This window comes from Juglans regia, chromosome 14, assembly GCF_001411555.2.
Source record: "Juglans regia cultivar Chandler chromosome 14, Walnut 2.0, whole genome shotgun sequence".
Taxonomy (NCBI): Eukaryota; Viridiplantae; Streptophyta; class Magnoliopsida; order Fagales; family Juglandaceae; genus Juglans; species Juglans regia.
In genome coordinates, this window is record NC_049914.1 from 16,095,798 (window position 1) to 16,154,757 (window position 58,960).

Here is a 58,960-nt window from a genome sequence, read left to right on the forward strand (position 1 = left end):
GTCAAATCGTGTTAATGGGTCATGTTCGTGTCATGTCAAGACATATACATTATACTTAATGGGTCAACCCAAATACAACCCGTTAAGGATTTCATGTCAAAATCTCAAACTCTAAAACAACCCATTAAGATAACATGTTGACACAACACGACCCGTTTTGACCCATTACTGAATACAAAGTAGATTGACACGATATGATACGACCCAATTCAACCCGTTTCAACCCATTTGACTTGATTGATTTTATATAAATTTTAAAATATAAACAATATCTATAAAAAAATAAAAATAAAAAACTAACTACAAGTCAAAAATTACAATCCAAAAAATAAAAATACCGACATTAAAATCCCAACAGTACCAACTACGATAAACACACAATTACACAAATATGATAAGCACACATTGTAATAATATTAAAGTTACAATCCCAAATATGATAAACACATATTGTAAAATATTAATGTTACAAGGTTACTGGTTAAAGGGGGGACGGCATGAGACTTGGTCACTTGAGTAGTTGAGAAGTTGAGATTCGAGAAAACTAAGGGACTCAATGATATGAACCCGCAAGAATGGAATCCCTTGAACCCACAATCAATTTGAAAACTCACCCAAGAAAGCCCAAATCAAGTCAATGGATGGAGAATCAAGACCCGTTGAGAACTCGTTTCAAGAATCTAGATTATATTAAAATCTAGATACGTTGAAGAACTTGTCTCAAGAACCCAGATTACAAGGAGGAACGCCACAAAAGTTGTGATTTACCTTTGATAAGTTCAAAATTTCAATCAAGAACAAGAGGAGTAAACTCAACTCACAATGAAAATTCAATATTGTCTAACTCTTAAAATGAGGCTACAAAAAGTATTTAAACCAAAACCTAATAAAAAAAACCCTAGCCAAAATAAAGCCCTTTCTCCTAAAAATACCCCTGAATGAATAGTATCACACTACAGTAATTCGGCTATAGTAATTTCGCTACAGTAACTTCTTGAAACACTAGCTCCTAAAAAGTAACTTTCCAAATAAGCCATTGGCTACAATACAAGGTCTTTCCAAAACCCTAGCTCATAAGAAATAAGACATATGTGGGCCAAGCATCCTCAAGCCCACTTATTCTAAACAAATAAAATAAATCTTTTAACAAATTGAAAGTCTTCAATAACAATAGGCCCAAACAATAACTCTATGTCATGTCGTCCACAACTTGTATCAAGTGGATCAAAACTAGTTCTCCTTCTTTCAAGCCAATCTTGAGTGTTGGGCTTTTGCTAGCTTCATCCCAACTGGATTGCACCAATCTTGCATTACTTCATTGATCTTCTTGGCCCTTGATCTTGTAATTGGCCCATCTGGAACTTGCAGAGGATCTTTAGGACTAGGCCCACCTTGGTTGCCATCACTCGAGGGCCATAGGGTTATTGGGTTAGGGTTTTTTGAATTTTTCAATTTTAGGTCTAAGGGTATAAATGTAAATTCAACTTTCTTAACCCGTTGACCCATTAGTGTCCCGTTAAGCAATCGTGTCTTAACGAGTCAACCCGTTTTGACCTGAACCCATTAAGGTCAAACCCAAACCCGCTTTTATAGTGTCGTGTTTGTGTTGGGTTAACGATTCATGTCACATATTGCCACCCCTATGTACAATATCAGAGTTTGAGGGCCAGAATTGGAGTCGGAGTTGGTCCAAAGACACTTCCATCTCCGATTCCATCTGGAAAATTTTAAAAAAAAAATCCAACTCAAACTCTGTTTTTTCTAAGTAGGAGAAGAGCCAGGACGGAGTTGGATTCGGAGTCGAATTTTTTAATTTTCACTCAACTCTAGTTAACATATGTACATACTTGCACACCTTTTATAATTTGAAGATATATATATATATATATATATATATATATATATATATATAAAATTAGGCTTAATCTTTTTGTTTGAACTTTTGCAATTTGAATAACACCTTTTAAAGGTGTTAAAAATTTCCCATAGAGGAGCATTACCTTAAAAAATGTCATCCCCATCGTTGCCAAATAAATCTCTTTACAACTTGGTATCTCAGCTAGGCTTTGAATCCTATATTTTATCTTCAGCGTTTCGTGTTGGGGCATTTGTCTCAATTCTTTTCATTGTCAATCTTTCTTTTGGGAGACTTTAAGAACATGAAAATCTCTATCCATTTATTGAACCCAAAAACTTCAATGGGACAATGTGACAAGGCTACCGGTGACAGCTTGGTCAGGGAGAGGTGGCGGCGGCAGCATGGGCAAGAGGCAGAGGGGCAGTTGGGAGGAAGATGAGTTGCTAAGTTTCTGACTTAAGTCGAAGGAACCCAAAGGTTCACATGAGGATCGAAGACTGAAGTCTTTGAACTGAAGTCTTTGAACTGAAGTGTGTTTTCTAAAGACTAAGGGCAGTTGACTAAGGGAGACGGGCTGGGCTCAGCAAGTGTGGGCTTAAGGGATTTATCCCATGGCCATTTATCCATTTACTTGTTCTTTCAATTACTAGTTCGTATCTCAATTATGGGCTATAAGTTAAGAGGCTCAGTTTAGGCCCATGGCCTTTTATGATTTGTAGGTTCCTGCTTATAGGGGCACCGAAAGAGACTTTGTTTTTCTTATGCAAAAAGTGATGAATGTTTGAATTATTTTCTTCTATCTCTTCTTCTCTACATGTTCTGAGTGTGTGAAATAACTAGTGTGTTACAAGTGGTATCAAGAGACACCGTTACCTGTGCAGATTACATATTTATGGCTGAAGGTACTAGACTAAATTAGCTGTAGGATGGGGTCAATGCCCTCAAAAAATCATCAGAATCCCAATATCAAGAGTTCAAAAAATCAACAGATTCTAGGCTCTCCCATATTGATATAGAAATGGCAACACTTAAGAGGCAAAATGAAGTTATTGTTCAACAACTAGCTATTATTATAGCTGAACTAAAAAAGGGAAATCCTAGTCCTAACTCTGGAGAGTCTTAATCAGGAGCACCAGGGGAAACGACCATGAACAGTTGCAGCTACAGCAACAGCAGTTTCAGCAACATCACTTTCATCAGTAGCAATTCCACCAACAGCAGCCGTTCCATCAACATCAACAAGGAGAAATCCAGGCACGCACAGTAAGGTTGGATTTTCATGTATTCAATGGAGAAAACCCTGCAGGTTGGATCTATAAAGTAAATCAATTTTTTCAATTTCATAACACTACCCCGCAAAGCCAAGTGAAACTTGCCTCTTTTCACTTAGAGGGAAAAACACTAGTTTGGTTCCAAGATTTGGAACAAAGTGTTCAAATCCAGGATTGTGATATGTTCACCCAAGCACTACTTGTTCAATTTGGGCCTAATGCTTACGATAACCCCATGGAGGCCCTCATTAGGTTAAGGCAAGCCACTACTGTTGAGGATAACCAAGCCAACTTTGAAACATTGTCAAATAGGCTGAGAGGGATCTCAGATGCATGCAAGCTAAGCTATTTTTTAAGTGGATTAAGGGATGAAATCAGACTACCAGTAAGAATGTTCAGCCCTATCAATTTAATCACAGCCTACAGCCTAGCCAAGATACAAGAGGAAAACATCAACCTAACCAAATGAAATCCAAAGTCCAACTCACACTATTTCTCTAAACCAAGTACTTAAGGAACCCCAACCATCATTTTTCCCACCAATCTGAAAATATCAAGCCAACCCAAAAACCATCATTGACCATACACAAAATCAACCAAAACCAAATGAAAGAGAGAAGGGAAAAATGATTATGTTATTATTGTGATGCAAAATGGGTCCCAGGGCATAAGTGCCAAAATCCCAAACTTTTTTTGCTTGAAGAAGTGTTAATGGACAGCGAGAGTAGTGTGGTGATTGAAGAAATAGAAGGGGATGTGGGAGAAGAAATTTCAGCAACCATAGATACTTGTCCAGCCCAAATTAACCCATAAATATCCCTCCATGCCATAACGACTTCCCTTAGCCCGAAAACAATGAGAGTGAAGGGGCAGATTGGAAACCAATGGATTACCATTTTGATTGATACGGGCTCTACACACAATTTCTTGGACCTAGCCATATTAAAGAAAACTAACCTACTCTTAGATGAAAAAGAGAAGGTTAAGGTGAAGGTAGCCAATGGGGAGTTTGTCTCTAGTGTAGGAAGTGTAGTGGGGTGAAGGTTTTTATTCAAGGTACTTTTTTTGTGATGGAAGTTCATATGATTGTGCTAGCTGGATGTGATATGTTTGTTGTTGGGAATTAAATGGCTGTCGGAGTTGGGGACAATCTTGTGGGATTTTGAGAAGTTAACTATGTAGTTTTGTTATAAAGAGAAAAATATTAACATACAGGGTTTAACAGCTGCCAAAGTCTCATGAATGAGGGACAATATGAGTTCCTAGTGATGCCTTTTGGGCACACTAACACCTCCTCAACATTCCAAAGTCTCATGAATGAGGTATTTCGACCCTTTCTAAGAAATTTTATACTTGTTTTCTTTGATGACATTTTGGTGTACAACAAAACAAAAAGGGAACATGCACAACACCTTCAGGTCACCTTGGAGACACTAAGACAGCACAAGTTGTTTGCCAAACAATCCAAGTGCAGCTTTGGTTGTGAGGAGGTGGCTTACCTTGGCTACTTGATTTTAGCCAAAGGAGTAAAAGCGGACCTAGAGAAGCTAAATGCAATGGTGGAGTGGCCTTTACCTAGATCTCTTAAGGCCTTGAGAAGGCTTTTGGGTTTGACGGGCTACTACCGCAGATTTATAAAAGGGTATGGTGAGATTGCAGCCCCTCTTACAAGGTTACTTAAAAAGGAGAGTTTTAACTAGAATGAGGAGGCCAATATTGCTTTTCAGAAATTAAAAGAAGCTGTAACTCAACCCCCAGTTTTAGCCCTTCCAGGTTTTTCACTACCATTTATAATTGAATATGATGCCTCGGGGACAACAGTAGGGGTAGTTTTGATGCAGCGGGGAAGGCCAATTGCTTTTTTCAGCAAGGCCCTTAAAGGCAAATCCCTCTCTTTGTCCACATATGAAAAGGACCTATTTGCTTTGGTTTCAGCATTGTTAAAATGGAGAATATATATATTGGGAAGGACCTTTGTGGTTAGAACTAACCAGCAAAGCCTCAAGCACTTGCTAGATCAGAAGGTTGGAACCCCTATGCAGCAAAAATGGGTCACAAAGCTCCTTGGCTACAATTTTGCTATTAAGTATAAAAGGGGGTCCAAGAATAGGGTGGCCGATGCCCTGTCCCGAAAAGACAAGGAGCTGGAAGGTACTTTAATGCTCATTACCTTTCCAAGTGTGGAATGGGTGGAAGACTTGAAGAAGGCATATGACTTGGATAAACACTTAAGGGAGCTGCTAAGGAGCTGCTCAGAAGGTAAGCTAAGCCCTAACTATACCTTGAGGAAAGGTTTACTGCTGTACAAAAACAGATTGTGCATTCCTCAACATGAGGAATTTAAAAATAGGCTAATGGAGCTAACCCACAGCAGCCCATGGGGGGGACACTCAGGTTACGATAAGTCTATGACTAGAATGAGGAGGGATTTCTATTGGTCGGGTATGAACAAAGATTTGCATAGATTTATCCGAGCATGTGATATTTGCCAAAGAGTGAAGGTAGATAACACCCTACCAAGTGGCTTGTTACAGCCATTACCCATTCTGTCCCAACCATGGACCCACATCACCATGGATTTCATTAACGGGCTTCCCATTTCACAAGGATATGATTGTTTATGGGTTGTTGACCGATTGATAAAGTACAGTGACTTTGTGCCTCATAAACACCCCTACACAGCCAAGACAGTGGCTAACTTGTTCCTCAAAAATATTCTCAAACTACATGGTCTACCCCAATCTATAGTTTCGGACAGAGATACTACGTTCACAAGCCAATTTTGGCAAGAATTATTCTACCTACAGGGGGTTCAAATGTCTATGAGTACGGCATACCATCCTCAGACCGACAGGCAAATAGAAGCGGTGAATAAAATAGTGGAAAACTACCTATGGTGTTTCACAAGGGATAGACCTAAAGATTGGGCAGTTTGGGTTTCCCTTGCTGAGTGGTGGTACAATTCCACTTAGCACACCTCCACGAGAATATCCCCCTTTGAGGCCCTCTACGGTTACCCCCCACCCCAAATGTTAGACTATGTCCTGGGAATAGCCCGTGTGGACACTATGGACCTAACCCTACGCAGCAGAGACCAAATATCCATATTACTCGAGCAAAACTTACAACAAGCACAGAGCCACATGAAAAAATATTCTGATTTGAAAAGGAAAGAGCAAGTATTCACTATGGGAGAGTGGGTATACCTTTGGCTACAACCTTACCGACAGCCCACCATAGCCTATAAGTGCAGCCTAAAGTTAGTTCCTCATTTTTTTGGTCCATTCCAAATGCTGCAACAAGTTGGAGAGGTCGCATATAAGCTAGATATGCCCCCTTCCTCAAGTATTCATCATACTTTCCATGTTTCACAACTAAAGAGGAAAATAGGGTCAAGAGTTTCGGCCATACCATCACTGCCGCCCATGGATGGACAAGGGGTGTTACGGCCAGAACCCGAGGAAGTCCTCAGCTGACGCATGGTCAAGGCTGGGAACAAGGCCAAGGCGGAGCTCCTCATCTGATGGCATGGACAAGAGGCGGCAGACGCCACTTGGGAGGAATATTCGAACTTGAAAGAACTCTTCCCCTACCTTGCAGGCAAGGTGTTTTGATGGGAGGTATGTGACAAGGCTATCGATGACAACTTGGCCAGGGAGAGGTGGCGGCGGCAACGTGGGCAAGAGGCAGAGTGGCAATTGGGAGGAAGATGAGTTGCTGATTTTCTGAGTTAAGTCAAAGGAACCCTAAGGTTCACGTGGGGATCAAAGACTGAAGTCTTTGAACTGAAGTGTGTTGTCTGAAGACTAAGGGCAGTTGACTAAGGGAGACGGGTTGGGCCCGGCAAGTGTGGGTTTAAGGGATTTATCCTTGGGCCATTTATCCATTTACTTGTTCTTTCAATTACTAGTTTGTATTTCAGTTATGGGTTGTAAGTTAAGAGGCCGAGTTCAGGCCTATGGCCTTTTATGATTTGTAGGGTTCCTGCTTATAGGGGCACTGAAAGAGACTGTTTTTCTTATGCAAAAAGTAATGAATGTTTGAATTATTTTCTTCCATCTCTTCTCTACATGTTCTGAGTGTGTGAAATAACTAGTGTTACAGACAATTGGATTTGTAAACATAACAGTGTGTCGTTCTTTACCGAAGCAGGATTCACTCTGATCACCAATATCAATACAAGTTTTGTCATAGTAGAAGGGTAGAAGGATTCACTCCCTTCTGCTTTTCTGCAGAACAGCACACGAATGGCTTCCACCCCACACCTTAAAAAAGGGAAAACATGAAGTTTGACTATTGCGCTCAATCTATGAAGTAAAATCATACAAGGGCGGACCCAAAAAAGGAGAAAATAAAAGGATTGAACTGAGACTTCAAAACAAAATTCTCAATCTCTTATTATTCAAATTTCACAAGGTCTAAAGTACAACATTTTTTTTTTCTTTAGTAGTTTGTTTTGCAGTTTCCCTTATGTACAGGTTACAATCCAGAGAGGGAAGAAGCACAGTGAAAATGCACAAGCACCTCTACAAGCTTGCAGACAGCCCCAAAAATGCAGGTATACCAAAACTAGAAAGCTCTAAAACAAAACTCTCACGTCGGCAGCCCTGATCCTACTCACATACAATATACAGAAACCATCTTCTCTTCATGTCCTCTCCAAAAATAGGCTGCTAACTCCAACTCCCTCGTTAAGTTGTGAGAATTCTTTTCCCCAATCAGGATGTCAACATTTTAGTCCTGCTAAGGAATTTTTAGTGCAACTGCTAGCCAATGACTGTCTTCTTTCATGCCATGGTATTCTCTTTCGCACGAAAGTCATCCAAGCTACAGAATTCTTCCCTGAGTAACCTATCCAATTCCTCATGTTTCTTCAGGGGTTCTTTCGGGTCATGAAGCCCACGGTAGTGGTGGAATGCCCTGCCACAGACACAAACAAACCGTCAATAATTACAAACAGAACATCAGCTTCTGAATTGGGGCGCAGGAAGAACCTAACGCACTCGTGCTGATATGCTTAATTATTGCATTTTTAAACTGAAAAGGACCTAACATATCAGTAATTTTTAACTGCACCAGTCTCAATTTCTAATTCGGCCCAGTACTCCAGCTTTATACTGGTGATACAACATTGAATTAGACAATTGATACAAAATATGTGAAAAACCTTTCAAATGTTCTCAAAACTCAGGCGTTCATAACCAGTGAAGCAAGGACTTCAACTTCATCATACAACCCAAATCTTTGTCCTTACTGAAGACGCCATGTGAATCCACATTTTTCAAGTTCATCTTGAATCTTTTAACTTTCATTCTTCTGAAGGAAAAGATGTCAGAACAAACTTGGTTGTCTATTTCCTTGATTTCCAAATAAACTCCTTAAAATATTTCCCCTTGCTCTATAAGAGTGGCTCAATGATCAAGGCCTTTACTTGTAAAAAAAAATGATTAAGGCCTAAGGCAACAAATCTATAAATACTTTTTTAATTTTCATATAATACTATAATACCTTTTTGATTAAACAAAAAATACCAAAAAACTTGACTCCATTTCAATTGAGGTAGATTTCCAAAAAAATGTTTTCTTTAGCCATATAATGTCATTTGATTAAGTTATCCTTGTAAAGAGGAAAAAAAACCATTATGATAAAAAAAAAACATATAATGTTTTCTCAAGGCACATTTTTAACAATACATTTTAGGACCTTTTGATTGTTAAGGGCATCTTAGGCAACAAATCATCGTTGCCTAGGACTCCAGCAGGTGCTGTCTACAAGATTGTCTCCGACAACTCTGTTAACAAAGGATATAGTACAGAGTCAGCCATCTTGATCAAGTATGAAAACATGGAAGGTTTCAAGAATGATCCAACTGAAAGGATCTATTTCTATCACAGATTATGCTCTTGCTAACCTTAAATTTCCTAGGATCCACGGCATTACAATTATTGGAATGCAGTCCACAAAATTGAACAATTTCTTTTGACTTATTCAGCAATTTAAGATCACATTTATCCTCAAGTGTAAGTTACCCTTCACTCGCTTCGGTTCTGTGCATTACTTGTTCACAAACTTCAGAGCATGTTACACTGTGATAATGGAAGGCTTTGAAAGAAACCAGCCGGACACCATTACCACAGCCATGGCAGGTCCTTTCTCCCACACTGCTGGCACAATTCAATAATTTAAGTCTTCAATATTTTCATCAGCTTTTCCACAAGATATATAACCAAAACCTAGTGCAAAGAAAACTCATTCAGTAACCTATAAATACTTTTTCCAAAATTCCCAACTGCTGATGGTTTGGTTCTCTCTGTCCCTAGATGACAGCTTGGCCAATTCCTTCCCCCAAACCAGCCAAGAAGAAAAAGGGTTCTTTCTCCCACACTGCTAGTACAACCAAATCACTCGAGTCCTATTATTTTATCAGCTTTTTTCTCCAAGGCATGCAGCTAAACCAGTGAAGAGCCTTTCACTTCATCACAATTTGATTTAAATGACTTAGAATACCCATTCCCATTGGTAATTCATATCATGACTTGTCCAGAATGACCTAGAGCATTACTAGCTTGTGTGTTCAGAAATTTCAATACTCTTCAAGAGTATAAGAAACTTTAAGTTGTAACAGTGTTGGGACAATCTTCCAAACTGAAAGATTTTCCACTAATACACCAGCAAAAAACTAAAAATATATATCAATTCAAATTTATTTCAGGGCCCGGTTCTATTTCTACATATTCAACCAATCTAAACACATCTAAATAACGGGAAAAAGAAGTGCAAGTTAGTTACCAATATTTTTCTAAGCCATAAAGATTGCCTCTATGATAGAAGTCAAGGGTGAGCTCTTCAAAGTCTTTGTACAGGTCCTCTCTGAACTCCTTCTCCAAACCATAACTGAAATAAGAAAGAACTATTAAAGAGATTAACTGATGAATGTAAACAAGCATTTGTATCTGATGACAAAATGTGTCATTAATTTGCTTCTTAGAAGGTTATATTTGTAATTGTTTCTTTATTAGTCAAGCCTTGTAACTAAAGGTCAAGAAGTGACCACGTATTCTTTATTCTTCTTTGTCCTTTTGTGAAAATCTGATTCTTTACTCTTGTGGGATCCATCGGCTATTAGATGGCCATATGTCCTTTGATCAAATGAATTAGGGCTTCTTGTATTACGCAGCCTTATAAAAGGCTTGAGATGGATACTGTAGATAAAAGAGAGAATAAGGCAAAGGCGGATAAACAGAGAGAGAGAGGCTTCGAGATAGAGAAAAGAGGGTTTTTGAGAAACTTGTAAATCAGTGAGTAATCTGAGAGAGTTAAGGTCATATTGATGACTTGAATCTTGTAACCTGTCCTGCTTTTCGATTTGAAGCTTCAATAAGATGATCTCTGGCCAGTTCCCCCTGTGGATGTAGATCCGAAAGGATCGAACCACGTTAAATCCTTGTGTTCTTGGTATTTTCGTTCTACTCTATTCTTTTCAGATTTGGTGCATTTACTGTAAATATTTTTCTTTGATTCATTCTTGGTGCGTGTTGCTTTTATTGGTGTTCTTGCTCCAAGAATACTTTTATTACAACAGTATCTTAATAAGGAAAAATAGTCCTTGGAAGGAAATTTTATGTGCTATAATCAAAGCAGAAAACTCAGCTTTTCAAGATTTGGCTATAGAGAAGGTTGGCAGGTTGGAAAATGATGTACTTGTCAAAAGGGGGAAGAATCACACTATTTTTTTTTATAAGAATCAAATTTTACTCATTGAAAAGTGGCATAGCCCAAGTACAAAGGAAGTACACACGGATTACACCTAGCATCATCTCGGTATTAGATCCTTTGGACAGCTCTAATGAGCTTTCTCAATGAAATGTTTATTTTCTTAGAGTGGCCAGAATTGGGAAATTGGAGCTATTTTCGACATTTTCAGTTTGTTATACACTTCAAGCATCGGTAGTGTAGAGGTGGATAGGATGCTCTAGATGCAAACTGTGAATAAGAAGTTTACTGTTCAGTTATTGTACAAAGTTTTGTTATGTCGGACTTAGGTTGTGTTTGGATGTTGAAATGAGTTGAGTTGAGTTGAGTTGAGATGATAAAATATTGTTAGAATATTATTTTTTAATATTATTATTATTTTGGGATTTGAAAAAGTTGAATTGTTTATTATATTTTGTATTGAGATTTGAAAAAGTTGTAATGATGAGTTGAGATGAGTTTGGTAACCAAACTCACCCTTAGACTCCTTTTCCTTGTAAGTGCATTTGGAGGAGTAAGGTGCCTTCCAAAGTTGCTTTTTTTTGTTCGGCTGCCTCTCTTGGGAAAATCTTGACTTTGGACAACTTGAGAAAGTGTAGACTTATTGTTATGGATGTGTAAGAAAGTAGAGAATCTATGGATCATTTATTACTTCATTGTGAGGTGGTAAAGGTGTTATGGGATGAGATCTTTAGCAGGACTGGACTTGCATGGGTGATGCCTAGGAGAGTGGTGGGATCTTTTTGCTTGTTGGAAAGGCCTTCACAGCAACCACCATTTTGCTGTTGTATGGAGAATGATTCATTTATGTCTCATATGGTGCATTTGGCTTGAAAGGAATGACCAAAGCTTTGAAGATTATGAAATGTAACGCCCCAATGGAAGGCCCAAACCAATTGGCCTATACTCCAAAAGGACTAGTCAATGATACAATTGGAGCCCCATTGGAACCTTATAAAGAGTAAGAACTTCTCATTCCCAAGCAATGTGGGATCTCATACACCACCTGCCCTTATCATATGGGGTATCATATGGCGTTATCATTTGTAACTATCATTTGTAACGCCCCAATGGAAGGCCCAAACCACATGGCCCATACTCCAAAAGGATTAGTCAATGATACAATTGGAGCCCCATTGGAACCTTATAAAGAGTAAGAATTTCTCATTCCCAAGCAATGTGAGATCTCATACACTACCTATCATTATCATATGGGGTATCACACGAGAGCTCTTTAGATGAGCTTGAAGTTTCTTTTTTCACACCTTATTTCTTTGGGCTAAATGGATATAGCTTTCATGACTTTCTTGTATCATTTTCTAGCTCCTAACTTGTAACTAGGTGTTTGTTCTCTTTTGTATACTCTCTATGTACTTGGGCAACGCCTACGTACTTGATTCAATAAAATTTTATTTACTTTCAGAAAAAGTATAGTTTTATTAAGATTAAAAAGAGTGTAATGCCAGTACACAAGAAGTATACAAGTGATCTACTTAACTGAAAAAGAGGAAAAAGTGCTAAAAATTCTTTAAATATAGAAAGTGCTTATTACAAAGAGTATTATTTTTTTTGACAAGAAACATAGATTATTGATATACCTATAGAACCTGAAAAGGCACTCTATTCCATAGTTATAATTGGCAGCCGCATCTTCGAGTGCAAGTTTTTGGAACTCACTATACATTGAAGGGACAAACAAGTCTCGGAGAAAATATGACCAAAACCTGTACAGTGTATTCATTTCCTGCATGTTAAGAAACATGTGCATGTATATTGAGAATAAATGAAGTTATGAACTTAAAAACTTAACAAACAAATACATGAAGAATAAACCAAAACAATTAAGGACTAGCATGTGCACATAAACTGGCATTAAATAGAAAACCCATTTGCACACGTTAGGATGAAATTTAATTACAGAATTGGCATTAAACACCCTAATATATGAAAAGAAAATGGTTAGCTATAATACCTATACTAAGTGGGTATAAGGTGGTGAATAAGATCTCACATTACTTGGGAGAGAAGTTTTTGCTCTTTATAATGATTTCTAAGGGGTTTCAATTGTATCATTGACTTAGCCTTTTGGAGTTTGTAACACTACCAAAATTTCAAGCAAGAACCCCAAATTACCGTCCCGTAAGGATATGATCATGCTACTTACATCTTCGCTTCTAGCTATAACAAGTGCATCAATAATTGTCTTGTCTACTTGAAGATGTCTTAACAAGGTTGAATTTGATGGGTTTGAGTCTAGTTTTCAGTCTCTTAAAATCGCAGAAATTTTCCTTAGGTGGTTATCTTTAAAAAGATAAGCAAGAACCTCAAGAAAACAAGGCTGTAGCAGGTTGCAAGCAGTGCTTCTTTCCTCTGGTTATGACATTGTAGTATGTGTAAAAAAAAAGTTTGGTTAGTCTCTTGCTAGGGCTGGTGGCAACAAGGCAGAGATTTTCCTTGCTGTTTGCAGCTGTTATCTACCGGTAGGGATTGGTTTTCTTGAACTTGAAGAACTTCCAGTGGGATTGCTATAAAAGCTTTCTGGACTCACAACAGCTTTTTTTTTTTTTTTTTTTTTATGAGGCCTGAAAAGCCTAGTAAAAGGGCTGTACGAACTTAAATCCTAGTTTGTTTAGAAAAGGGTTCTAGGAATTGTAATGGCTTGGAGTTATAGGGTAAATACATTTTAGGAGTCATACATGGGGCTGATTTCTTGTAACGTCCCAATTTGAGGCCCAAACCACATGCCCTATACTCCAAAATGACTAATTAATGATACAATTGGAGCCCCATTGGAACCTTATAAAGAGTAAGAACTTCTCCTTTCCAAGCAATGTGTCTCAAGAGTCAAAACAGTCCTAGCAGGTTAGCAGCTTCAAGAGATACTATTACAGCTCCCTTTTTTTTCTATACTATATTTTCCTCTTATTTCTAACACAGTTTAAAATGATTCACTGAAAAGAACAAACAATTCACTAGGAACCTTTTGACACCCATATCAAAATTTAATTTCCTAAAAGTAGAAACCATTAATCTATAAGGAAACCCAGGTTTCCTAAAATAGAAACCCAAATTTCATAAACCTAGGTATACTTGGGTGTGACAGGAATATGAGCCCAAATGTGGCTTGGCTTTCCTTTGGTTGTTACGTAATAAAAGTAAAGAAAAGAGAAAAGAATGGACCACTCTGTTATTGAAATTCCACACTTGAAATCATTATGAGCATTTCAAAGTATCATCATATCTTTGTTTGTTTAAAGGTGAAATAGCCAAAAAGAAACAAATGTCATTAAGTCCATCATTATGAGCCCATACGAGGCCTTTGAAAATAGAGAGAAAATAAATAGCTCCCTATTTATTTATTCATTCTCCTAATATCACATGTTAGTTTTAAGAATTTAAGAATTCACCTCACTGCAACCAATTCCCAACTTCTTTCTGTCACTCAGGCACCGCTTATGAAACTTCAGGTACCTAACAGGAAGAGCAACCACACGAGAGGTTTTGGTATTACAAACTTTATCTCCTTCTCTCATAGACAAATACAGAATTCACATAATCACAACCCCTTACTTTTGCTGTTTATAACCATTTTCTTCTAAAAGCTGATGGCTTGGATGCTGAAATGGAGGAAATGAATTTGGCATGGAACCCACTGGTGGACTACTGCCAGACAGAATCCCATGTGGCGAACCACTCAACTTTGAAGGTCTATGGCTGTAAAATTTAGATACAGATTTGTATTAGCTTAGTGGAAATTCAAAGAACTACTTGAATAACTTAGACAACATTTAATTTAGCAGACTCAAAGTAATACATCGCTTCTTCAAAACCAATAATTACTTTTGCCTTCTTAAAATCAAGAAAGAAAATACTAAAATACAGCCACAAAGTGTTTTAGGTAAACAAATTGTTTAATCATAAGATAAACACAGGCAACAGTCACTCTAAACTGACCCATGATTGTCAGGAGGTGTAGAACCAAAGAAAAATCCAACCGAGTTGCTTGGTGGACTTTCTGATATGATTCCAATAGAGTTCCTGCATTTTCCATGGCTTCTGACGTTGCCGGAGAAAAAACGTTGTTTATGGGATGACTGCTGCTTCAAAAAGCCTTTATTTTGCTTCCTTCGTGAATTAGAATTTCCAGACAAATCAAGAGCAGTACTACTGATGTAATTATCACCAGCCTTTGAATTGGAGACTCCTGAAGCACTGCTTGAAAATTTGGAGTTTCCATCTCTGCTCTCAAAGCTATTGTTGTTCTTCCTACGATTAGATCTCTTAGTTTTCAGTTCCTGCTAAATAACGAACATGTTTAAACGTCTAGTTACAGAGATTATGAAACTCAAAATAGTCACGAAGACCAACAGGCACTCCAACCTGCTCATAGAAGTAAAGGCCATCATTTATTGCAGAAGCATGCTCGTTGGAAATTGATTTTGATTCTTTATCACTGCCTTGAATTTCTTGATCTATCCTACTATTCTGCAGAACAGATAAAGGATCAGGAGTCAATTTAATGCCAACAAACTAATGACACAATAATACAATAAAATCCTGGCAACACAAACAACTTGTGTACTTACGAACCTCAGATATTCTTTTTTCTCAACAAAAGACGTGCACTTGCAAGAGACCCACAGGAGAAGGGAGGGGGGCAGGGAGTTTCTTTTTATAATAAAAAGACTCGCAATAGATAAAAACAAATAACAGAAGAAAGAGCCAATTGAAACTAAAACTAATAACAGAATTGAATCTAAAACCAATCAAATTACAATCAAGAGGTACAGGAAAAAAGAAATTCCAAGGCAGAGCTCTTTCCCATTGATGTTGAAAGGAGAAATAATGCTTATGGCAGTGTGGTAAAGAGAGACAACTTCTGGGATCATTGAAAGACAATGAAGGCTAAAGATTAGAAGGAACCCATCTGCTACTAATTTAAAGGCATTCAAACCGGAATCAGAGGGAAGAAAGGGTTGTCAGCTGCTACATGTAAGTCAAAGCCAAGTTCAAAGTCAACCTTCCAAGTGGCAACATGAGAGCAATTTTTTTTTTCCATATGCGTAACAAAACTCAAGACCATATATTGGCTAAATGGGCCACAGAAGCCTAGGGAGCCCAAGGCCCAGCCACACAAAGCAAGGAGCTGTCCTTGCCCAGCTGAGGGCGATATGGTAAGGCAAGGTAGAGATACAGGATATGGCATCCCGTCAGGGAGTGATGATGTCAGGGGATGAGATGACATCATTAGATGAAACAAAAGAAGTCAAGAGTATTTATGATGATGGGAGGTATGAGGTTGAGCATTCGATGTGGCAGATGACATTCAATGAAACAAGACTGAATGGCGGGAAGCTTTAATACAACGTGACATAAAGAGCGTGCATTCATTCCATATGACCAGAACATGCTACCAAGCGCCAGTGCCAGCAACGCCTGCTGATATAAATAGCCCAACTCCTGTTGACCCACAAAAAGTTTTCCTCTGATCTCTATAGTCTGCCCCTGACAATCACACAACCCAAACATTTTTCTCAAGAATGTTTCCCCCTAAACAAACACAGCGTAAGTTAAAAGGGCGAGTGGGCGGAAGAAGATAGTTCAGTCAGAGGAAAAGTTCTCGCATCCCCTGAGGGACAAGTATATATTCCAAATTGTTTCTACTAATATGAGATCAGATTTTTATATTTCAAATTGTAACTAATACCGATGTGAACCTTCACAACAAGAAAGCTTCAACTTTCAAGAAGCAAATCCAAAACTGCTTCCATAAGAATTATGCTGATTCTCTTTCCTAAACTAAAGTTGATGAGCACTCCAAAGTCCCCTGGGACTCAATAATAACTTGAATAACCCCCTTCTGTCATACTTTTTCTCAATTTCTTTCTTTCGTTCTTTTTCTTTTTCTTTTTCTTTTTTTTTGTGTTGTTGTTGTTTGCAAATTTTCCATAATTACCTGAAGATTATTGCTCAAGGATCTTTCAACCATCCCTGATAGCAACAGAGGACCATCCACTTCATTTGTGTACAGAGAATATCTATCAAAGAATTTATGACGCAATAGAATGATTACCATACATCATAAAACTTTGAAACTGACCAGCACACTAGACTTGTGCTGATTCCTGAAGATACCAATTAAGTATTAAATTGTACTACGCAGTTAGCCTTCCCAATTCAAAGAATCTAGTGATGTAAGGAGAACCATCAGGAAACAGGACTCATTTTACCACTTCCCAATGCATATGCATACATTTCAGGCTGAGATATCGGTCAGAAATGTGATATGGTGGAAATCAATTAATCATGACTAAACTTCTTTTGATTAGAATGTAACAAATGAAGTGCAAAACAGCAGCAACCAGATATCTTTCAGAAGAAAGCAAAATAATGACCCACTCAACCTTCATACCTGGGTGACAATTACAAGTCTCTGAACATCCTGATCATGGACAACCATCTCATCATCTTCGTCATCAACCCTTTGGCAAATAAAAGGATTCAGAAATACAACGGACGGTTAGTAACCATACACTTAAACAAGAGTTTAAATACAAGTATTAGAACAATTACGCCAATAAATATAGTTTCAAAAAACATATACCCACATCAAATTACATGAATCATGTGACAAAGAAATGCTTAATACGCCACTTTGGGAAGGAAAACATCTCTGATTAATAATATACATTACAAACCTTGTTTTTGTGGATACTATAAACTTTCCTGACATAGAGACCATGACTAAAATAGGCAAAGCATGCACAATATGGCGACTTAGGATAATGAAAAATCTACACAAGCCATATTCATCATGAGTTTATCAAACACATGGTAAATGGAAAAATCTGAAGCGATGTTTTACTTCCAGGAAACACTGTTCTTCCCACAACAACATATAAAGAATCTAATTACACAAAAATAATGCGGGGCAACCAAAGCACAGATTCCACCATAATGCTACTCATCCAGAATTCATAAGCGGCAACAGTTAGTATCAAGAAACATAGATCTGCACAGCGAAGTCTGACTACAAGCCCAATTGGCAAACAACTCATACACTATTTCCACAGTGAAACAGAGTTGAAGTTCAAAATTTAATTAAAAAAAAAAACAAAAATAATGTAAGTGTGTATCTGTGGCCAGACAGCATCATGAAGTTCGCAGACAATTTAGTTTACAGTGCATGCTCATGGTGCCAGTTGTGGATTTCCACAGGTAAGGAAGATGAATTTGCAGCATCGACCACATGCTTCAGACCATAAAGACCCTACAGATTCCCTTTTGCCTAGATCCGGTTCCCCATCCAAAGGGTGGGAAGCTTAACACCTTACTAAGACTGATCTAGGAAAGAGGTAAGGTGTAGAGAGAGAGAGAGAGAGATTCGGAAGGTGTGCTAGATTAGGCAGCAACCCTCTTCATGTTTGAGGGAAAGATATGCACACCTTCAAGTACTGTTAGAAGTGGGTCAAAGAGGGTAGTGCAGCTACTCTCAGTGTGGTTTCTCTGCTGTGTATCTAATATCAATAATTCTATTTATAATCATTCAAGCAACATGCATATTATTAGGAATATGTTTTTCTCTCTCTTTTTTTCTTTTTAAATACTCTTAAATTCCTCCAAAGAGCGCTCCCGATGCCACAGTGGCGGAGGTTATGGAAGTCTCAGGTAGGAGCATTCACTGGAACATCAATTCAACCGAGCAGCACAGGATTGGAGATGAGGAGTTTTGTAAATTTTTATAGTCTCTTGTATTCTTATCGTCCAAATATCCAGCATGAAGATGATTTGTGGTGTAGTCCTGCAGGGAAAGGGGTGTTCACTATTCGTTCCTTCTGTAAGGTCCTCACACAAGTTCCTGAGATACAGTTTCCCTGGAGGAGGCTTTGGCGTCATAAGGCTCCTCCCAAAGCTTCTTTCTTTGTGTGGACAGCGTCTTTAGGCAAGATTCTCACTATGGATAATTTGAGAAAGATGAAGATAATCATTGCTGACTGGTGTTGCATGTGTAAAAGTGGGGGTGAGTGGGTTAATCATTTATTTTTACATTGCGAGGTAGCCAAAACTCTATGGGATGAGGTGTTTAAACGAATGGACTTAACGTGGGTTATGCCGGAAACTGTGTTGGATGTATTGGCTTGCTGGACCTCAATTCGAGGTGTGAGATGGATCATAGCAGTTTAGAAGATGATCTCTATCTGTATTATGTGGTGCTTGTGGCATGAGCGTAATGAGAGGACTTTTGAAGACAAAGAGAGATCTTTGGAGGAGCTAAAAATGTTATTTTTTAGAACTCTTTGTACTTAGGCCATTGCTGTGGACTTTAATGGCATAGACCTTCATGACTTCTTAGTTTCTAGTGCACCTACATAATTAGGGCATTTTTAACTTTGTAATTGACAGTTGTTGGATTAATAAAAAAATAAAATAAAATTTCCCTCCAAATGCACCAAAGTAGACAAATGGAAGCCATCTTCCACACAGCTGCAATTTGGAGTATCCCCTTAATTCCTCTCCAACTAGCTACCAGATCAACCACCCTCCTAGGCATAATCCATGTAAATCCCACTTTGCTTAAAAGAATAGTTCCATGAGGCCCTGACAAACTCACAATGTAGAAGTAGATGATCCACTGTTTCAGCAATATTTTTGCACATACAACACCAATCAATAAGGATAAACCAATGTTTTCTTAGTTGTCAATGGTCAGAATTTTCCCCAAGAATGCAATCCAAACAAAAAAAAAAAAAAAGCAGCCCTCTATGATCCTGAAGAGGTCGTTGGTGCATCCCCACTTTTGGTACCTGCACAGAACCACGCGATGGTGGTCTCCCCACTTTCGGGACCTGCACAAAACCACACAATGGTGGACGTTGGTGTATCCACAAGGTTATCTCATATGGTTAGTCCAGCGGAATGTGAAGTTCTAGTGGAAGGGGCTAGGCAGAGTTGGGATGCAGTCTTGGATCCCCCATCCGGCGTACTAGACCTGGAAACATCACTAAAAAATGGATGGGGCAATATGAGAAATGTGATGTTCCCTGTGGGGGGGGTCAGAAGGAGTGGATTTGCAATTGGCTATTTGTGAAAGGGCCTTTTTCGATGGGGGGGATGGTGACCCAATATGAATTCTCCCTCCTAGCCCCAACCCAGAAAGATTCATCTCGGAGTGTGTTGAAAAAGATTGAGGAGATGCAAGCTTGCGTTGGGGTCTCTTGCATAGGATTTGAAGAACAATTAAAAGCTCTTCTTGTGGCCATTGAAGCTAGTAGATCGAAGTCCACCACAAAGAGAGACAGGGAACTCAAAAGGCTCAAATGTTCTATTAACTATTAAGCAAAGGAAGGAAGTGGCGGAAGGGATAGATTGAAAGGGACGGGGGTCACTATTGTTCATGAAACCTAAGATCCTCTCCTGGAATGTGCAGGGGCTTAACGATCGCAACAAGCGCCTCCGCATTAAATCTTTGTTGTGAATGTGGAAGGTTGATGTGGTGTATTTTCAAGAAACAAAATTGTGGGTCATTGATAGAAGAATAATTCAAAGTTTGTGGGGGTGCTCGTATGTGGGCCGGTCATATTTGGCTTCGTTAGGAGCATCAGGCGGTGTTCTCCTAATGTGAGATAAAAGAGTGGTGGAAGCGGAAGAGGAGTGTGTTGGTACTTTTTTGGTTGCTAGCCATTTTAAAAATGTGGTAGATGGGTGGGAGTGGCCTTTTGTAGGCATTTATGGATGAATAGAGATAGAAGACAACTTTGGGATGAATTGGCGGGTTTATATTGGTTATGGGAGGTGTCATGGTGTATGGATGGGGACTTCAACATCACTCGCTTTTCTAGCGAACGATCGGTGAATCATCGAACCTCCTTAGCCATGGAGGAGTTCTCGGAATTCATTTTTTATCTAGATCTTATGGATCTCCCCATGGTTGGTGGCGAGTTCACTTAGTCTAATAGTCGGGATTTGTCGAGATTGGATAGATTTCTTGTCTTCTTCGTGGGAGGCCCACTTTCCAGAATTGCGTCAAAAGAGGCTGCCCCATATCTGCTCAGATCACTTTCCTATCTTGTTAGATTGTGGGGGAATCCAGGGGGAATACCGGTATTTTAAGTTTGAAAATATGTGGTTAGCAAATGATAGTTTTGTAGAGAGAGTGCGCCATTGGTGGGCATCCTATCAATTTATAGGCACCCCTAGTTTCATCCTTGCAAGCAAGCTTAAGGCCCTGAAGCTCAATATTAAGAAGTGGAACTTGGAAGTCTTTGGTAACGTTGTTAACCAAAAGACTATTGAGGGGAGGTAGCTGATGGGAGACACCACGAAGGAGGTATTATTGAGGAAGAGCTTGATAGTGACAGATTTGGAGAGGGTACTATTGATGAAAGAGACTTATTGGCGACAAAAATCCAAGGCCCTTTGGCTGAAAAAAGGTGATCATTGTACGAAATTCTTTCATAAGGTGGCTAATTCACATAGGCGTAACAATGCCATTGAGACACTTCTTTCAGGTACTCAAGTGCTTACTTCCACCTCAGAATTAGAAAACCATGTTGTGCATTACTACGAGAATCTCCTCACGGAACCAGCCTGTTGGAGGCCAAATCTTGATAATCTGTTGTGTGAGTCTATTGATTTGCAGAGTACGTGTTGGCTAGAAAGACCTTTTGATGAAGATGAGATTTATAAGATCATTCTTAGCATGGACAGGACAAAGTACCGGGTCCGGATGGCTTTTTTATGGGATTCTTTCAAGCATGTTGGGATATTATAAAATATGATGTATTGCAGGTTTTTGGGGAGTTCCACTCCTATCAAAAATTAGAAAAGTGTCTCAATGCGACATTCATCGCTCTTATTCTGAAGAAACAAGGGGCTACGACAATTGAGGAGTTTCGTCTCATAAGCCTTGTGGGTGGAGTATACAAGATCATTTCTAAGGTTCTAGCTAACCAACTAAGCCTGGTATTGGAACAAATTATCTCTAAGCCTCAAAATATGTTTGTTTGCGGGAGACAAATCCTAAACTCGGTCCTTATTGCCAATAAGTGCTTGGATCATAGGCTGCAGGAGGGAGTTCCTGGTATTCTATGCAACCTTGATATGGAAAAGGCTTATGATCACGTGAACTGGGATTTCCTTATATACATGCTAAGGAGGTGTGGCTTTGGTGATATGTGGATTTCTTGGATTCAACATTGCGTTTCCACCGTCCGGTTCTCGGTGTTAGTGAATGGCACCCCTGCTGGTTTTTTTAACAGTTCTCGTGGTTTGAGGCAATAGGACCCACTATCCCCTTTTCTCTTTGTTATAGTTATGGAGGCACTTGGTCGGATAGTAAAGGCGGTTGTTGGAGGTGGCCTTCTTTCAGGATTTTCGGTGGGTGAGGGTATTAATGGTTCTATCTTAATCTCACATCTCTCATTTGCAGACGATAATCTTCTTATTTGTGAAGCGAATCATGGCCAAATTCAATCTCTACGAGCACTATTATTATGCTTTGAAGCCGTGTCGGGGCTTAAGGTGAATTTGAGTAAGTCCGAGATGGTTGCGGTGGGTACGGTGCCCTGTATCAACAACTTGGCAAGCCCCTTGGGTTGTAAAGTATCCTCGTTGCCTATTTTGGGCCTGCCGTTGGGGGCGACTTTTAAGGCTAGAGCTATTTGGGATGGGGTCGTGGAGAAAATAGAGAAAAAGTTGGCCGGTTGGAAACAGATTTATTTATTGAAAGGGGGTCGACTCACATTACTAAAGAGTACCTTAATGAATCTTCCCACCTATTTTTATCCTTGTTCCCTTTGCTTACAAGGGTGGCGAACAAGATTGAGAAATTATTCCGGGCCTTTTTGTGGGGGGGAGTGAGGGTGGAGAAGAAATTTCATCTTGTGCATTGGAATTGAGTTTGTTCCCCAATTTCGAATGGGGGATTGGGAGTGTGCGACTTGAGGACCTTTAATAAAGCTTTGTTGAGGAAATGGTTATAGAGGTATCACTTGGAGAGGGAGTCGTTGTGGAGGGAGATTATTGATTGTAGACACGAAAGTGCTTGGGGGGTTGGTATTCCAATGAAGGGGGGGGGGGGTTATGGAAATTTATTAGGAAGGGGGACAAGCTTTGTAAGGCATATATGTTTCGTGGTTAGGGTAAGAATAAGGTTTTGGCATGATGTTTGGTGTGGAGATTGCGCTTTTAACACAGTTTTTCCAATTCTCTATCGTATTGCAACTAGCAGGGATGCTACTGTGGCGGATTTGCGAACATCCTCTCATGGTCCTCCCCAGTGGAATATCCTCTTCAATCGGGATATTCATGATTGGGAGTTACACTCTATTTCAGACTTTTTCAGATTAATATACTCTATAGGGAACACCATGGCACAGAGGAATAAGATGCAGTGGAGGTCTAATGCCAGCAAGAAGTGTACAGTCAAGGAGCATTACAAATTATTGGGATCACAAGCTAATGTTCATTTCCCTTTAAAGAATATATGGAGGTCTCATGTGCCTTCTAAAGTGGCCTTCTTTGTATGGACTGCGGCCCTTGGGAAGATTTTGACCACGGACAATCTAAGGAAGAGGGGTTGCATCGTGATGGATTGGTGCTATTTGTGTAAAAAGGATGGGGAATCTGTGGACCACTTACTGTTGCATTGTGAGGTAACAAGGGTGATGTGGGATGAGATCTTTAGAAGAGTTGATGTCGCTTGGGTAATGCCTCGGAGAGTGGTGGATTTATTGGCCTGCTGGAAGGAGATTCATGGCTCTCCTCAAGTGGCAGCAGTGTGGAAGATGATCTTGTTGTGCATCATGTGGTGTATATGGTCGAAAAGAAATAAGGTGCTTTGAAGATAGGGAGCGTTCATCAGCGGAGCTTCAGAATTTTTTTGTACACACTTTAATGCTTTGGTTTTCAGCCATTATTCTTCATGGAAACAATGTGCATGCTTTCTTGTCTTTATTCTCTTGATCTTAGAATGTATTTCGGTATTCTTTTGTATACTTTCTGTGTACATGGGCTATATTTATCTCATTCATATCAATAAATTTACTCTTATATATCAGAAAAAAAAAAAAAAAGAGTCGTTTTACTCCTCCAAATGCTCTTCCAAGGAAAGTGGTTACTAGCCTAAGTAGTAAGGACCTCATAGAAAGTGCGTACATAGAAGTTTCCTTTACTATCTGTGTACTGGAAGGAGTCCAAGCAATCTTATCCGCCATTGTATCACCAGCTCCACAGGCGTATAACAAGTTAAAAAATTCAGTAAAGGCACCAACCTCCCAATCATATGCCTCCCTAATGAAGATGGCATTCCACTATAGTAAGCCAATAGTAATTTCCCTTAAATCAGCCACCAAAGCATCTTGTTCCCATGCAATTCTAAAACAAAGGGATAACCATCCCTAAGAGCTGTATCTTCAACCCAAACATCATGCCAAAAACTAATCTTGTTACCATCCCCCATCATTAGTCTAGTATATGTAGAGCAGGATCCCCAAACTTTCCGAATATTTTTCCATAATCCCACTCCATATGCCCCCCTAACTTCGTTAGAACACCAACCAACCATACTTAGTATCGATCACCACCTTCAATAATGCTTCCCTCTCATAATTATATCTCCACATCCATTTCCCTACGAGAGCCTTAATGAAGACCCTCAAATTAGGAACCCCCAGCCCGCCACCCCACTGGAAAGCACACATTATCCCAACAAACCAAATGAAACTTATGGGAGGTTTGGATAGTGAGTTGAAATGAGATAAGATGAAAGTTGAATAAAATATTGTTAAAATATTATTTTTTTTAATATTATTTTTGTTTTGAGATTTGAAAAAGTTGAATTATTTATTGTATTTTGCGTGAGAGTTTGGAAAAGTTGTAATGATTAGATAAGATGAGATGAGTTGAGAGGCTCTCTCAATCCAAACAACCCCTTAAACTCCTCACCTAGCCCACTTCACATGAAATCTCGTTGGAGCTTCTCAATTCGTGAGGCGGCACTAGCAGGAAGTGGAAATAATGATAAGAAATATGAAGGAAGGTTTGAAAGTGTGCTCTTTAAAGTAATCCGACCCCCTTTTAACAAATGCAACCTTTTCCATCCAGCCAGTATGTGCCCAATCTTCTCCAACACCTCATTCCAAATAATCTTGGCTTTAAATGATGCTCCCAAAGAAAGGTCAAGGTACTTCATAGGCAATAAAGAGACCCCACAACCTAATAAGTCAAACCCCTTATTGTTGCTAACATTACCCACAACAACTAGCTCAAATTTAGAAACATTTACTTTCAAACAAGAGACGGCTTCAAAGAAAAGCAGGATAGCCCTCAAATACTAGATATGACCTTGGTATGCCTCACAAAATAACAATGTATCAACCGCAAACAAAAGATGAGAAATAATGATTGAGCCACGGTTAGTATCCCCACCGAGAAACCATCCTCAACTGAAGGTGACAATAATATACCAAGGGCCTCCACAACAATGACAGATAAGATAGGTGATAGTGGATCACTTGTCTCAACCCCCACGAACTGTTGAAGAAACCCATCGGATCAAACCTTTGACACACAATATGCATAATCTACATCCTCCATCTCTTCCCATAAACCACATCTCCCTAACAAGTATAATAGAAAGACCCAATTAACATGATAATAAGCCTTCTATGTGCCTAGTTTACATATAATACCCGGAATCCCTAACCTGATCTTGCTATCCAAGAAATTGTTGGCGATAAGGACCAAATCCAATATTTGTCTCCCTCTTACAAATGCATTTTGAGACTTAGAAATGATTCAATACATGAGTAAGCTCATCCTATTAGCAAGAACTTTTGAAATTATCATGTATATCCCACTCACAAGGCTAATAGGATGGAAATCCTTCACCTCTATTGCACCAACTATTTTGGGAACAAGTAGAATGAATGTAAAATTTAGGCTCTTCTCAAACTTGGTAAAAGTGAAGAGCCTTAATTCTTGTTCACCCTCATTCTTGCTCACCGGCAATAATACCATTGAAGGGACGGTGGTAGAGGAACCATCAACAACCAGAGAACAAGCCTGTGACACCCTGTGGAGGGTAGAGCAATCGTCGACATGCAAAGGAGAGAAACCGAGACTGAACCTATTTTGTAAACACCCTCATTCTTGCTCGTCGAAGGTACTATCATTGGAGGGACGCCGATGGAGGGACCAACTACTACCTGTGAACAAATCTGTGACACCCCAAGAGGAAGAAGGGCAACCATCAACACGCAGTGATGAGAACCCGAGCCTAAACCCATTTCATATGAATTTGGGTTTTGGCCCGCCAAAGCTACGTGGGTCAAGTTGCTCGCTGGTCCAGCCCAATTGTCTCTTTACCATTATAAGTGATCCGGCTCACGGGGCCACTAAGTTTACAATTAGGAAAGCCCATTTGAAGCCCACTAGCCCCTGCCTTATCTTTGCTCCGCTCCAAGCCCATACTCGAGCCCAACCCTTCATCCACTTGTCTGATCATCCCCTCCACCATTTCTTTTAATGCCAAAAGTTGATCTTTCATTTCCAATAGTAGGCGAGCCTCCAACTGACGAGCCACCTACTGTAGCCCCAACTCCTTCCTGATTGGCCCCCAATGTGAATTTCTGAAGCTCATGATGGTCTCTTGGAAACACCCCTGACTTGCTACCACTAGAACTTTCTCTCAAGTCAGATATACCACCCTGGGCAATGTATGTATGAGCCGCCAAGACCGTTGCAAGACTTTCAAGGGCCTCCTTATATGACCTCCCTGCACTCTTATGTGTCCCATTGATTTTGGGATGCCTTGAACATACCCCTACCAACATGCAAAGGAGACACCTTGTTTCTATTACCGAAAACAAAGGTTGACACTCAACTCAGAGCATCAGCAAAGCTCTTCCATCCCCTCACTTCTATTCCTTCTGGAATGACAATATGACAACTTCTTCGTCCTCCACCGTATTCAGTCATCACCAAGTATCTGTCGTAGTAATTGGAGCACCGCTGCGCCACATACAATCTATTTCCATCTCTAGTTTTATAAAACTCCCATTGTCCTTAGAATAAAATCCTTCATTGCTTTCACCACCCAGCCCACAGACAAACTTCCAATAATAATTTCTTTCACCACCTTCCTCCTTTCAGTAATACGTAAAGTAGCGTTGCCCTCCCTTATAAACTCAAAGACCTTTGAATCAACTAGAAGCTTTTTTAATGTAGCCATCTCCCCACCAAAGGAAATAGTTAGCTCTGCCTAGAATCATTATAATCAACCATTGCAAGGACATGAGAGAGAGAGAGAGAGAGAGAATTTTTTTTTTTTTACCAAAAACGAAATTGGTTGTAATTGATTTTAATGGCATAAACTTTCATGGATGTCTTGTATTACTAAGGCCTCGTTTAGATTCAGAGATGAGATGAGATGATTTTATATTAAAGATGAAAGTTGAAAGTTGAAAAAAATTTTGTTAAAATATTACTTTTTAATATTATTCTTGTTTTGAAATTTGAAAAAGTTGAATTGAAATTTGAAAATGTTGAATTGTTTAATATATTTTGTAAAAATTTGGGAAAATTGTAATGATGAGATGAGATGAAACACTTTTTGAATCCAAATGGGGCCTAAATTACGCACATGGGCAATGATTTTGTTAATGTCCCAAATACTTGGGTTTTTGCCTATTCTTACGATCAATAAGATTTTGTTTACTAACAACAAAAAATAATCGATCATAATTTTGTGTTCATGAGCAGCTCATTAGTGAGCAAACAAGCCGAACTGGAATTGGATCAAGTTGATCACGAGTGGCTTGTCAAGTAGACTAGTTCATTTATAGCCCTAAACAAACATAATCTTCTCTTGACATCCTCTTCAAGAACATGGCAACAAATCAATGTCATTTGAAAGTGTGTCATTCTGAATATATTGTCAAGGTCAGATGTTGAAATTGTCAAGTAAAGCAAGAGAGGGTTTATGGGAAAAAATATGAATGAAGGTGGGAGAGGAACAATAAAAATGACCTCAATACTGAAGATGACTTCCATTGTCCATGTTTGATTTTCATTTTGCTTTAACATTTCTAACTATTGATTTACCATTATAAACATTCCATCACGACTTTTACTTTTCATTCAAACTAACCACATCATGAAATAAATGAATTTCAAACTGCACTTCATGTATTTTTTACATTATTAATATCATATTTGCCGTTAATTTTACGGGAAAGTTGAATTCCTTCATGGCCTTGCATACTTTCAATTAAATCAATGTAATTTATAGGATCAAAGTTCAGAAAATCATATATCCCAAACCATCTGCAGAAATTTTTGTGAAGAAAACATGTCGTAGAAAAAAAGTGAAGATACATGTTGAAGAGTTATCAATATTAGATGATTTAGATTTGTGTAAGATTTAAGTATTCATTGGCTTAATGGCAATGATTCCTTTGGTTGGCCCAAAGGGCAGGGGTTCGTACCACCCCTATGTCAATAAAGTAATTTTAACTCCTAGAGGTTGGCTCAAGTGGTAAAGGTTTTGGTCTTGATGGTATGCTCCCTCCAGGTCTAAGGTTTGAATTATCTTGGGTGCAAACAATTTCTAGGGGGCATCGAATTAGGGGAACTTCCCCTTGAATTACCCGAAGTGCACTTGCGGGAAACTCCATGCTGAGGGCCTGTGCACCCTTGGGATGAGTCAAGACTTTGTTTTCAGACACCCGGTGCCAATCAAAGAAAAGATTTATAAGTAAGCATCTCTAGTGACACATGGACAACATTAAACCCCTCTAAAGTGCAACCCTACATTCCTCCTACCCAATGCCCTGCTTGCTTAGCCCTTACTGTATGGGGTTGTTGTTTAGAAAGCGCATAACAACCACTGAAACATCTATGTATCGTATCATCGACTAGGCGAATTCTTTTTTAGAATAAATCAAGAACTTTTCTAGGACTGTATTCCAGATCTCATCAAAAATTTACAGCAACTTGCTAATCTGATATAATATGTATAATAGGTGTGTTCTGGGACAGAAGGATTTGAATATCAGAGTACCAGATGATGCTTCACAAGAAAATATGAAAAGGAGAAAAAAGATCATCAAGCAAATATGAAAGCACTAGAGACTTCTATCAGAAAAAGTTAACAAAAACAAAAGCATGCAGTACCTTCTAGCTGAAGAAAGATCATCCTTCCTTACTGGTTTCTGTTCAAGCTCCATCTCTTCGTCAAGCATAAATGTGCTTGCAAAATCATTAGACAGGTCATCAACATTCTGTACAGCCATATCTGATGACACTCCCCTGCTTCCAGTCTCGTGATCATCAAATTTTGTGTTTTCAGTTCCTCCTGAGTGCTCTGGGAGTAGAGAAGCAAAACTGGGGCCAAGATCTAAGCACTTGAGATTTTCACAGCCTAAGGTTTTTGTTCCACCACTGAAAGTAGCACTCCTGTTGTAACGTTCAGTGTTCGTAATATCTGGTACTACAGGAGTATCTCTGTTTGACAATAAATGTTGCACTGAACTTTCATCGTGTGATGCAAATTCAGCATTTTCTTGAGAGATGTTGCCTGCATTATTCATATTGGCCTCACGATTTGAAAAGGAATCAATAGCCTTCTCTACGGATTGGCCTTGGGGAGTCTCAGCTTGCAATGAAAAATTCTCTGCAGAAGATGGAATCCACTTTGACCAATCGTCACGTTTCCGTATCTTGTCACCCTATAGAGATAGCACCAATAGTAAGTTTCATGCCACTGGAGAAAAGCAACATAGCACTAGAAGAAACCCAATCACATGTCAAAATCTCCCAACTTAGAGTATAAAATTCCTTGTGCACATGAGTTGGATCCAAAAGTAGGAAGGAGATACTCCCAACAGCACCATAAACTCTATTCCAAGGTGTGAAGGTGGAATGAATTCATATCAATGCTTCATCCAAACTAATGCCACCAACTCTTGTTCAAAATAACAGGGTAACTCCAAACAGGTTTCCCTTTCCACCACTCTTTGACGCAGGAAATTTTATCAAAGGATGGAGAACTCTGTACACAACTTCTTTTATAACAACTCTGAACACAAAACTTGCACCTTTTGAAATAAGTCTGATAAATTTTGGAAGAAATAAGACCTAATTATGTTCACTTGGGAAAAATAGAAAAAAAATAGGGAGAAAAGATTCCCAATTGGAAAAATAAAAATAAAAATTATGAACACATACATTGAAGGAATACTTCATAAATCTGCAAAGATTTAGAATTTGCAAAAAATAACATTCTTTCGAACCAGCTTCAGACATTAGAATCTTGAAGATTGTATGAAATGAGGGAGATCATACTGCAACCAACCCTAAACCAACTAAGATTTTTGCATTTGAAGAAAAAAGATCATTATCTGTTAATGAAAAACAAAATTATTAAGTTATAACTCTACACCCAAGAAACTGTTCTGGCTTCAAATCGTTCCAGCATATATGGAGAAGAAACAGAATATAAGAATGAATGTATGAAAATCTAACCTGAACTTCTACAGCACCAGAAGTCTGCAGTGCATCAAGGATGAATGGTAAATCTGAGCTCATCTTCTTAACCTGCTTAATAAATCAAACAAAAGTGAGGTTTCAAATCATTTCAAGCGACATAACAAGGGAGCATGTCTTTTGAAAATCTAACATGCTAACTTTATATTGTGGCAATTGGGAATAAATTAGCCAGATCTGCATCAGAACTAAAGCACTAGCCTGTATAATCATGGCAATCTAGCATAAGTAGAACACAGAAAGCTTACTCTTTTAAAGTCAGCAACAGTGGATATGGGAACCCATCCGTGGCTGTCCATCAGGGAGATTAGATAATGGTCATTCTGCAGGTTTCCATCACTGCTCAAAGAAAAGGATATAAAGGCAAAAGACAAACTTTGCTGTAAGTCTGTACTATACAAACAGAACCATTATTTTATTTAGTTGCTAAAATTCCCAGAAATCCTTATGCACATTTGGATGTCCATTCTATTAGTGTCAGCATTATATGTAGTATCCAAAAGGACAATCAAGATATACAGAAGGGGCTATCAAAGAAATGGAAAAGGTCATAAAAATGTCAAACATCAGTTCAAAATTTTCAGGAAAGAGTACATGTAGCTGAACCCAATTAGGAGCATCCATAATGTACTAAGGATTAGGCTCAGTTGAGTTGAATTGAGCTGTGGAGATTCTACAGCATCAAATGTATGATGACTCACATAATTAAGGGCCCTATTTTAAGCAGAATAATATAATGACACCAAAGCATTCAATGTCCATGGCATGTCCACTTCCGGCTCATATTATAAGGCTACTGCATCAGTGAGAATAAGGTCTTGTTTGGTTACACAGATGAGATGAGATAAGAAATCTATAAATAGTAGTGAGATAGTTTGTGAATAGTAGTAAAATGGTTTGAATTAAAATATTTTATAGGGTTTTGGAAAAGGAGAGAGAAAAAAGTTGAAGAAAAATATTATAAAACTAAAATATTGTTAAAATATTATTTTTTAATATTATTTTTGTTTTGAGATTTTATAAAAGTTGAATTGTTTTGTGTTTTGTTTGGATGTTTAAAAACATTGTAATGATTAGGTGATGATTAGATGAAAAATTGAAATTGAAAAGTGTTTGTGTTTGAATGGTGTTTGAATGTTGAGATGAGATGAGATGAGATGAGATGAGATGAGATGAGATGCAATGGGATGAGATGGGTTGAGACCATCTATGAAATTAAAAGGGGCCTATGAGGCTTCAAGTTAACAATACATGAAAAACTTGTGCGTACACAAAACACGATTAAACGCAGCCATAATGGATTATGTAGGATAGGCAAGAAACGGTGTTCAATTCTTGCCGCCAATACAAAATAAATAAAAATGAAGCAGTAGTATTCTCTCCCTGAAGGACATACCTGAAATAATATTCGATTTGTTTTACTATGCTAGCCCTCAAAGCTAGTATCTCTGGGGATGCTACAGGAGCCACTGGATTAATAGGATATGTCATAGTGTGCAGCGAATGAGATCCCCTATTAGAGCCGGGAGGTGCAATAGGAACATAGTATACAGATGCAGGTCCTGGGGACAAAGTTAAAAATGATTGAAGCACAAACAGCATTGAACAGGAGGAAGATCATTCCCTATACCGATGACAGATTAAAGAAGGTAGTAGGAAAAATGGTTTTATAAATGAAAGCCCCTTCCAATGGATACAAAGAATTACCAGGGAAGCTTGGACCAACCATGAACCCAGCCGCTGGGCGAAAAAAAAAAAGGTCCTCTGACAGCCCTTGGTTCAATACCCTGTCGCAATGAAATGTTGTCTACCGGATTATATGCTCCTTGATAATGCCAGGCAGGATTGAAATGGCCAACAGGTTCTTGCATATGTGGTCTTCTAGTAAAAGAATTGACAACATAAGCATTGGGATCCACTTGTGATGGAGGCTGAATATTTCTACTAGCATCAACACCATGAACTGGTGGAACAAGAGCTTGAGTTTCAAAGCTTGGGAAGAGTCCTGGACTAGGAGGGTACACATACCCAGGAACTGCAATGTGAGATGGAGAAACTGTAGGATGAAAAACGGGTGGGATTGATGGTTGACAATAGGGTAGGGATACAGGAAAAGGTTGACCACCATTTGGGTTGCGTTTAGAGCCTGATCTTTGATATCGTGACGATGAGTGTTTATTCGAAGGATTAGGATTTCCAGATCCATGTGATTTTTGCAACCCAACTGGTCCCTGGATGTATCCAAAAAAGCTACAGTAGCATATACCATTTAATTTTCATGCAATTAAATAGAACGAAAAATTAACAAAGCATCCTTCATAAACATGTTACAGGAGGGGTAAACACAATTTTGCTACTCCATATTACTCATTCCTGATTTAAATAGAAAAAAAAAACACATAAAAAGTTAAATTAATCTGAAGCCCCAAAACCCATTGGCTGAAGTCCTAACTTCGCAAGCCAAACAAATTGACATAAGAACATTATAAAAAAGTTAAAGGCTGTTTTTTAATATTCTCTTATTCATCTCTTATTATATAATATTCCACCGGATAAACTGATTGTTTAATTGAAGACTTGAGGCAAAAGCTGAATCCTAGAAGAAAATTTGACGATTGTTCTTAGGGAAATTCTACATACTACACCCTCATCCCCCTCTCATCCCACTATGATGAGGTGGCATTGTCCATCAACCTGTAGATTTTTTCTTTAAAAAAATTAAGGATGATCCAAGAGTGATGAGAGTGCCACATTTTACATAGTGGGATGAGAGTGTGGTTTGTAGCATTACTCTTGTTCTTATTATGAGTTTAAGAGATCTTTTTTGCAAGTGAATGCTATTTTTTTTTTATAAATAAAAAATTAATTAGAAAGCACAAAAGAGACAACCCAAGTACACAGGGAGAATACAAGTGGAACACCTATCAGGAGGAAGATACAGGTAAATGCGAATTATAGAGATCTAGTGATGTGCAAATCCCATAGAGGAGTAATTGGTGTAGCAAAGTCATCAGGAACATTGTATTTTTGTTCAGACAATCTCCTTGTTTAAGACTTTAATTATGGATACCACATCCAAAACGAGTCTCATCATAATGAACTGGCATCGCATTATCACATCTTAGGCCCTATCAGGAGGAAGATACAGGTAAATGCGAATTATAGAGATCTAGTGATGTGCAAATCCCATAGAGGAGTAATTGGTGTAGCAAAGTCATCAGGAACATTGTATTTTTGTTCAGACAATCTCCTTGTTTAAGACTTTAATTATGGATACCACATCCAAAACGAGTCTCATCATAATGAACTGGCATCGCACGTGAAATGCAATGATGAGCATATTTATAATCTGTTGCGCATTATTGTTTGTCCAGATTTATGGCCTTTTGCATCGTTTTCTCTAGGGCCTAAGATGTGATCCCTAAGAATGTTTTCTTCTTTTTTCACATATATGATTCCTAAGAAGATTGTTGATTTACACTTCTGTCGGAAAGGTTTGCTGTAATGGAAAAATAAACATCATGTGCACGGTTAAAGAGAGAAGAATAGTCACAGAATGATTGAGCTACTTAATATTGGGCTCACAGCTTTATTACTATACTCTATGTAAGATAACATGCCAGGTAACACTCAATGGAGCCAAAAATGTTTACTTGGCCAAAAGCGAAAAATTAAATCTACTAGGGACTTGTGTTCGTCTAAGCTCCTCTCATATAGTCCCCTTTAGAATAATGTATATGATTTAAGTTTTCCGCTACTCTACAGCTTAAGCTTCAGGGATGGGTTGGGTTCGAACCCCATAGCCAGCATAATTCTCTAAATTTTTCCAAATTATTGATTATCATTTATCTTATCAAAAGCTTCAGGGATGGGTGATATTTATGAGAAAGAACCCCCACAATTCCATTCTCTGTATACACGGCTCGTTTTCAAAGCGCATTTTTGGCACATTACTAAAATTAACAAGCCGTAAATAAGACACAGTGCGCTAAAGAAGACCGTCCAACATATGAAGAAGAGAATTTGGCAAACCTGCACAACTGGAGGAGCAGGAGTAACCAGAGGCTTCGTAGCGGCGCCATCGGGAATCTTGGGTCGCTGCGAATCGGTAAGAGCAGGCCAAGACTCCGCCGCATCAATCATTACCGGAGCTTCGGCATCGACGGCAACGGGAGATTTCCAGGGTGACTTTGGCCCACCCACTTCCTTGTTGTCGTGATTATCGACGTCAGCCTCATTGTCTGCCATCACCATCCAACCTCCGATCTCACCGATTATTAATGTCCCCCCAAACTTCCTCTTCTTCAAAGCTTCACTCACTGTCTCTTTCCAGCAAGAACACAAGCACAGTTTTGGTGCAACTGTGATTATCCAAGATTGATAGGAAAGGCAATCTTGCAAGAGGAGCAAGACCACATGCCAATGGGAGTGTGAATGGAAGAATGTTGTATCAGTGGAACAGGGTGAGAATTTGTAGCAAAGAATCTAAAAGCAAGGCAGAAAAAGGCGGGGTTTGTAAAGGAATCTTTGATCCGTGAATACAGTAAATCAAAGCATGAGCCTGGTATACAGTTGGGTAGAGCGAGAGCGAGAGAGAGAGAGACGGCGAAAGAGCGAGATATTAGGGTTTTTTGGACAGCGTATACGTGTTTTTTGTGTGCGTGAAAAATGGAGACAAGAGGGAGTTGAGAGAGATTTCACAGTTGCAGCCGCCAACAAAGTGCCAAAACTGTTTAAAAAGCCTAGTACAAGGTCTGTCCACTTCTACGCGCTTACATAAATAATTGTGAAAAACAATAATTTTGAAATTAGATGGTTGTCAAATAGTTAATATTATACTATTATTACTATTTTATGTATAATCTTGGTGTAAATTTTTAGTACACTAAGATGAATTTGAGAAAGAAGAAAAGAAGTGATGAACAATGATTTAATATTGATAGATTATCATTTTGTGAAGTAAAAATCTAAAAGCTTTCTAGAGGGGAAGAGGAATGAGGAGAGATTTGGGTTCATAATATTTCTACCATAGTGAAAATTATTTCAGAAATGTATTGATTTCTATGATCATAAATTACTGCCAACAGCCATATTGAAATAAAAAGTTCATAATCGGACTTTCATATTATTTTGCCCAAAAAGTACAAGAATCATTAACAAAATTAGATGGTACTATTGACTTTCATGGAAAACAAATAAAGGAGTTTCTTTTACTTCTTTAATAGTGGGTTTTATATGAGATATTTGAATTTCAATTCCTTCTAATTGTTTAGCCATGGTTTATATATATAAATTGATGTAATTGTTTTGTTTGATTATATTATCAAGATTAGAGATTTGTTCCAATAAATGATTTTTATTTTTAGAAAAAATAGTTTTTAAATGAGATAAAATTTCATGGAAAACAAATAAAGGGACTTTTTTTCCTTCTTTAATAGTGGGTTTTATAGGAAATATTTAGACTTCAACTCTTTCTAATTGTTACCCATGATTTTTAGATATAAATTGGTGTAATTAATTTGAACAAAAGTATTTAAATGTTTTCAATGTTGTTCAATAGATGAAAAAAATATTAATACATCATCTATATAAACTATGAAAAAATGAGTGAAATGAGTAAATATATCATTTATAATATTTTTAAATTCACTATGAGCATTTTTTAATCCAAAGAGCATGATGTTACATTCAAAATGTCCAAAGGGGATTGTGAATGCTGTCTTATAACGGTCTTTTCAGCAATTTAGATTTGCCAAAACCTACTTTTCATGTCAAATTTTAAAAATATTGTAGCATTATATAGTCGGGATAGTAAATCTTTTTTATTAGGTTTTCTGTATTTTCATTTTTTGTTAGAATAATTCTTATAAATTATTTTTCCTTTTTTGTGTCTTATCGAAGGGGCTAATAATAGGGTATAATCAAACTGTTCACAAAAAGGTACCTAATTCTTTTCTAGCAAATTTCCTTTCTTTCTCCATTTACTTTTTTAATTTTAAATCGTTGCTCATGATTAAACAAGTTCTATTAATTTTACTTATTATATCACTATATGTCAGATTATGAAAGTCAATAGCACCATCTAATTTTGCTAATGATTATCGTACATTTTGGGCGAAGTAATATGGAAGAATGGTATGAGTTTTTCCTTCCAGGAATTAGCAAAATATGACCCTCAGATTATGTGATTCCGAAAGATTATTATTTTCTCAATTAGTTAACATGATAGATGGAAATTGTCAAGAATATTATCTCCCCAGAAAATTATTATTCGTATCAAATTATCTCCTCAATTAGTCAACATAATTGAGGTTTGATGACATATTCTCATTTCATAGTCTAATTTAATTTTGTTTTGGGAAATAAGAGAATAAGTGGTGAACAATGACTTAATACTTGTGGACTGTCATTTTGTGAAGTAAAAATCCGAAGGCTTGAAATCATTTCCTTACCTTACTCTACCATTTCTCTGTAACAGAATAATGAATCTCTACTAAAATACTTGGACAAGAGATGGCTTTGATATCAAAGTCATCTACTTCAAGACAAGATATGAACCCAACAATTCAATTTACATCGTTTGTATTCTCAACTCATCTCATCTCATCATTACAACTTTTTCAAATTCTCACACAAAATATAATAAACAATTCAAATTTTTCAAATTTCAAAACAAATTTCTCAAATTTTCACACAAAATATAATAAATAATTTAACTTTTATTCTACTATTCACAAACAATCTCAACTCATCTTAACTCATCTCTAAATCCAAACAACTCCTTAGTCTCCTTGCGGACATAATATTTTATAAACAATTGTGAAAAACAATAATTTTGAAATTAGATAGTTGTCAAATAGTTAAAAAAGTAATAATATATACGCATCAATTTTACAACTTATTTTATAATATACATCTATATATGATAAAAATATATATATAATATATAAATAAAAATATTTTTGTAAAATAATATTATTTTTAGAAAATATTTTATAAAAATATTATTTCTTTTAAAATATTATTATATAAAATGTTGAGAAAAGTGATACGTGTTTATTATTTTTCATTATAAAATAGTGGTCAGTTTAGAGCATTATCATTAGATTATGCAAATGCAAAAGTCTTAATTTGAATCAAGAGAGATTCTCATGTTAGATTATCTAACTATTAGTTAAAATAATAATAAACTATTTTTAATTTAATAATATTATTTTTTTCTAATTTAATTTTGTAATATTTTACAATTATACCCATCATATGTTAATTAATAATCGAATTATAATTAACATATGATTGGTAGTGACAAATATTACTTTGGCCGGAAGACCCAAATATAATTAATCAACATATAAATATAATTAATTAATTACCATATAAATTTAATTAATTAATTAACATATAAATCTAATTCAAGACCCAAATATGGTTAAAATATGTTTATTGATTAAATTATTGATTTGTCATTTGTAGGAGTGTAACTGGTCCGGTTCAATCTAATTTTGAATATATTTTAGAACCAAACTAGTATACACCAGTTTTGATATTTGAATAATCAATACCAGTGCTCGATCGAATCCACCAGTTTTGTCTGGTTCGGACCATTTCACTGATATTTTTTTCACCCTTTGTTCTTTGTAAAATGAAGACCCAAATATAATTAATTAACATAAAAATTTAATTAACTAATTAACATATAAATATAATTGAAGACCCAAATATAGAAAAGCATATGTTTATTGATTAAATTATTGCTTTGACTTTTGTACACTAACGAACCAAATATGAAGATAAGCTAAATTTTGTATTTCACTTACATTTGAATAATCCAATACCAGTGCTCGAGGCTACGTTTTGGTAGCAAAGATATCTCAACACTTTCTAAGCATTCTCGTAACGAATGAAAATACTCCACATGCCAAACACAATGAATCATCTTCGTACAAAAGTCTATTAAAAAATAACTATAATATTTATCATTATTATATATAAATAAAAAATAAAATCACTATAATATTTATCAATATTATATATAAATAAAAAATAAAATCACTATAATATTTATCACTATTATATATAAATAAAATCATCATTTAAAAAAAATCAATCAATGATGAGACCCACACTTTTTTCAATTATCTATCTAAAAATCAACAACTTAACATACTTCATACATCCAAACAACTCAAAATACTCTTAATGGGACCCACAAGCCCACTTCAATCTCTACTCATAACTATTCACAAACATTCTCAACACTTCTAAGATATTCTCACTATCCAAACGTAGTTATTCGTTATGATCGGAGCGGTGGCTAGAAGTTCTGTTATTTTACCTCATCTCATCTCATCTTAATTCAATATCCAAATCTCTCTATATTGGAGGAATTCTCCTCTCATTAACTTCTCTCTTATTTCACTCAAATATGTAAGATGTAGGAAATGTATTAAGTAGTAAAGAGGAAAGATCCATATTTTGCCACATAGCGTCGCAACACAGAGTAAATTCTCGTAAGCTCCAACTTTTGCAACTCAAGTCCTTTAGGGATGCTAAAAAAAAAGTCTAGTTTAGGAAATGAGATGAGATGTAAAATTTGTGAATAATATGAAATGGTTTAAGTTAAGATATTTTATTAGGTTTTGAGAAATTAAAGAGAAAATGTTGAATAGAAGTAGTATAAACTTAAAATATTATTTTTAATATTACTTTTGTTTTAGAATTTAAAATTTTTGAATTGTTTTTTATGTTTTGTTTAGAAATTTGAAAAAGTTGTAATGATTATATAAAAAAATTAAGAATTAAAAATTAAAAAGTATTTGTATTTGAGTGATATTTACGAATGAGATGAGATGAGATCAGTTTCCAAACGAGGCCTCAACCAAACTCGGCCCTAACCCTTACCACCTAATCATTTAGTATTATAGCTGATTTAAAAATGATCATATTTAAAAAAAAAATTCTAATCAAGAGTTTTTTTGTGTGACAGTTGTGGTGGGTTCAAGACCAGAAGAGTTATGAGCTATACTAATCGATAACATATGTTTTTTGTTTGGAAGTTTAAGAAAGTTGTGATGATTAGATGAAAATTTTAATATTTAAAATTGAAAAGTGTTTATGTTCGAGGGATGTTTGAGAATGAGATGAGATGATATGGATTCCCAATCGAGGCCTTAATCTCAACCAAACCCCTAACCCTTACTACCTAATCATTTACTAAAGCTGATTTAAAAATTATCATATGCAAAATATTAATATTTTCTCATACTATTAACTCATATTTACTCATGAAAAAGAATACACTAGCTAGGACTATAAAAATAAACTAGAAAATCAGCCATTAATAGAATCAAGGTGGTCCAAAATAAAAGACTCGATTGGGCCTAAGACCATTTTAGGCACGATCCTTTTCAGAGGAGGTGCTGTCCTCTTGCGTTTCGTCATTGGTGCCCTCCTGGATTCCTGTACTTCTATTATTCAGAGTAGGAGAATAATAGTGGAAAAAATACAATAGTGAGATTTCGAAAAATCTCAATAAGTAAACAAATAACATGTAACAAATATCATAAGCATATAAAAGCAAACTTAACAATGAACGCATGGATATGAGACTTTACTTATAAATTGACCTTTCAAAAATATATCGTATAAAACATGACTTTCATAACCTTTTCTTTCATAAACATTCTTTCTTCATTTCATACTTGTTCTTTAACATACTTATGAGCTCGAGGCCTTTTTTGATTTTTAACATATAATTGGATACCTCACGGCTCCCCTATTTACCGTATGTTCCCCACTAATTACCGCATCAACCATTGACCACTTTGACCAAGGTGACTACGTCTTATCTTTCATATTACGGTAGTGCACTTTTCGCCTTCACTTTAGGTGCATCCACTAGTTTTAAGTGCAATCCTCCTTCGATGTCCTTTTCTTTTAGGAACAATTTGAGATCCGCTGACAGTACTTCGCCTACCTAGGGGGTCCTCCATTTTAAACAATCTTGAGAGGATAGAGAAGTTTCACTAAGACATTCTCTCATCCTAACCTTTGGGGTCATGATAAAAACTTTTTAACAAAAAGACTATTTTCCTTTTTCAAAAGATTTTCACAATTTCAATGCATGTGACATGACAATGAAACTTAGAATCTTCATGAGACACATGCAAATGCCGGGCAACCGCTTGTAAATCAAAGTTCAGTATCCTTATAGCCCAATAGGCTCTGTGTTCTAGCTCCACGGGTAGATAACAAGCTTTTCCATAAATGAGTAGATAAGGCGACGTCTTGATCAGTGTTTTCAATGTTGTCCGATAGGCCAATAGTACATCATCTAACCTTCTCGCTCAGTCTGTCAAAGAGATACTCACGGTCTTCTATAGTATACGCTTCAGCTCCCAGTTAGACATCTCGACCTGGCCTCTTCTTTTGTACCAAAATGCTCTCATTTCGCACTAAATCTTTTCATTCTTCAAATCTAAGACAATAAAGAAAAATATGTAGAAATAAAATAAAATCAATAGTATTGAAGGAAAATTGATACTTTTCATAAATAAAAGAGTAATAAAAATCACATAAAAATCACACTTATTAGGTTCTCCGATTATAATTTTCACAGAACATGCAACCCTTAAGTATCTTCTCACAAAGAAGGATGCTAAAACGGATTAATACGATGGATTTTACTTTTGTAGGAATTTGACATCATCAAAGATAAGAAATGAGTGGAGAATGTAATGACCACTATCTCTCGAGGCTCACATTTTAGGATACCACCGACCATATGTCAATTCGGGATGATTTTCCAGATGAGCATTTATTCTCTATTACTTCTTTACCATGGTTTGCTCATATTCTGAATTATTTGGCTGCAGACAAGATACAGGCAGATTGGAGCGAGGAAGACAAGAAGAAGTTCATGGTTGAGGTGCCCGATTTCTATTGGGATGAACCTTTTCTTTTCAAATATTGGCCTGACCAAATTATAAGGCGTTGCATTCATGATGAGGAGATTGCTAACGTCTTAAAATTTTGTCATTCTCAAGCTTGTGGGGGACATTTTTCAATGAAAAAACCACTGCAAAAATTATGCAGTGTGGAATTTTTTGGCCCACCTTGTTTAAAGATACAAACATCTATTGTCTCTATGCGAAAAGTGTCAAAAGCTAAGAGTCTTCTCCCGTCGTAATATGATGCCCTTAAACCCAATCTTAGTGATTGAAATTTTTTATTGTTAGGACATTGATTTCATGAGACTTTTCCCTCCTTATTTTGGAGACCAATATATTATTGTGGCAGTATATTATGTGTCAAAATGGTTAAAGGCAACAGCTTGTAGGAGTAATGATAATAAGACAGTAATCAAATTTCTTAAAGAAAATGTGTTGCCTCGGTTTGGTACACCATGTGCTATCATTAGTGACCAGGGCACACACTTTTGCAATTGTTCATTTGAGGCTTTGATGAAAAAATATGGGATTGTTCATAAAATTTCTACTGCCTACCTGTAATACCCCGCTCCTTCCTTCTTACATACGATTCTTCTTTCTGAACACTCCTTCTTTATGACGTAAGCAAATCCCGATGGCAGAAATTATGTGAATTATCTGCCCTTTCTATCTAGCGACTGCGAGACTAGTTATGGATGCCGAATCTCGTTGGCGTGTCTTCAAAAAAATATTATGTGACTTCTAGGGCATGTTTAGTGTTTTAAATATATTAGAAATATTTATAAGGAGTATTTCTAGTGTTATTGAATTAAGTTTGATCTTAAATACGACAATTATAATATTCTTGAAGAGGTTCAAAAATATTATAATTGTTAGAAATCATTCTAATATCATTAATAAATTGATTTCAACTATTTTAAGATATTATGAGATTTAGATTGTGTTGAAAGCTTTAATTAATTTAATGGTTTTAGTCTCTTAAATATGTTATGTGAGACTTCATCATTTTATTAATGATGAAGGAATATTATTTTATAAACTAAAGTTAGTTTAAATAATATTTTATCTTTCTTACTTTCAATACTTTTAATTAAGTTAACGTTTATGCATTTTGAATCAGTGTTTTAATTCCCCATCATTAGATTGTTTTGAGGATCCCCAGACGAAAGGACTATGTTAAATACCCAAACCCCCTCTCTTCTCCCTCACTTTTCCCTCCCCTCTCTCTCTCTTCCCTCTCCCCAGCGTACGTCGTACGCAGTTCACTCTTACTCCCGATTCTTCCACTGCACAGCCCGGCACCGCCGTGCGTCGGCAGGCCTCACCACCGCCACCACCAGTTCCACCTCCCTTCGGTGAGCTCACCCATCCCGGTCTCACTCCCTCACGCTCTCTCTTCCTCTCCCTTGGCAGTGCACAGCCTGAATGGGCTTGGTGCTCAATGTACCGCCGTAGCCACCACCTCCACGATAGCTCCACCTCCCACCGGCCATCGTCCTCTAGCAAGCTCAACCCCCACGTGCAGCCCTCTCTCTCTCCCCTCATGGTAAGTAGCCGAAATGAGTTTTTAACCCATTTCTCCTCCTTGTGCTGTCGTCCACAGCCACCCACGACCACCAAGCTCCTCCATGCGCTTCCCCTTCCCTTCCCCTTCCTCCCTCTTCCACGTGACCCAAGGCCCATGGCCTCCCTTCACCGCATGGGCGTCTCCTCTCACTCACGCACGGATTCTCCTTCCTCCACCACCGTACGCTGCCACCTACGGCGTGTGACCACCATCTCCAGCCTCCACAGGCCACCACCAAGCCATCCCGACCACCCTTGGCCCCGATCTGCCACCCATGCACACACACTATCTCTCACTCTCTCACAGGCTTCTCTCCATCACACACACGGCCATCCCTCCTTCCACCACCGTGGACCGTCGTGCCACCACCACCGAGCCTCCACGACTCCACCAGTAGCCCCCTTAGTCCAACCCTAAGTCCAAACCACCACTTTATGTGGTGGGTAGCCACTGCACGTGATGGACAGCCACTACGCGTGGTTGACCACCACTGTACACGGCTAGATCCGTCGTGTTACGCTCCTTGCCACCATCACAAGACCACCACGAGCCCTTCCAAGACCACACCTAGCTATCCAAATGCCCAAACAGTCACCGTAGCGGTTTAGCCGCCCCGTACGCTCCTTCCAATGCCATCAACGGTGACAGTTAGCGAGCAACACATGGGTTATCCAGTCGATGGTATAACCCTCTATCCCTCGTATTTATGTTAGATGTTATTAGTTGATTGGGTAGGTTGTGGACTGTGCTGTTGGTATTGTGGAGTTGTGGTATTGTGATGTGATGTGTATGTGAAGTGTTGGGCATATCTGTGCAGTGTGGAGATGTGATGTGCTGTGTAGCGAAGTGTTGGGCTTATCTGTGTAGTGCACTGTGAAGTGTTAGGCATGTCTGTGTAGTGTGCTGTGAAGTGTTGTGGACTGTGCTGTGTAGTGTGGTTGTGGAGTATGTGCTGTATTGGTGACGTGGCATGTGGAATGGGAACAGTACACGCTGAGTGTACTCTGTATGTGGTGTAGAGTGGGATAAAGAGAGTATATGTAAAATATACCCTTCTAGCATATTGTGGAATGGGAACAGTACACGTGGAGTGTACTTTGTGTGGCGTGGCGTATGTGAAGTGAGTACATGCGGAATGTACTCTATGTGGTGTATTGATGCACCATATGGCGTGTACGCCATAGTGGTGATGGGTCGTAGCATGTGTGAAGGGAGTACACAAGAAGTGTACTCTGTGTAGTGGAGTGATGCACCATATGACGGGTATGCCATAATGGTTATGTGGCGTAGTGCGTGTGAAGGGAGTACAAGCGGAGTGTACTCCATGTGGGGGATTGATGCACCATATGGCGAGTATGCCATAATGGTGATGTGGCATAACGTGTGTGAATGGAGTACACGTGGAGTGTACTCGATATGGTGGAGTGATACACCATATGGCGGGTATGCCATATTGGTGATGTGGCGTGGTGTGTATGAGGGAATACATGTGGAATGTATTCCATGTGGTGTATTGATGTACTATATGGTGGGTATACCATAATGGTGATGTGGCGTAGTGTGTGTGAAAGGAGTAGACGTGGAGTGTACTCCATGTGGTGGAGTGATGCACCATATGGCGGGTATGCCATAATGGTGATGTGGCGTAGTGTGTATGAAGAGAGTACATGCGGAATGTACTCCATGTGGTGGAGTAATGCACCATATGGCGGGTATGCCATAATGGTGATATGGCGTGGTGTATGAAGGGAGTACACGTGGCGTGTACTCCATGTGGTGGAGTGATGCACCATATGGCAGGTATGCCTTAATGGTGATGTGGCGTCGTGTGTATGAGGGGAGTACATGCAGAATGTACTTCATGTGGTGGAGTGATGCACCATGTGGCGGATATGCCATAATGATGATGTGGCGTGGTGTGTATGAATGGAGTACACGCAGATAGTACTCCATATGGTAGAGCGATGCACCATATGGCAGGTATGTCATAATGATGATGTGGTGTGGTGTATGAAGGGAGCACATGTGGAATGTACTTCATGTGGTAGAATGATGCACCATATGGCGGGTATGCCATAATGGTGATGAGTCGTAGCCTGTGTGAAAGGAGTACATATGGAATATACTCTGTAAGGCGGAGTGATGCACCATGTGAGAAGGAAGTATACGTAGAGTGTACTCCATGAGGTAGCGACACTATGTGTGGCGTGTCGCAAAGATAATGATGGTTGTGTGATTGATGGGCGTGGAACGTGATGAGTAGTGTCGGAAACTGTGGAACAGTGTCCCGAACTAGTAATGGCGTAGCCTGTAGTCTGAGGTGACAAGTGTCACCATGATGGACTTATGACTAGGAGTATGCGTGAAGTAGCAAAACAAGTGTAAGAGTACGTAGTGGAAGCATGACTGGGCATAACGTAGTTACTGGCAATCATGCTTATGATGGGTGAAGAGTCAGTATAGGAATGGCATAATGGGAACGTGACGGGAGTACGTGAGGAACTGAACTCGTGATGAGTTAGGAGTTAACGTAGTAGAATGTTGGGTACCACGACAAGGTCACGGTGTAACTTTGGAGCAATCTCGAGCTATATGACGTGACATAAGGCATAATTGTGAAAGGAGTTTTGTCGCGCTAAGTGTTGGGATGAACTGTCAAAAGGGACAGGTAGCATGAAGAGTCATGCTAGCCGGGTCAAGAGAAGGTTGGTATCAGAGTATGGCCCTTGTCCCTACGAGCAGGTGATCAACATGTTATATGTTGGTCTCAGGTGATAAATTGGTAAGGTACATGTGTAATTTGGTTAGACACATGTGCCGGACGGATTCACCATATGTAATGGATAATCTATCCTGAGCATAGTTGCATGGTGCTTAAGCCTTAGAATTGGCTTAGAGCCGTGTGGCTTGTATGAATGGGAATGAGGATTAGTTTAAGCTAAGGTGCATGAAGATAGTGACGGGTGTATTGTCTAGGATTGTGATGCGTGACTTAGTCGGTCTAAGTCATGCATCGAGATGAGTTCAATAAGGAGAGTAAGGCGAAGGTTCTAGTGTCTTAATACTAAGGTGAATCGTAGGTTCACTTTAGAGATAAACACTTGAGGCAAGAATGTCGAATTGAGAAGAGGTAGTAGTGACCGTAAGCGATCCTAGAAGGTGTTAGCATAGTAAAGGGCACGTAAGAACACAGGATTGAATGTGAGTGTTTTAAATGTACGAGAGGTCTTTTTATTGTAAAAAATAATGTTTTCCGCTGTAATCCTCTTTTATTACTAAAACACTTTTTATTTTATAAACGTAGAGTCTTGCACCCTGGGTATGCAAGTAAAAAGTTTTAAATCGAATGATAATTTTCGTCGTCCTTTCTAAAATCTTTTGTAAAAAATCTCACCACAAGGACGGGCATTATACTATCACCCTTAGAAAAGTGGACTGGTAGAACTTGCCAATAGGGAAATTAAGCAAATCCTAATGAAAACAATAAACTCTGATCACAAAAATTGGTCTTTAAGACAAGTTGATGTACTTTAGACCTACTGTACAACTTTCAAGACTCCCTTATGTAAATGCCCGCTAGAAATTCATTGGTGAAATTTCTATTGACTTTAGAAATCTCGTGAAAACCTCATAAGTTTTTACGAATCGACCAATTGCATAGGTTTTAGTCTGTCAACATAGTCAGTGTTATCATTCACTATGGTGCTAGAAATATGAGTTTTATTTATTTGAGGTGGTTAGAAGTGTCAGAATGCATTATGGTCTACGCCATTAGACTCGGTGGATTATTTAAGATTTTATGGCGCAATAGCCTATTTTCATAATTCCGGACGAAGTGTCTGTTGGAAATTGTGAAATTTTTTTTAGGGGCACTTCGGGGTTGAATTTCGGTAAACGATTTTCACTGTAGATTAATATGAATATTTAAGAATTTTTAGTACTAAGTTTATTACGTATTTTTTTGGAGTGAATAGTAACCTCGATAAGCGCACCCAGTACAGTATTTTCAAAATTATAATGTGAAATGTCCAAATTAGGTTGGAGGAGTTTTATTTGGACACTTGGCAAGATCTTAGCCACACATAGTAAATAGTATTAGACACTGGGCACCAAGAGGAACCATTAGATGGATTTGTGAATGAAGTCAAGGTGTGAGATCATGCCACTTAAGCAAAACTTTGTTTCATCTGCTCGACCAAATTGTGCTAGATCAAAAGGGGCTTCAATCCTAGTAAAACCCTAAATGGTGGGAATCCAATTGAAAGCCCAAAAGCTTGGTTGAAACTGAAACCCTAAACGATTTTCCCAAACCCTAAAGTTTGCCTCTAAACCCTTTCTAATCCGATTTCTAGCATTGTGTTTAATCACTTGATTAAATCACTTCCACATGCTATTAATCCTTCAAATTTGTGTTAGAACATCATTATCCAACCTTGCTAACCTTGAAAAATTGATTGGGTCAAGTGATATTGGATTTGGGCTTGATAGCAACCCAAATCCTTTTTAAACCCCAAAATTTAGGCCCATTCGGTTTAGGCCCACGAAATTGACCACATTAACATTGCTTCATGGCTAAGTTTTGTACCCCCACTTGGCTGGTCAGATCTTTACAAGAAGGGCCTAGAAGGTTCGTGAAATACAAAGCTAAAGGCCACCTCACTCTTTCACTCTTACACTCCACCTTGTGAAAAGATATTGGACTGATTTTTATGAGAAGAAAAAGCCAACACTCAACCTTTCCTTTCATTCCTATCACTTTCCATAGCTTGTGTAAGAGGCTCTCCAGTCCACTTCCCATGAAAATCAACTCTCCTTTACACTTTTCCTTCATAGAACACAAAAGACACTCTCGGACAGTTTTTATTACCTCTTTTGAACGCCTATTTCGAAGCTTTTGTAAGTCCTTTCCTGTAAATTTTCCTTCATGAAAGTTGTGTATTTTTTAGTCTAGTTTACGTGAATATCTTATTCGTTCCATTTGGAGATCATTTGATTGGTAAACGTTATTTAGACCCCAGAAAGGTCTTTCTGGGCGATAAACTGGAGAGTGTGTTATATTTTAGAGTTTTTGACCAAGCTAATGAATAGATCTTGGTTTGAAATTTTTATGGAGTATTTTTAACATGTGTATATGATTATTGGTTGAGGATTTGTTACATGATTAAAAGTTGTGGTGAAATATTTTCTTAAGTCTAGAAACATAGAAACTGGAAGAAGAAAAATAGTTTCTGTTTTGAGAAAATTTAAATCTTTTATGGTTTAATCTTATTCCAATGGCTTTGATATTTTTATTGGAAGATCATAAACCTCTTATATACATGTTAGAATGTTATTTTGAAGATATTTGATGTTAGTTTCGAAGATATGAAATTTTATGTAAGGAGGTATTCAGTTAGGCCAAAGTGATGATGTTCTTGGCTAAATTTATGTTTTGGTTGATGTTTAACCATGTGATCTTGAGTTTGATGCTTGAATCTATTTTAGAACATCTTTTTAAAACATGTGATGTTTGGGTTAGAAAATCACATCTTTATAAGTCATGGATCAAGAGGTTGATCAAAACAAGTTAGAAACAAAATTCTGTTTTGAACTTAGAAGAAAAACCAAAAAAAAGTTCAAGTATGGTTTTAGGGATTTTGATGACTTTTGTTCATGATTCAAAACATGATTATTCTTAGGAATATGTTATGAGTATAGTAGAAAAAAAAATTTGGTTTAATCATGAGTTTTGAAATTTGAAAGAATTACAACAAAATCAAGGGAAATAGCCTTGTAAGTTTCGAACCTACAGAGTTTTAATGGTTGTGTTTTGTTTTAAATTTTTTTTGAATTGATATTTGAGCTTAGGACAAAATTTACCAAAGGTATGTAAATTTTGATGATTTTTGGAATTAGAATGCAAAATCCTTAAGTTAGGGGTAAAATGGTCATTTTCCCACATGTAGAGGGTAAAATGGTAATTTTACTCTAAGTTGGTATTTCTCCATATTCCTAATTGTTAGTGATTAAGTTCTAATTTTTAGAAATCATTACTTTCAGTTTCTCGTGATCGCACTTGAGTTTTGTCTCGAAGCGCAAAGATCTAGGTAAGTTAGTTTTTAACTTACTATTAGTTTAATGTGTATAAGTGATAAGTAAGGGAACTAAAGTGTATGTATGCATGTTATCATATGTGTCATGCCAAATCATTACATATTTGTCTGTTACATAGAATTTATTCTGTCATAAATGATTCATCTGTTACACAAGATATTATGTCACGTATTGCTATACATTGCTATACATTGCAAGTATGTCATGTTAAGTATGCCATCTATTACATGTATTTCATTTCACGTAATATTCACTGTCACATGTTATGCCATGTTAAGAAATGTTGTCTATTATATGGTATGCTATGTTACGAAATATTGCATGTTACATGTATGCCATGTTATGAAATGTTCTCTGTTATATTTATGTATGTTGTTTTACGTTCATGTCACGTTATGCAATGACATGACTTTTATCTTTTATGTCACGTTCATGTTACGTCACATTACGAAATGTCATGTATGCCAGTTAAGTTATTCATGTCAATCACGACCCTAAGCATTAGGATAAGGTAATATCCTAGTAGAACTCCTTTGTTCATGCTGGAGTGTCTAAATAGGTGTGAAATTCCCTGGGTTAACGAAATACAGTTAACAGGTTGTGAATGGGGCCTAATTAGCTGGTCACCGGAGCGCGCCAGACACTAATGCCGATGGTGCCACACACTATGTTACGTGTGTCCACAGCAAGTGTGGCACAAACAAATAAGTCATGGGGCCACAACAACTGTGGAGCATACACTATGTGAGACACAGCAATTGTGATACGTAGAATACGTGGGGCCACAACAACTGTGGAGTACGTATTAACGCTCTCACAGCTGGTATAAAAACCTGTGATGTGATGCAGTAATCGGCAAGGACACATGGCTCAAAGGGACCTGTGTAGCACCATATGGTCACTTTAATGATTAAGTCTATTGAATAAAATTTCAAGTTCATGCATTTCACGTTCAAGTCATGTTTCACGTTATGTTATGTTCAAGTTTACGTTCACGCAATCATGGTAATCCCATGAGACAAGAATATGTTTCAAGTTCATGTTATGTTATGTTCACGTTTACGTTATATTCCAAGTTCACATTTATGTTATGTCATGCTCAGGTTCATGTTATGTTTCAAGTTCATGTTCAAATTATGCATGTTCACGTTCATGTTATGTTTCAAGTCCATGTTATGTTTCAAGTTCACGTTCATGCTATGTTTCAAGTCACGTTCATGCTAAGTTTCAATTTCAGTTTAAGTTATGTCAGTTATGTTATGTTGTATGTCAAGTTATGCTATGATTACTTATGATTCGATTATGCTTTGATGCTTTTACTGCCATGCAGACATCATTAACCTGTGTGGAAGTTTCCTGTTAACTTGCTGAATTACAAATCTCACTGTGGTAGTCTCAACTACCATTCTCCCGAATGGTAGATCTTGTTACAGGATCTGAAGGAGAAACGGGAATCGACCAACTGGAAACGATCGACTAAGTGATGGTGCGACGTAGATGGTAGTACAGTAGTTACCTCAAGTTACTACTTGTATTTGTAGAGTTCAATCTCCAGCATTCTTTTGATCACAACCATTTTGGACTAGTGTTGTGATCTTAGTTGTTTAGTACGTCATTATGTATGAAGTATGTTTTTAAGTATTTGAGATATTTCGGTTTGGTGCATAGTATTGCTAAAAAAAAAAATTATCCGCTGCGAATATTGCATAATGCTAGATGCATGTTAGGAATATTGCATCTTATATGTCATGAACGGGGGCAGGTAACCTTGTGTTGCATGTCTTGACGCTTCAAATGTCCGTCCGATCCCAAGCAGAATTTGGGGGCGTCACACCTTAGGTATGTCACCTTATAGGCTTGTTTTTTAAAAGTCTTATCACCTACCCGTAGAGCTAGAGCATCGAGCTTATTGGACCATCAAGCATTTTAATTTTGACCTAGGAGATGCATGTAAACTTAAAAAATTTCAGTTGATCGAGTTAGAGGAGTTAAGAAATTATGTTTATGATAACTCTAAAATCTATAAGACTAAACTGGAAGCGTTTCATGATAAAAATATTCTTAGAAAAACGTTTAAGCCTAACGACCGAGTATACTTATATGATTTTAGACTTCACAAGCACCCAAGAAAACTTCGGTCTAGGTGGACTAGCCCCTTGTAGTGAAGTATGTTTTTGAAAATTAGGTGGTAGAAATAGAGGATCTTAGGGATGGCCGGGTCTTTAAAATAAATGGTCAATGCCTAAAAATACTTATTGATAGACATGTTCCTGAAGTGGAAGACATTCCACTTGCAGACTCGGTCTATCTACCTTAACTGCACCATGCAGATATGTTTTTTCCTATTATTATTTATTTTATTTTATTTTATTTTATTTTCTTTCATTTTATTTTCTTTCTTTTTGTTTGTTGTTATTTTCTTTATTTTCTGTTTGCAGGATAGTGCCATTTTGTCATTTCAGTTTGCGATCTCTTATGCTTATTAGGCTACCCATGTCACACATTATGCATTTACAAATGCTTGTTGGAACTCTGTGACACATTTACATGTGTCAGAATTTTTTTATCATCACAAGTACATCCCTTCATATTTGTACTTATTCTCATGCATTGCCATCTAAGTGAATTCAACAAATCCATATTGATCATTATGCTGAGGTATTCACAGAATTTCTAATGTATTCATTCAAGTTTTGTGGTAAGATAGTGGTTTGACACATGTATCTAGAGAAATATTTTGCTTAAGTCTTTATGTGTGAGTTTTGGAGAGGATTGAGAGCCAACAAATACTGAAAATTATGATAAACGTTCATTGATTTTTTGAATTGGGCACTCCTTTTGAGAATATCATTGTATGGTTTGTGGTATAATGGCGGATATACTTGAGATATGATGAAGGTCAACTTAAGATTAACGTTTAAGCCTTTTAAGCCAACCCTTTAAATTAGAACCCTAGTAGCCAATTTTGAGCGAAAAAACACATATAACTTTTTTTTTTTCCATATACCTATATTATCCATACCTCTCCACATTGGAGTATAACTTATATACTGATTTTTCCTACTCTTGTTACTTTCAAGTATGTACTAAATGTGGAATTCTTTTTTGAGAAGAATATAAAAAAAATAAAAACGAGTTACAAGGTGTTCAAGTGAGTGAGTTTCAAAGGCAGAAATACCAAGGCTAAGTAGAAATAACAGAATATCAGGGTGACATATACTTGTTCACCAAATTGTTGAGTTGAAAAGAAAAGTAACAAATGAAGGAAAAAAAACAATATTCGGTGATTTGAAAGGTTGAAGAGTACATCAAGTGAGAAATGTAGTTTATTGAGATGTTTAATAAGATTCCTTAGGCATGTACTTGGAAGTTTTTTAATCATTTTCTTTTTCTTGTCATATAGCCTAACTTAACCCACATTACAACCTTTTATTTTGACTGTTCTCATCCCAAGTGTAACGCCCCGGTCTCACAGGGATCGAAGAGTTACTCCTTATAACTTAAAACTCACAATTCATCAATGTATTTATAGACTCCAAAATATAAAGTCATCAGAACACTACATAATCTATTAATAAAATCTATCACTTCTCAGAAATCTTCTGAGTAAACCATTATGCTTAAATAATCATCTCACTGATGCTCCATAATCCTGATCCTTAGCTGGACTATTCAAAATCATTTGAAAAATATATGGAGATAAGGGGTGAGTTATCAACAACTCCGTAAGCAGATGACATATACTACTGTGTAAACATGAGCATTTTCAGAAATCCGAATGCAGAACAAAACATTTTGATTTTCAGAGTGCGGAAGCAAAACATGTTATCAAAATATCAGAGCGAAAATTTAGAAATAATTTCATTCAAAAATATTCTTTGGCATAGCATAAATGATCATCATCATCAGAACATCATATTAGAACAGAGGCCATGTATAACTCCTGTGGTAGGGTTGTGCATCTGCGGATAGCCAAGCAGAACATAATTCACTCTGTCATCAAGGTGTGCACTTAAAACAGAGACCACTACTATAACCCGTGGCAGGACCGTATCCACTATTATTACCTGTGGTTGGGCCGTATCCACTATTATTACCCGTGGTTGGGCCGTATCTATTATTGTAACCCGTGGTTGGGTCGTATGCCACTATTATCACCTATGGCAGGGCCATAATTGAACAGAGCAGAAACAGAATCAAATTCAGAATCAGAGAGTCATGCCAAAGGTTTTCAGAAATCACGTCTTATCCAAACAGAGTACTGAACAAAATCTTTGGAACAGAACAAAATCATATCACAACATAATTTATGCACAAATTTCATATTCGCTCTCTTTTTCAAAGTTCAGAAACATAATGTAAAAAAAAAAGCTCATGTCTACACCAGTCATGATAGAAAATAATTTCTTATTAAATAGAATCTCATGAGTAATGTAGAACAAATAACTGAGATAGTTCAAATTTCTTTTCAAAATCAAATATGTATATTTTCCAAAAATAACCTCAGCTCATTTTATTTTAATGCAAAGTCTAGGATAGGAACCCCGCTTACCTGGATTTCTTAGCATTTCAGAATTTTTCCTCAAAATGTCGAACAATTAACAATCGTCACCTATAAAATAATCAAGTAATTCTCATAAATTTCCAATCAACCACTTATTTCGATATTTAATTCTAAACTTCTAAAATAACCTATTCAATTCCTCAAAACCTAAAATTCTCATAATTCTCAAATATCGTCACATTTCTCAATTCATCTATGCCCAAATAATTAGTCTGACTAAAACACAAAATCTAACTTATTTACTAATGAAATCAAATTATAAGATTTAATACTAGCTAATATATTTATACCAAAATATCTTAAAAATTAAACAACTACAACTTAGATTCATTTTGGTAATTAACTTAATCATATTTTAAAACTCATATATTTAGTAAATTAACTTCTATCTGTAAATATGAATTCTTATACTGCAAATAAAAACCCACGCATAGCAGATGATAAAAACATGATCGGTACATACCCAATCAAGGGCATTTTGGAAAAGAAAACTCATAACTCTTTGAGAAAATAACCTAGGATCAAACTTTACGAGACAGGGGCCATGCATACCGAAACTATGTGCAGCGGTGGCTTGGGTGGAAGTCTACAGCGGCACAGCTGAGGGCAGTGGCAGATCATGGGGCATTGAGAGAGAGAGAGAGAGAGCAATATGGTGAGGGAAACAGAGAGAGAGGTTACGGGATGAGCAAGCCGAGTGTGAGAGAGAAAGCAGAGAGGGAGATTACTGTGCGGCGGAGGTGGCATGAGGCGGACCTGGGGTGACGGAAAATCTCGCCAGCGGTTTCTAGGGCCGCAACATGAAGGAGCTCTCGGTGGGCAATTGTCGCAGTGGCTCAAGGTAGGCGGAACAGATCCTCTGTTTCAGGAGTGAGGAACAGAGGTTTTTGCAGGATGGCTAATGGTGGATTTTGAAGTGCGTGGGTGAGTCTCTCGTCGTGCAAAACTTGGGCTCGGCGTCTCACGTGGTTCAATTCGTGGTGATGATCTTCCTCTGCTGGTCATGGGTGGTGCACTGCATAAGCGCACGGTGGGGGCGGCTGAGTATCCTCCGTGGAGCGACTCTCGGTACGTGGTGTAGGTTGCAGCTTACGGTTTCTACAAGGTGGTGGTATCGTCGTATGGCAAACGGATAGAGGACTCATGCAGGTCTGGGCAAGGAGGTTGTTGGTGGCAAATCCACGGTGGTCCTGTGGTTGACACAAAGAGATGCGGCTGTTTGGCTTCACGCGAAGTGCAACGCTGGAGGATGAGGGAAGGAGGGACGTGATCAAAACGGATGATGATTTGTGGATGGAGCTTCTGTGCGTGAGTGGGTGGAGACTGCCGTGGGAGTTTTTGTGGCAGCTAAAGGCTTTGTAAACTAACATGCAGGTGCGTGTATATATATATATATATATATATATGTATTTATTGGCGATGGAGAAACCCTAGAGAAAAGGGAGTAACGTGCATGCGGATGGAAAAGAGTCGTGCGGGTGAGGAACTGTTCATAAACCGAAAGTTTTTCCAAGGTTAAAATAAACGGCCAAGATCTCCAAATAAAAAGAAAATCACTAGTCAAGTCCGTAATATAAAAACCTAAAATATCAAGCTCAAATAAATAAATAAATAAATAAAATCCATAGTCCAACTATATAAATTTTGGGTCTGGGTGTTACACCAAGTAAGCCTGTGGAAAGAATAGTTGAATTCTTATTTGTTAGTGTTCCTATCATAAGATCAATACTTACTTATTGCTTGTTCATAATTACCTAAATTTCCATGTAATTGTGTGTACACCACTTGTCAACTCCATAGAGAAAGTCTTTACATGAAACACTATTATATCCGTGAGTTATGGAGTTGAACCTTTTGCTTGAGACGTTATTGATGTTGCATGTATCAAGGTTACTGGTAAGATGGAGCTTGGAAAACACACACACTCTGTGAATTGCTATAGGTGTATTGATCTTGATGTGGTTATTAAATTCCTTAGATTGTTTTGATATGTGAATCTGAAAAGTGTGAGTTGGTGGCCTGTTTTAATGATTTTCTTTAGCCTATTTCATTTTTTTTTATCTAGAAATTGTTGGGGACTATGCAATAAGTAAGTTAGAGGATGTGATAAATGTACGAAAGTGCATTCGAAATATTCTATTATTAGATTAAAATATTAAAATGGAAATAAAAATCATAGGAATTCATTTATATTTTTGAACTTAGGTTATACTATTTTAAGATATAGGATAAACACATTTTTATATTTAATTTTAGAAGGCATAAAAGAGGAGGTCGTAGCACATATTCAATCAAAGCCAAAGCACTATGTTAAGAAGACTTTGAGCAGTGCAAGACTTTTCAAAATAATAAAACAATCAATTTTCAAATATGATGATATTATTGGTTGGTAGAAACATACAAGTGCCTTGACAAATCTGATGGAGGGAAGTACTATTTCGTTGTTGTACTTTTGTTCCAGCCAAGAGACTTCACTTTCAACGATACGACTCATTCAGAGGAACTCAAATATAGACTTTTCAAATTTAAAAGATGATGAATGATGGGTGGTTATTGGATCACTCGAGAATGTTTGTGAAAGTATTTGAGAATGTTTATAAATAATAATAAAAAAATAATAATAACATATTAAATAGTAATAAAAAGTGAATGAAAAATAATAAAGAGTAATAAAGAGTATGTAAAAAATAATAATAAAATAAAAACTAATAGCGAGAATGTTTGAGAGTACTTGAGGTATTCTCATTAGCTAAACCTGGAAAAGTGCAGGGGAGTACTTCATGTACAATAGCAGCTTATATTGGGAGTTTTTTTATTTTATTTTATTTTTTGTTTTTGGCTGGGCTTTTTTTGGAGAGTTTTTGTTGTTCTTCATCAAATGGACAGTTAAATCCTTAAGCAAGACTAGAGATGAATTTGCATAATTGAGGGTATTTTCAATTTGTTTTTTATTCATGTGATTGTTCTTTATTGATCCAAACTCTTGTTTATCATTCTCTAATCATCGATGATATTTTCTCATCTCTAAATAATCTTGAAATTGGTTCCTTTCATAGATTCAGTCATTTATTTCTATAGAATGGTTAAGACCAATGATTATGTTTGGATTAATTTATTCTTTTTATTGATTTAATTCTCTATTGCAATATTACACATTGGGTATACTATCATCGTTGGGTTTTGTCAATAAGGATGATAATTCACTGAGTTTAAAAAGTGGTGAATGATTTTTCAAAAAATTATCTCTAGATTAGTGTGGTTTGTAGTTTTATATCTTCCAATTGGTGACTTTGGAGTTGAATTGTCAATTTTGTAATTCAATGAATCAAGAATTGAATAAAAATACCTAATTTGAGCAAGGAATTCTTGATGCTTTACTGTTAGTAATTTGAGTAATCTTTATTTTTATCATTGTAGTTTTAGTTGTTAAATTGCATTTAAAACTAGTTCATTCTTATTGATCATTAAATATTTTTCTTTAGTTTTCATGTTCTTTTTGTGCTTCTTTAATCTGTCTCCTTGAGGAATCAACATCTCAAATATGTGCTACAACTATCGCATTATTCTTTTGGTGTAATCAGCACAAAAAACTTGATGTGAAATTTCGCAAGTGCACAAACTCGTAACAAGTAATATAGTGATAAAGAAGGATGTCGAACCCACGATGACTATTTACCTATTAACTATTGCAATATTTTTAATTCTAAATTATTTGAAAATCAAGAAAAGTGGTGGATTTTGAATTTGAAAAATAAAAACAAATGAAATTAGATCAACAAATGAAGAATTGACCAAACAATTATAAAAAAAAGAAAAGAAAAAAGATTTCAACCAAAAAGAAAACACTAAGAAATCCAACTCACCTAACCAATCAAATCTCAAATCCTAACAATACAATCAATCAACTATCATCCTATTTAATGACGAAATATTTTAACTTATCTAAGACCTTATCTCGAGTAGAATTAGAACTGCCCAACATACGATAACTTGCGATATGTTTATACTAATTTAAAAGCATTTGAGCACATTCAGATTAATCATATTTCACATAAAAGCCGCACAAATCACTTGGCACAGTCCTGTCTTTTGTTCAATTCATTACATACATTATAAGAAGCTAAATTGCATGCATCATTTCTTGAATTAACATGCATAACAAATCACTTAACTATTGACCAGATAATTGAAATTATTAAACTCAATGGTGTATACTCAAAAAAAATGATGAAATTATGATCATATAGAAATAAGGAGAGGCTACATCGTAACCTTAGAAATAGAAATTAACTCATAATAGAATGAAAACAAACTATAATAATTTTGGAACTCATAATGAAAATTGTACAATGAGTAGATAAAAGAGTTAAGAAGGAAACTGTATATAGATCGAGAATCTCCATCGTCAGCAAACTCCAATTCGGCCTACGTCTTCTTCTTCTTTTTCCAAGCTTCGAATTCCTCTTCAATAATGAAAAACTCCTTTTCACAAGGCTCTGGTCATCCTCCAAAATGTTCTCATTTTCTTCCTCCCTCAAAAATCCTCTCTCCCCTATTTCCGTAAAACACGATTCTCAATTCGACAATTTTTCAACCTCTAACTTGACGCACCGTTTTCTCTATTAAGATATTCTTTTTCGAGAAAGTCTTCAATATGAGAGTTGTAGGGTTTTTTCCTAGATTATCGGCAACATCAAGATTGCCATTATTGAAGTTCTCTAGCAAAAGTTATACTAAAAATACTAAAGTGTATTTCAAAAAATCCGAGAAATGAATGTTTTCTATTCTCTTGATGACTCTTTTAATCTCCATGACTCATTCAATCTCCATGACTCCTTTAATTTATTTATTTCTAAACAAAAATAAAAAAAATAAAAACTCTAATAAATAGGAAAATTAAGCACAAACGAGTATAAAATTAAGAGTAAAAGTATAAAAAAATTTGTATAGAAATTAAGCGCATAATCTAACTAAATGTAGCCTTATGTGCCACAGGATCCATATTTATTGCAACAATAAGATGCAACATGCGAAAAAAGAGAGCAGTTGTATCTGGTTGAAGAAGTTCTTCTTATCGAGTTGTGTGTGGTCTCTCCCAATGAGGATGTAGAAATCCTCATCTCGGTCGTCATCCTCAGCCTCTTGATCAGTACCCTTAGCCTCCGACTAGTCAACTGGGCCAGTAGATGATGCAGAAATGCCTACATCTGCATTAGATGTGCCTGCAGCTGCTGCAGATGTGCTTGCTACTCAGGGTCTCTCTCTAGGCTAAGCATCTCCTGTAGTCGATATCTCAACTACGCGACGAATCCCCAGTAGCTTGGCGATGACACCCACCGAGACTAAAAATTGAATACCGCG

General features: G+C 37.2%; 1 protein-coding gene across 1 annotated transcript; it reads right to left on the reverse strand.

Moving 5' to 3' along the window:
* Positions 1 to 7,501: 7,501 nt before the first annotated feature.
* LOC108989695 (la-related protein 1A) lies at positions 7,502 to 35,140 on the reverse strand. Its single transcript, XM_018963396.2, is given in 15 exon segments — positions 7,502 to 8,049; positions 9,919 to 10,023; positions 12,480 to 12,625; positions 14,289 to 14,352; positions 14,452 to 14,595; positions 14,836 to 15,176; positions 15,262 to 15,366; positions 17,294 to 17,363; positions 29,056 to 29,609; positions 30,406 to 30,477; positions 30,675 to 30,765; positions 31,823 to 31,988; positions 32,134 to 32,164; positions 32,166 to 32,657; positions 34,459 to 35,140. Coding segments are annotated over 15 exon segments (2,736 nt in total). The 5' UTR covers positions 34,681 to 35,140; the 3' UTR covers positions 7,502 to 7,916.
* Between the last annotated feature and the right edge of the window lie 23,820 nt (positions 35,141 to 58,960).